Here is a 72,089-nt window from a genome sequence, read left to right as displayed (position 1 = left end):
TTCAAAATCAACGGACCAGCCTCTTTCTGTTCTTATAAAGTTATAAATTGATGTTTTTTGCTTCCAATGATGGTACATCAAAGAAAAGAACAACCGCTTTGAATAGATTTATAAAAGATTTCAACGACCATTTAGGTCATTACCGAGACGTTTTCTCTCCATCTGTATCTTTATTACCTTCATGGTTGTACACTAGCAATCGGAAAGTTTCGCTGGGAATAAGGAAGTTTAGCAATCTCCCGGGGGGGGGGGGGTACTAGGGCAAGATGGGTTACGGGGATGCTCCGCTGGTCAGGGTACCTTTTTAACCTCCACGAGTCCCAGGTAGGGTCGCAAAAATACCAAAATAGAAAAATCAGTCCCTCGTAGGGTGCCTATTGTTGGAAAATTTGGGGAAAAAGTAGAAAATTTGAGAAAATTTTGGAATTTCAGTCCCATTCAGGGTCACTTTTTTCGCAAATTTCGAGTCCCACGTAGGGTCCATTTTTCGAACCTCAGCGGAGCACCCCCGTCGGTCGACAAGGGTAGTACCCCCCGGGAGCAATCTTACGTCCTCTTACGGTATGTAGTGTAAAAAACCTTTCGCTTGCGAACACGAGATTTTCGTATCGTGCGTAACCCCTTTTACGATTGATATTCCGATGGCGGATTGGCGGCCGCCCACGCTAAAGCTCTAAAGGGAGCGGGCCAATTTCCCATCGGAGAGGAATGATAGTCGGCCTTTGATGTGCCGCACCCTCAGTCGGGTTCAACTGTCCTTACCCGTATAGCTTGAGAAAACTGCTGCTCAACCCGACAAGCCCCTAAAATGAGTGCTGCGCCGGCAGTCAAAAACTAATTTTTTATAGTTTTGGCGCCTCAATAATAAACTAATTACGAATTCAAGGAGGGGAAGTGATGGAGGCACTTTCATGTATAGATACTGGTTGTTTTTGGTTAATTTTGCTGGATTTCTTTTGCAATTTGAATTTCTTTATACCTTTTTGTCATTACTTTTAGTATATAGTGTATTTTCTGTAATGTGCACCAACTTAGAACTTTAGAAGAGTGTTTTTACACACAGAAAAGAAGATTGTTTTTGTTTCTTTTTGTTACTGATATTTTCTCAAAGGCAAAATCAAAGAACTTAACGAAACTATATGAGGTAAGTCTATCATACCTTTTTCAGTTACTTTCTTGTTGGTATAATCTTGTACTGCCCTCAAATTGGCTTTTGACCGCCAGACGACTGACAACAGTCAAAGTCTCTAGCAGCGGTACAAACATGTCCAAAACAGACAAATTTATCATAAAAAAGATACAAATATGGCTTAATATCAACCAGTATATCTTGGTTAATTTCTGTAGAAGTACTTTGTATCATATTTAAGTTTTTTGATGAAACTTCACTTTGTGTGCCATCCCCCGCCCAGCCAGGCCATTTTGCAATTTTTTACACATTGAAAATCCACTTTTGAAGTCCTGAAAACAATGAAGGTAAGTGTAATCTTTATCCACTGTGTCCAGGCAAGTAGAAATTAGCAAGAAATTAATGTTTTAAGTTGCAATTATATATGAATTTTATATATGAATTAAGCTAAACTAGGGTTTGTTTACATGACTTGCACCAGATTTGTTATTTTTTTCAGAGAAGCATCCGATTTCGCATCTGGTGCTAGCTTGCGGCGATTGATCGTTTCCAAGCTCCATATAAATTTTCAAACGCGGTCTCGCAAAATTCCGTAATGTAAACCTTCCAGATGTTGAAAATTTTCCCGACCTTCAGAGCTTTAGCGTGTCGGATGAAAATTTCACCATCTGGGTGCCAGATAAGTCGTTCGCTTATCTGGTACCAGATGTAGAAATATGCTACGACACGCTTTGCTCTGAAGGTCGGGCATATTTTAACATCTGGAACCTTTGGGTTACGGAATTTCTCCTGACCGCGTTCGTAAAATTTAGAAAGAGTCTGGGGACGGTAAAAAGTTACTAGTGTCCCGAGCTAAGAGTACACGTGCAAAAAAAATTTCCCGTGCGATTTCTACATAGTGCTCCGAACTGAAAAATGTAAACAAAGCAGGACGCGAACTAAACATTTATTGAGAGTGGCTCTAAACCCAAACCCAATTACAGTTCAATTTATAGCAATAAAATGCGAATTCTTTGCTGGTACTAGAATAAATAAGTTGTCTCCTCACATCGAACGACAATTTCACCTATTCAAGATCTTTCACTGCCTAAAAAAGTAAACAAGCAATGTCACGAACCAAACAATTAAAAGAGAGTGGCCATGAGCCAAATTTCCCTCAATCTAGTCCAACTTATACAGCAATATGTGAACTTTTTGATATTTGTAGAATCACTAAGCTTGCCTCAACACACCAAATGATAATTACACCTGCACTAGATCTTTCACTACCTGAAATATGCATGTCAGCCTCTTAAAATAGAGTTTGGCGAAACAGGCAAAGATGGTCCTACCAAAAAATAAAAGCTTTGTCCCCAAAATACTGATACAATAAATGGGAACCTCCCTCCAAAATTTTTATTGATGAAGGAGGATTCTGGCTTTTCCAAATAAACAACACACAGGTCATGATCAACAAGTTTGTTGATGTCGGTTGGGGTTGGGCGGCTCGCTGATGCTCTGCATGGAGGGCGGTCGACAGGCTCTAAAGGTCTAAATTGGAATGCAGCAGTTTAAAATTCCAACATAAAAATTATTGGTAAAACTAAATAAAACATACCTGATATGCTTTCTTTGATTTGGCCTTTGAAAATATAACCAGTCAACCACCAAAAACAAATAAAATAACAAAAGATAATAATCATGCAATGTCAAGCATTTTTAACTTGGTGCACTTACAAAGAAATTACACTAGGTACTAAATATAATACTGAAAAAGTAATGAAACTGTCAAGTTTCAATAAATCCACCAAAATAAACCAAAACAGCCAACAATCGAAGGTTTGAATATTTCTCAAGCCTTCTCAGGCAGCAGAGATTTTCATGCTAAATTCAGTCGGGTGCAGCCGATAGTCAAGCAAAAAGTGTAAGGACGGCTAGACACGACTGTGATGCGGTACATCAAACGATGACTACTATAGGTCTCCGATGGTATATTGGTCCGCTCCTTTAGAGCTTTAGCGTGGGCGGCCGCCAATACGCCATCGGAATATCAGATAAGTCGTTCGCCAGCTTTTGCGAGCGGTCACGGGTGGTCGGGGCTTCGAACCGGGTTCTAGTCCAACTTTTTTAAATTCTCATACTTTTCTCACTCTTTCCATCTTCTTCTTTGAACTGTAAAATGTGTGTGAGAGCCACAGGGTTGGATAGTGGCGATCCAATCCCAGTTCCTTCCCTTCTAGTATGCTTTCTACAACGTTGTGGCAGAAACGTGTTAAAGGTGTGGTAACTTTGTCTAGTAGAAAGTATTTCTTTTCTCATTGTTATTTTAGTTTCTTCGGCTGGTTCCGTGGATTTTAACCCTATTTTTATCAGGGGGGGTGTTTTCCACCAGGCTGGCAGTATTTTGCTAATAGCTCACTGAAATTTTTTTTTAACACTCTGAAAGTTTTTGACTTTTAATATAATCCTATTAGCAGCATGTATACCAAATTTTACAATTATACACCGACACGGCGATTTCGCTCTTCACAAGATTAGCTTAATTACTGGAAGTTTAATTACGCTCTTTTTTGCTAATTTTCCAATTGCAATGTTTCTTTTCAACATTTTGAACACAAAACATAATGAATTGGTTTAGTTTAACGTTTTATGTCTTACAAATAGATTTGGCTTCAATATGAACCTAAATTTAAATTAATTGGAATAAAACTCAATCTTCAAATTAGAATTTTATGCCGTGTATACGTTCGGGGGATGAGTGTATACGTTCGGGGGACGCTTTCTTTCATCTCGAAAATCACAATCAATTTGCAGTTTTTTCAGAAAAAGATTTCGCTGATACAAGAAATCAACCTTTTTCTTTCTTTATCTGTATTCGTTTATAATAATTTAATCTAGATAAGGCTTAAATTTTGGACTTTACTAATGAAAGTCGACAAAAAAAAAGAGAGACATTATATTTTGAAAAAAAGTGTTCCGTGATTTGAATTCGCTCTGATTTTGTGTTTCTGTGTTGATTGATCAATTAGGTTACCAAGGTAAAGCAATTAAAAAGGAAGTCAGATTGATTTCAGCAAAAAAAAATTATTCTTGTATACAAATACAAATCTCCTTTGTTGGCTTTTGGTTTTTATAATAAGGTGCTTGATATGGTGAACGATGTTCATTTAACGTTGATGTTGGGTTCTTTACAGCTTAGAAGTTTTTGGAGTATTCTAATATTTTTTCTACACGGTAAAGGTTTGAGGACACGGTAACTTTTTTCTTGCGATTGCAGCAAAAAGTTTATTTTGTTGCAATCGCATAATTGTGTCACAATATCAAATATCTCTAACTTTTCTGCTAGATTATATTTTGTTTTAAAGATTTTCATGCGATTACTACAATCTTTTTTGTTGCCATCGCACAAAAAATGTCGCCGTGTCCCCAATTAATACTTCTATTAGGAAAAGCGTATTTGTGTTTGCTTGACGCTTTTCGAACGAAATTTGAAGCGACTTCATACTGTAAATAAAGCGGTTGCAAACTGTTCGTTACAAACCCTTTAAATTGACTTTAAAGTATTCAGACGAATGCTTTTCGAATGGTTTTAAAGTTCTACTTTTGCAAAAGACCCGGATTGCTTTTTAGGATCATCAGGGGAAATATTATTTATGAGAAAATTCCCGTGAATAGGAAGTTTCTGACGGATAATACTCTTACTTTTTCGTAGATACAGCTGGGGTTAATATTTTGAGAGAGAATTTCCTGCCTTCGTAGATATAAAGGATACTTGTAGTTTATTGATATTTTTGACTGGTAATTATCGCATTTGAACAGAGAATAGATAGTAGGCATCACACATCTTGATTTTCCTGAGAGCCTTCGAATGAACTATGTAACGTAAATGCAATGTTTTTCTAATTATCAAGTACATAACACAAACTTTGGCGAATCATGAATAACTTTCTTTTTCCAAAATAAATTTGAGAGCTTTCAACATACACACATTAAAAACAAAGAAGTTTCAGTCTTTAATCAAAAGCATTCAAAAAGCGCTCGTTCTGAATGTTGGGGACTCTTTAAAGTCATTTTAAATTTCATTCGAAAAAGAGGGTTTTGCGAGGTTATAGATGCTAAAAATTATTTATCTGGAATCAGCAAGGTTCAAATAATTGCACAAAAGGATGAAATAGTTGATTTTTTCATTTTTCATCTTCATTTTATAAAAAATTTTCAAATCATATTTTCAACTAAAAGCAAAGTGGTCATTATTATATTTCCAACAAATACTAAATTTGTTAAAAAAAATCAAAATAAAAGCATTGCTTCAGAATTGGCACGTAGAATGAGTTATCGTTTTAAGACATAACACCCCTGTCTCACAGCCCCGGTGGAACTTTTTTCCTCAGTGGGGATAGAAGCTATTATTGTTCTAAGGTTAAAAAATCCAGTGGGATGGTTTTGGAGTGCAATTTTTTAAACATTGAGTTTCGAATGGGGGTGAAATCAAAGTAAATTTTCCAGTAGGACTGGAATTCCAGGGTATTTTCCCACCGGGGACGATTTTTTTGCCAAATTTTCCAGTGGGGCTGAGGTCCCAGCGGGTCTGTGACACAGGGGTATGACATATTATGACAAAAAAGTATTATTTTGTAAATCTTTTCAGTGGCGTCACTAGGGTGTCGCTCATGAAGACTCAGCGACACCCTTTTTTGACATACAAAAGTTTTTGAAAGACAAGAAATAAAAAGCGCTGGTAAGAGGACGACGCGCGGCGACTAACGCTCGTACGGACACGCGCGGCGTGCGGCTTTTTTAGAAAATCACGTCGCCTTCAATGGGCGGTTTTCAATTGGCGGCGATGTTTTAAATTGGCGGAGATATTTAGATTTTGATAAATTTACGGCACCGAATCAAAATTCAGTATTGCGATTCCTTAGCTTAGTAGAGCTCGGTAGAAATGAAGACAGCTCCGGGACCGTAAAATAAGAAATTTTTCTTCACTTTGGCCTTCATCGTCTGCACAAAAACAATAACACGGCTACCGACTTTAATATCTATTGTTATCCTCTGTGTTAAATTGTTAGCAGAACAAAAGAGGTCTCGTCGGTGACCGTAAATTATAATTATTTTATCAGAAAACGAGTAGAAGAGAAGGGGACAAGATCTTTCTTCGATTATATTATGATGTGAGACTATTACCATGAGAGAGCCGAGAGATATATTTGGAATACTGTATCAGAAAAAGTTTTCAAGACCTGATCCCGACCTGATAGTGCTTCTCTTGTTTTTGGGAAGAATTGTACTGATGAAGAAAAAAGAATGCTATTCGTCGTAAAGACAGAAAAAGTTGCTTGTTTCCAGAATGGCAAATAATAAAGTAAAGATTTGTGATTGAACATTGACTATCGTATGTGGCAATATATAAGAGAGAGTACTTGTACAGATCCTATGCTGTAGTTCTGTATTCTGATTGGATTGCATGACATGATATTGTATTATACTGTAATGGATAGATGATAGACAGTTCTTGGTTTTAGACTGGTTGTGGCTTCTTGTTGTTTTATGAATTTGAGACTTTATGCTCGATTTTACAGACAATGACATCTTTCGTTTTCAAAGAACATAAAATTGTCGGTGCTTATTTTCAAGACTCAAGAAAATGTTTTTTTGGGGGGATTGATTACATTGTTTTGTATACGGTATTTTAGCCTGCTAGTCTAAAGTAATTTTTATTTATTTTGTTGAAGGTTATTTTTATGATGAGCTTTGTAAAAATCATACAAAATACTTTTATGTCAAATCACAAAATTATCACTCAAGAAACGAATTTTTCTCTTGTTGACTTTTCTATATAACACGAACATAACATAACTTTTTGAAAAAAATGAACAAATTTTTCCTTCACTCTCCATCGGCACACTTTACAATAGAATTTCATTTTATATTTTACAAAAGGAGCGCAAAAACTGTAAGACGGAGAGTTAACATAACATAACTTTTTGAAAAAAATGAACAAATTTTTCCTTCACTCTCCATCGGCACACTTTACAATAGAATTTCATTTTATATTTTACAAAAGGAGCGCAAAAACTGTAAGACGGAGAGTTTGTTTATCCGGGAATTTCCCTAGGACAAAAGGAATTTCCCAAAAGGCAATATCATTCTTTTAGAAACCACAAGCTATTATTACGAAAGAGACACTCACTCTTTGAATATTTTACAAATGGTAAACTCGTCTAATGGTGAGTTGCCGGTTAACCACGTGCAACGTGGCCTGTGTTTGGGGTTCACAGGTACTGGGATCTGCAGCCCATAACGTCCCCCGGTTGTTTGGAAGTGTTTGGGCGTCATATTTTAACACCGCCCTAATGAAATTAAAAACCGCCCTCTAACCGCCCATTTGAAAATTGAAATTTGCGACACCCCTTGAAAATCCTGGCTACGCCACTGTCTTTTTTCTTATGCCTTCTATAGAAAAACGACATAATTTAACAAAATGAACAGTTCTTGGCGTGGAATAGTTACCTATGGACGAAAAGTTTATCTTGAAAACGAAAATCATTGGAAAACAAGTTCTGGAATATATTACAGGGATGGATACAGTTGTAAACGGTTTTATATCATCAACGAACGAGAAATAGATGTCACCTGCAAAATATTTTCAAGCAATTTAGGAAGACCGTTATTCGAATGCACTTTTACAGGAGAACATAATGGTTTTGAAAAGGTTGTAGGCTACAACCCAACAACTGTATACAGAAAATTTGTAACGAGATCAAATTTGCAAATATCCGGGAAATTAGTTGGTCAAAGATTCTTCGGGCTGAATACAAAGGAGTATGAAAATGTGATGAACAATGAAAGTGAATTTGATATAACAGAGAATTTAGACGTTGATGCCACTGACATTTCAATCAGTCATTCACGTCAGTTTTCTTTCAAAGCTGTTTTAAGTTATGGGACACCTGTTTACAGCCCTAAATACGAGGTGAAAATTTCAAGTAAGAAATGTCGTCTACAGCCTGGATACGAGGCTATTCGTCAAGTAAAATTGAATGCAAATAGACATTTGGATCTTCACCTGAAAATTGAAAGTAGTTGTGAAGGACCTATTTTCAGAATATATACTGTAGCCGAACCACGCTTATCTTTCGTTGGAACTGAAATTTCCGGTATTTTAAAAAAAACATTTGAACACCTAAATATAACAGCTTCACACCGATGGTCTGGATTTGAATTTTTTGGTCTTACAAGGTCTGATGTAATTGAAGTTATCAGTTGTAAGCCCAACAAAATATATTGTGATACAAGTAACGCTGCAGACTTACCTGAAAGGCAAGACAAAATCCGAAGGATTAAAGAAGACGGTGCTTTGAGAGATATGACCAACATTCGAATACGCAATGCCGGACCAACTAGTACACTATGCAACAAAGCTGTTAAGGCGAGAAATGAAAAGATTCATAAACTTGTTGAATATGCTTCATTTGGAGACATTTCAAGTATGTTTTTAGTGTTTTTGAACGTATTCTAAGATGCCATAAATGATATTCAGTAAAATCTAGCCGATTATTGTTCGTTCTGTTTTTGAGTTTGAGGTCTAAACAATTATCTATTTTTTGTTATTCAGCCAATTTTCAATTTTCTAGTACAGATAGAAATTACTTGAAAATTGTTAAAATATGCCTTTGACCTTTACATAATTCTGCCAAGGTTCTACAAAGCCTACGAAAGACAGAGACCAGAGGCAAGTTCGGGTCGACTTAAATGTCTCACCCCCATATAATTTGGAAAAATAACAATATAATTTTGTATCCCAATCAATAAAAAAATCTGTTTTTGATAAGCCCGTTGGATTTTATTGCTCGTTATTTATCCCCACTGAAAAAAAAATTCCCACTGAGACAGGGGTGTAATAAGGTTTTTTCTGACAGTCATTTCATTTCCTTACGTATTCAGGTTACGTTTCGTATGTTTGCGATCATTACTTCGATACCATTGTGGAGTCAGCAATCCAAAGCTTATCGGAAAATAATTTGAAAAAGTTTATAAAAACATTGAAAGTTGTGAAAAAACCCGTGACACTAGAGAGCAAAGAAACTGCTCGAATAATGATGGGGAAATATGATATGTCACAAAGAGCATTTAAAGAACTTAGAGCAACATTGAAATCTTGTAATGTTACTTTACCATCGTACGATGATTTGAGAGAATATTGCAAAAATCTTGAAGTTGGTAATATTTTTCCGTTGCATGGTAGTAATGAATCTGAGTGTCAATGTATGGGCTACGGTTGTACTGTTAAAGATACTTTAGAGAGAGTTTTTGGTTGTAACGAATATCAACATAAACTATCTTTCATCGAGGCTGATCGAAATAAAAAGCTTGGAGACTTTCTGAAATCGAAAAATACACATCTATATCAGAATTTTAAAAATGAGAGGAGAACAATCATCCTCAGAGACACTGGCGATAATTTTCGTGGAGCAGGCCGTTATCCAACTGAACAGACATCGTTTTCAATCATGAATATTCAAGACTTAGTGAGTGGTCCCTACGGCCAATTCATAACTACCTTATGGCGTGGTTCAGAAAGCCGCGAGACATTGGAGATGCATTGTAAGCATCACTACCAAGAACTTTCAGAACTGGTGAAAAATGGCGTTCGATTAACATTAAACGGAGAAGTCCCTGAAGAGTTTAATGTTGTCGTCTTTTTGGTTGCAGATTTGGCGTTTGTAAAAGAAGTTCTGGGAAAATGTTCCTGCACTCAAGCATATGGCTGTTTCCATTGCAAGCTCAACATCAATCAATGGTCATCATGTAAAGCAAAAATTGGAGAAAGTAGAACCATGAATGAAATGAATGTGATGGGATCAGCTGCACGAAGTAAACTTGGGGATGGTCCAAATAAAGACAGTGCTGCATACAAAAATTTAATTGCAAATAATTACGGTCAATGGGTAAGACATTGGTTTTTTTTATTATTAAGTTTCAGAGACTGAAACTTAACCCAAATAGAACTTCAAAATCAATTACAACACCCCTGTCTCAGTGCCCCGGTGGCATGATTTCAGTTCATGATTTTTTCAGTACATGGTTTCAGTACATGATTTTTTCCTACGTCACTGCAGTAATCAAATTTTTATTGCACTCATTTGTAATCATCCTAAATGGCTTGGGAATTCAAGAACTGTTTTTTATTTTCGCTGTCTTTATTCAATTTATATCTCAATTCACAAATGAGTGCAATAAAAATTTGATTACTGCAGTGACGTAGGAAAAAATCATGTACTGAAACCATGTACTGAAAAAAATCATGTACTGAAATCATGCCACCGGGGCACTGAGACAGGGGTGTATTACAGTGGAGCCTCCACAACTCAAACTCTCAAGGGGAACGAAAAATCTTTCGCATTATAGAAGTTCGAGTTATGGAGACTCTAATGTAATAAATTCTTAATAAAGCTAAGCTATTTTTCTCTAATATATTTTCTACCAAATCAAGAAATCAAGTCTCAGATTTTCAAATTTCTGTAGTAAATATCCCGAAAATATGTAAAAGAACCAAGGCTAGACGGCTCTAGAACGAAAAATCGTGAAAACTTTCGTTCTAGAACAAAGGAGATGTCATATCTACCTTGCTACCTTGCTACCCGTACCTTCCTGTAGAGAAAAAGCCTGTTCGTGGTCGTGATTTATATCGGATACTTAACCTCCCTAATAGCGAAAGTAATTCACCTGGGCAGGGATCTTAGTCTTGAAAATTATGCTCCACTCGAACTTTCCCAGGTTTCGTGTTCGACAAATGTGAGTAAAACACCCCTGTCTCTGTGCTCCGGTAAACCTTTTCACTCCAGTAGGAATAAAAATTTTATTCTAAATTAAGATTTATTATCTTTATTTTAGGCACCGGTTTTGTTTGAAGGAGTCGTGATAGAACTAATCCCACCATGTGGTCTCCATCTTATTTTGGCCCACCATAGATATCTTTGGAAATTCATGCACGATATCATTAGCAAACGAAATCAAGAATCTCTGATACCTGTTGCGCTACGGAAGATAGGATGTACCTATATAGCTTTCCAAATAGAAAGTTACTTTAAAAGGTATTATTAGGCTATTTCAGGAAGAATTGTTTTATACTGCTGTTGAGGATATCAAAACATTTGATGGCTACCCGTTGGATTTTTCAACAAGGGTGTACGATATTCTCTTTTTGAAACCCCCCTCCCCGAAGCGGCCCTTATTATTGATACAAGTACATTGCACGTATTCATGATAACATTTACTGTGTCTGAGAATTCTGGGGAACAAAGGATCTTGTTTAGTATTTCTATTTACGTTATTACTTAAAGTTTCCTAAAAAGTTCACAAAACAGTAAATTGGATTTCGAGAATTCATATTTCATCGAGTCTATTATCGTCGGTAAACCCATAATCTTGTGATGTGAGTAAAAATTTCACGGCGGCACGAAGAATCTACTTTATCGGACATAAAGATGTCGTACTTATTTTCCGTCGAACAAAATTGTTTACCTGAAAAAATTTTCGTCACCTCCAATAAAATATTTCGTCACTTTTGTCCTACATTTTTTTCCCCAAAAAGGTATATCATTGTAGTAATTACGTTTTTATATTTTTTAATTTTTAGCAAAAAGAAGCACTACGACGGTTCTGAAAAGTTAAAAATGATTGGTAACGACTGTAAACTTCTTGAAAGTAATATTGATACCTTTTTAAATGAATTTGTTGAGGACAAAGGCGATGATTGGAATTCTCCCCGTAGTCGGAAGCTGCTACAAGTCCTTAGACTTTACAAAAGGTTTGCCGACTTAGCAGTGTAAGTATTTTTACATAAATATAGGAATAGCAATCGGACAATTTGACTTTCTAAATATTTTGTCTTTTACTTTAATGTTTATACTGTTACATCCCTGTATCTCTTCTTGCATCGGAATTTGAATTATATTGCGTTACACCAAAGTACCACTCACATTAAATTTGGGTAGCGGAGATAGAAATATTTCTTTTTTTCAAAATGGCGAATATTTTCTAACGGGAACGTTTTTTGGACCTACTTTTCCAATAGGCTCCCGTCAAGTCTGTGATACAAGAGTGTTTTATTTTGCTACTTATATTCTATATTATGCTATTCCTTATTTCCAGTGATATCCGATCATTAAATGGAAACGAAGAAAGAATCGCCACTTTTGAGAAAAGAGCAGAGGAATATTTTCAAAAGTTTTTATTGAATGCTGGCAGCGCTTTTGTTTCGAAACTTCCGTATATGCACTACCTGAGGCAACATATCGGATCTTTAATGCAGACTTACTACAACCTTCTCGGCTGGGGCTATGGTATGTTTTCTACTAACAGTGGAGAACATTTAAATAAGCGGATTAAGTATTATGAATTAAATGAAACAAATCTGGATAAAAGCCGTTTTTAAAACATTATCAAATTGATGCGTACAAAACAGCTTCATTTTGCATCATGCGTTCTTGAGCCAAAACGGAATGTGATATGTTCAGCTTGTAATGAACCAGGGCATACTAAGAAAAACCGGAGTTGCCCTTTCCATCCAAGCCACCCAAAATTAGAATACGATCCAAGTGACAATGAAGAAGAAACTTCTGATGAAATTTGATTGACTAAGTTTATGATTTTTTTTTTTTTTTTACTGGTTTTTATAAATAAAATTATATTTTCTATCTGTCACATATTTTAGTACCGTATGGGACAAAAAATGTCAAAATAGACTTCTGGATAAACCAATTTTGAAGCTTGCGACAAAAACTGCTGCTTATGAAGTATGAAAAACTTCAAACTATTCATTAAGGGAACTACTTTTGACGGGTATTTAATTTGGCGGAAGGCCGAAAAAGTTTTAGACAACTCTTTAGTGAGGGTGGCAAGAAGGGCGCTCGTGAATGGTGGTAAAAAGGGGAGTATTTTACACAAAGTATAGACCGCGAATTTTTTATCACGTTTAATGTTAGCCCCAGTGGACACAGAACGTGTCCTATGGACGTCCATACAAGACCCATTTTCTTTATATGTAATTAGGAAACAAGTTCTTTATTGTAATTAGGAAGGTGACAAACATTTCCCATATGATTTATCTAACTTTCTTTTTTACTAATTTGATGATTAATATGAGTAACTTGAGCAATTATTTTTCATACAATTATATTATTAATTATTTAAAGAGAACATTATTTTTCAAATTAGAAAGAAATTACGTTGTCCTATAATCTTTCTTTATGTTACCGATTTAACAGGTTATGAAAGAGATCCCGGTTATTTGCATTAACTTGTGCGAGCATACACGTTTTTTTATAAGAACATAGTTTATAAAAATGTTGTCAAAAAAGAACCACTTAAGAACGTGCCTAGCCTGAAATAAGAAAATAATTTCTGCTGCAAGAGAGGACTGTTGAAACAACATTGTTTTTGGTGTTGAAATAAAATTCCGGAGGTATCTTGAGACGATCCATTTTTTTGTTATTTTATATAAGAACATCGAAGGCTGAAAGCGTTTGAAAAAATAGGAACATCCAGCCTCAACCAAAATTTACCTGTTCTAATAAAGAAAAACGTCACATAGCCCAAATAAACATCTGTAGTATTTCATCAAATACAAAATTTCGCCAACAATCCCGAATCCGAAATCAATTAGAACTAATTGATGCATGAAATAAAAAAACCCACAGGACGTAACTGTTATATTTTTGATTTTTTTATCGTAGCAGTTTTTCACATGGAGTTTAATGTCTCTGCTTTTAATTTTTCATATAACTGAATTTTGAAATTGTCCGATCCACTCACTGTCACTGTAGCAGTGGAAAAAGTAAAACAAAAATTCCTTTCGAAAGCAAGTTTTTAAATCAATGATGAATATTAAATAAAATGTAGTCCCCGGTGAAAACAAATTGACCATGTTAATGATAAAATACCCAGCAGCAGACACAATACTTTATTGTAACGTTTGTTCCGTGTCTGCTGGAAAAGATCACGTAATGAATATATCATAAAGAGTTTCATTTTCATTCAACGTTTTTCAACGACCAAATGACGTTCCGAAGTTGAAATAGCGTTATTTGGACGTCAAAACAACGTTCCGTGTCTGCTGGGTACAAACGAATAAAGTTCAGGTGGAAAACTTTTTAGTAACATTTTACTATTAACCAAAATCGAAATTGTTGTTATTTTTCGACAAGTGCTTAAAATTTAGGTATTCCGAAAAAGAAATAGAGGATTTTTGTATTTGGCCCAAGGATGCCTTTTATGATTTTGGGAAAAACCTTCAAATTTTCGATTAGTTTACAAAAAAGGCGAGATTAATTTGGTTTTGAAGTTTCGAACTTTTTTGCTGAAAACAATAGAAATTCCATGTAAAGACTGACTCGTTTTTGATTCCATTAGTGTCGTCTGAAGGGGAAACTCAACAGAGCTGTATATATTAGGAATTCAAAAAACCTTCGTCCATATTTCAAAGAAGTGTGATAATTTCTATAGGCAACAGAGCCAGTTATTTCAAATTAGTTCTGAATATGTTGACCTTTTTTTACTAATCTCCTAGGCTGCCTGCATCTCCTCTGATTACTTTTGATATAGGGGATTCGAATCGGACACGGATATCACGTCAAAGAATTTTGCAGAACACCCATATATTTTACAATTTTATATTAAAAACTATTTTAGGGGATGCGTGCAGACTACTAATTTCCTCACTGACCAATAAAAATCGAAGCATGGTTAAATAACGCAGGATTTTAAAACATACTTTTTTGTTGACTGTTTTGTTCCCTCAAAAAAAGTGGTGGAACAAAAAAATTGAAAAATTAAGATATTCTGGACATCTAAGAAAAAATAGATACATTCCGGGTGATCCAGAAAAAAATATAGGGGTTTATTTGAGTTGTATGGTAATACTGATTTGACGGTGGGAATATTTTTGTCAGGGGGATAAATAAAGAGACACAAAATCCAACAGTGTTCTCAAAAAGTTTTCACTGAGTATAGGAAATTCTATTGTTCTTTGTTCGAAATATTAGTGGGGATGAGACATTTAAGTAGTTCATAGCTTATAGTGGCGATATAAAGATTTTCAGGTTTTTCAATAGGGACTGGCCTTTTTCCAGTGGGGACGAATGGGGACTATGATTTTTTATACCAGGGACGGTTTATTAGGACTGTATTTCCAGAGGGTAGGGGGTCCAAACGGGCCTGTAAAACGGGGGTGTCTTTTTATTGTGCGTTTTGACTTCAAAATAGATTTTCTCAAAAAATACTGAACCAAATCTTTATGTTGCAAATTTAAGTTACACTTTACTACTAGTATGGAGAAAAAAAATAATCTAGAACCCATTGCATCACAAGAAAAATCTTTCTGGGTCACCCCCCAGCTGGCACACAACGTTATTTTAACGTTTATCTAACGTTATATGGACGTTGTGAACGTTAGATAAACGTTGAAACAACGTTGTGTGCCAGCTGGGCCGGTGTATATGAATTGAACCTGAAAGTAAAAATTTTGGAATACAAAGTATTTTAACTCAAGAGGGTTAAAAAATTATCACTTTTTGACATTCATATCTATTCTATGGTATTTTGAGTTTTTTGCCGTCAAACTGTACTTCTTTAAACCCTTTCAGTGGTATTAAATGATTGATCAATCTTCAATTATCAAAACTAGGTTTGGAAATGGAGATAATCAAATGTCTAGTTATAGCAGTATGGTTCTAATCTCTCATTGAGTGGTTACTCTGGAGTCAATAACGCAAAAGATATAAATCCGAAATATAATTGCATTTTTACTATACTTAAGTCAAATGTCAAGCTATTTCAAAGCTTTAAAAATTTGAAAAAAACTTAATTTCGAATTATGAAAAAAAACTAAATGAATTGAGACGGAATTTTCCTATTATTTTGCCGAAAAGAGTAAGAAAGCAAAATATTATGAAGACACTTTAAAAGTTATTAAAACTATTTGTGAAGGCGGTTTTTACAATATATGATTTTACGCATGACTTTCTTTAAAAATTAAATAGATATCGAAAGTTCCAAATGTTTCTCGAATTTGAAAAGTTTGAAAAAATTAACTATTTTTATCGTCATAAGAAATAAACAAAAAAGGTATTGAGATGTTTTGTGGATTCTTTTTCTAGACATTGTAAATTTACGTACAAGTAAAAGTCCTTTTAGGGTTAGATGAAATAAAATAAACTAACCGGAAAAATCATAAAGATAAAAAAATCAAACAGCTATATCATGGGTTAAAAATCCAAGGCTATTAAAGCATGCATTTTGATACGAAATGTTGATTTGTCCAAATAGATCTTGACACTTTGTAAATGCTACGTCTATAGAACGATAGTTCTTTAGTGATGTTTCAGGTAACGATATAAAGTTCCCCTTTACCACAGGTTTAATTAACACTTCGTAAGAAGCTGAGTTTGCATTTCTTTTGCAGTCTGTTGTAAACCTTAAACTTTTGAGCTTTGGATCGAATGTATCATAGTTCCAACCACGCACAACATAAACGTCATTTCGAACCTTTATTAAATCATCATCATTAATTTCTTGCTCTTTAGGAATGAATCCAAAATCGAAAAGGCTCTTCTTCACCGATATTTTCCCAATACCTTCTTCACTGTTGAGAATGTTGTATGGTAGTTTAAGACCAAAATTTTCCATTAATGAAAATGAATCAACCCAGTCTGGAACTTGATCGTTTTCATCAAGGCCACAACACGGAACAAAGCATCTCATCATTGATTCCTTCTGAGTTATGGGAATCACCAGCCTTCCCTGACATAACGGCAATGTTGCAGAAGCACCTTTTACTTGAACATCAATATTGATTTCCTCTGCAACTTGCATCCATGGACAAATCATAAGACAATCATTGCATTTCAATGGCTTTACAATAATTGAATTATCTTGAATAATTTCAGAGAAGCGCTCTAAAGTTTTGACATTGAATCTCTTGTTTCTCTGTCCGATTTTTGGTTTGAATACAATTTCGTCGGGCATGAACCTTCTTCCGTAAAGTGAGGCAAAAGTTTTTCGATGGACATCTGTGATTGATACCGTTTTATAATGTGGGTTGGCAAGATTTGACTTCAGTACATTGCTGTCCTTGATTTTCTTCTTTAGTCGTAAATCGACATTCTTATTTATTTCGTTGAAAAAACTGTCACTCATCTTATCACTGGAATTTGTAATTATGAATTAAGTGAAAAAAAATCGCACCTCTCTCTTAAATAAACATTGTGTCAAAAAAGAACACGGTGATATTTTACAGAACGCTTTGAAAGCAATTAAGAAAGAGAAAAAAATTGTCAAAAAGAGTGTCTTGAACTTCCAAGATTAGATCGCCGTGCGACCAGATCAGGTTTTATGACTTTTTTGTGCAGGCGTATCATAAAATCCAGCTAAAACCCTGTAAAATCCCAAAAGCTTAAATGTAGCATAACTTTTGATCTAGGCATCCAACTGACTTCGAATTTTGACAGGTTTTAGGTATCAATAATAAATTTTTAAAAAAATTTAAAAAAATTTCAAAAACTGCTGACGTCATCAAAAATGACGTCATTGTTTTTTGAAAAAAATTACTCATTTTCTGCATGGATTTTAAACGTCAATTTTATCAGTATGTTAAAAACCGGCAAATATGGTAAAGATATATATTTTGCCTTTTAGAAATTCAAGACAGAATTGAAAAATCTCCATTCGTTCAACTTTAATTGCTATTTTTTTGAATAGTACTTTTTCATTGGTCAGCTATAAGTGTGAAAGTTTGTGATGACGTCATCACCTTTATGATGACGTCATCAACCCAATTTTTTTTCTATGAACTCCTTTTATGGTAGAGAACATTTCTGCTAAATTTCAACTCCATATCTTTTCTAGATCAAAAGTTATGCAAGGCTGGTGGAAAACACCCCCCCCCCCCCTTGAGAATACAAAATCCGAAAAAGCCTGATAATAATAGGGTTAAGTTTTAGTTTATTTTATATTTGCACGCGTTTCATACTTTCACTAAACACATCTTTTTACATCTTTTTATCTGTGGTGGCGTCTAATTATAACACTGCTTGGCCTACCTACACAACCCTATTTCCATCATATAGGAGGATATTTTCGTAAAAGGCCGAAATCCTGTGTAGGTCGAAAACTGAGGAACAGATTTCCATCTTAACTCATATTGAATCGCTTTTTTCCGGGTTACGACATAAGTTGGCGCCCCAAAATGGCATACCAAAATGGCACAGCAAATGGTATACCAAATGGCACACCAAATGGCATAGCGAATTTATCTATATATCTACGCATCCATGTATCTATGTATCTATGTATCTATATATCTACATATCCATGTATCTATATATCTACGTATCTGTGTATCTACATATCCATGTATCCATATATCTATGTATCTATGCATCTATATATCTACATATCTACGCATCCATGTATCTATGTATCTGCATATCTACACATCTATGTATCTACATATCCACGTATCTATGTATCTATGTATCTACATATCTACGCATCCATGTATCTACATATCCACGTATCTATGTATCTATGCATCCATGTATCTATGTATCTATGTATTCTATATATCTACATATCCATGTATCTACGTATCTATGTATCTATGTATCTATGTATCTATATATCTACATATCTACGTATCCATGTATCTACGTATCCATGTATCTATGTATCTACATATCTACGCATCCATATATCTATGTATCTACGCATCTATGTATCTATGTATCTATATGTCTACATATCTACGCATCCATGTATCTACATATCCATGTATCTATGTATCTATGTATCTATATATCTACGCATCCATGTATCTATGTATCTACGCATCCATGTATCTATGCATCCATGTATCTATGTATCTATGTATCTATGTATCCTATATATCTACATATCCATGTATCTATATATCTACATATCCATGTATCTATATACCTATGTATCTATGCATCTATATATCTACATATCCATGTATCTATGTATCTATGTATCTATATATCTACGCATCCATGTATCTACGCATCCATGTATCTATGCAACCATGTATCTATGTATCTATGTATCTATGTATCCTATATATCTACATATCCATGTATCTATATACCTATGTATCTATGCATCTATATATCTACATATCTACGCATCCATGTATCTATGTATCTGCATATCTACACATCTATGTATCTACATATCCACGTATCTATGTATCTATGTATCTACATATCTACGCATCCATGTATCTATGTATCTATGTATCTATGCATCCATGTATCTATGCATCCATGTATCTATGTATTCTATATATCTACATATCCATGTATCAATATATCTACGTATCTATATATCTACATATCCATGTTTCTATATATCTACATATCCATGTATCTATGTATCTATTATATGTATCTATGTACTTATGTATCAATGCATCTATTAGTCTAGCCTGGGAATCCAAGCTCATAATTTTAGAAAAAACAAAAAATACCTCACCTCACAAAGTTCTAAAATTATAGAGCTTGGTGCAGGTAGATTAGTCTGACACAGAATGTTATAAACAGTCTGTGTGTGAACCCTTGTTGAAAGACTTTCTGAACTTTGGAAACCCAGGCAAACACACATAATCAACTTACCATAAAAACTCTTTCACAAGCTCTAAAGACTTTCAAAGCTACTAAAAACCAAATAAAAACATCAGCCACATGTATTTAGACTTCCAGCCAACAGCCATTTTGTTTTGAAATGAATCTATGTTTTCATTTTCATTTGTTTTCCTTTTTTCTGCAGAGTCAGCTTTTTCCATAAATTATGCGCGCGTATCGAAATTATCAAAATGCGCGCGAAAGTACTGCTAAGTAATACGCCGAAAGCTGGCCAATCAGGCCGAACCTGCATTGCAGGGAAAAATCTCCCTGCAGGCGAGTTACCTGCACCAAGCGTTAAACCAGCAGCAAAAATATCATAAACTAGACTGTGAAAAAAGTTTAACGCTTGGATTCCCAGGCTACTATTAGTCGAGAATAGAGACAAATGAATTTTCCGATACTCAGAGTTTTGTGCTTTTTCAGGCAATCTTTAGTCAGATTAAAAACTTATGAAAACGACATTTGTTCACAGTATCATGTCTTCATTCCGGCGTTAAAAGGGCCGGTGTAAAAAGGGCCAAAATTTTGCAAATTTTACTTAAAATTGGCGTTAATTTTGATCATTTTTCTCCATTTAAAGGATTATAATCATGATTCAAAGATAAAAAATGATCCATTGTTTTACTACATATCTAAAACTTCGCAAAAATCCGTGATTTTCAATGAAAGTTTCAACAGTTTACTACTGAAAAATGATATTTTAATGTAAATTGAAGCATAAAAAGTCATTCTAACAAATTTTGGCGTTATACTTACGATCCTAATTGGCATAAGCCCAAAATCAGGCTGTGGCGTAATAATGGCCGGCGTAAAAAGGGCTGATATTGTAGTTTGATAACCAAACCATTGTTTTCGGACTGAACTCTGTTTTGTTATATAACATTAACTTCTATGTCACTACTTCAGAAGTAGAAGCTTCTTTCGCGAGTAGAAACTTTCGTGAGGTTGAAAAATCGCGATATTTACTTACGTAAATTCGACGAAGAAAAAATCTTTTTCGCGAGCATAAACTTAGATGAATCAAGACGTAAAAATGAAAATTTTAACATAAAAGACTTCGATGGAGAAATGCTTCTTAAATTGGTTTGAAACTGTTGCCCTTTGACTTATTACTATTAGGCTTTTAACAGGCTAAAAAGTGCCATGAATATTAATTTTTTTCAAAGTTTGAAGTTTTACAGATTTTCTATTTGTCACGAATTTTTCGCGAATGGCTCTTCTAAAAATATTCAAAGACATTAACCTTTGAGAAAAGGGCAGAAATTCGCGCAGATCGAGGAAGTTTCTGCAAAATGTTTGGCTAGAACAAATCTTTGTGAAACAATTTCGCGGGTTTCTTTTTACAAATCCGCGAAATTAAACACTGCGAAACACAAACATTCCATTCTCAGGATTTAAAAAATCACCTCTAAAATAATAAATAAAAAATTCTCTCTCCGCTCAAGGTATTGAATTGTATTTAGTTTGAAAAGGGCCGTCTTCATAAGGGTTCATATCATAAGTTATTTGGAATTATATTAGTAAAATAAGGGCTAAATCAATGAAATTAGGGTACAAACCAAGAAGTACCCCCAAATAGCCTAAATTAAAGTTTACGAGCTATGTTTACGTACCGTTATTCCACATATATCTTCCAGAAATATCGTTTCCTGACTTCCATAATGCATTACGTGCTGTCTTGATAAGATGGGGTGGGTCAGCAATAAAATAGATATAACGATCTGATGCATACAAGTTCTTTGTTCGGTAAGTTACATCAGTACATTTCTCATCATCAACACCCTGAAAAAGTTGAGTGAGAAAATCATGGTTAAGGACAGTAAATCAGACTATTTGAACTAAAATTAGAGCACTCCTCTACGATTTCATAGAAAACTTCATAGATTTACCAAAAAAAGCTTGAGCAACTGTTGTAACCAGTTAGCTAGCAATATAATCTCTCCCCACCAAAATCAAATAACCAAAAGACAGGTCCTTAAAATTTACACACTTGTTTTAAAAAGAACTTATAAATTTGACCTAAACAAATGTCTTAAAAAGGGCCGAAGTTAGAATAATGAAAATTCCAATAAAATAGTTCTTAAAGATGAAAAACAAGTGAAGTGAACTCAAACCTTGTTCATCTTTATGAATTTTCGATTTGTTGAGGCACCATCTGAAACAGTACAAATAACTTTCAGCTGGCAGGATATTTCCAAAATTGCAACACATTTCCAAAAGAGCAAGTGAATTTGTGCTGCTGAAGCTCCATCAGTTGCAAAGTTAGCAAAACTAAACGACAATTTGTTCTTAATGCTTTTCACCAGAAATACCATTACGTGAGAGGCTAACTTTTCCCTATCTGTGATAGTGCTTTCGTTCATGCTCTCATTGCCAAGATCAAGGAATCCAATCAGTTCACCACTGCTTCGGTCCCATACCAGGTCTTCCTGTACTTTCATCTCGTCAATTACAATACTAACATATTTGTCAGCAGAAGAAAAACCAGCTGTCATTTCCGCAAGGTCTTTCGTAATCTGAGGATTAAACCCATGTTCAGGTTTGACATAGTTACGATATTGTCTTAAAGTTCTCTGAGAGGGTAACACCAAGACACCGGTGCCATTTTCAAGGTCAAGTTTCAATTGTTTGTATGCTGCAGATGACTTTGCACATATATTGAGACAATATTTAATGATTGCCGGGTGGTATCTGAGTTGCTTTTTGTTCGTACAGCGGATATATTTCATTTGCTCAGTCCAAAAAAGTCGCATGAAAGGTGTAATGTTCTCTTGGGGAACTCCATCAAAAATTTTCATCAAATCATCACTGAGATCTTCTTGAACATCAACAGAGTTTTTATGCAGAGCCTCTTGTAATTGTTTTGTCAATCTATCGTTTTCAGCTTTCAATTTCTTATTTTCCTGTCTGGTGGCTTTAAGAGTCAACACTACTCGTTCTTTTGATGTCACAGACAGAGGAGCAAAGTTTGATGCTGGTGTCTCAGATACTTTCCTTTTCTGACCAATTTCAAAGCGTAGTTTCATTTCAAATTTACTGCATTCTGAACATATTTCTTTATTTTTCAACAAAATATGACACTTTTGTGACCTTTTAAATTCATCTTGATGCAATGGATTGCTACCCAGAGTCTCTTCAAATTTAAATTTCTTTGGAATCACATGGTGAGTAACATGATGGGCTTTCTGAAATTCGACCAAATTGATCCCTGAACATAGAAGAAAAAGCATAGAAATTTTTAGACTTCAAATAAGTACTAAATCAAATTTAATAACCTACCATCATTGTATACTTCTCTACATGCCAAGAAAATCTTTTAGAATGACAGTATATAATAATAATAATAATAGTCTAGGCCTTTTATGATACCAGTACAAAAAAGTTATTTTGAATTTTATACCTTTACAAAGATGATAGCTTTCCAAAACTTGAATATAATCGGACAAGTAAATGTCATTTAAGGAATCAATTTCTTTCATAATTGGTGATTCCTTTGGCAGCAACCAGCCATAGCAACGTAGATTGATGCTCAAGTCTGTGTTACTGTTGATGAATATTTGGAAGGCCGGTATGGATAGACTTTCATCCTCCTTGACGACTTCAGTCAGCTGTTCATGATGGGTAATTTTCCAGCCACGAGGGAGCTTCAATTTGTCAGCTCTTTTGACAAAATCTTGGAAGTTTTTATATTTCTTATCAACAATACTACCCTGATCATTGGACTGCTGGTACTGATCTCGTTTCTGTATTGATGTCGTTGATCGCTGTGGTGTGTCTGCTATGGGTAGTGACTTTTGAGGGAGATTTTGGGTTGGTAGAGGATAAGCTTCAGCTCTGAGCTCTTTTCGTGAAGGATCTGAGGGAAAAATTGAAATACTTTTATAATATTTATCTTAGGTATTAAAGGTGAAACCTAAAACTGATCATGCACTTGTATGAATTTTCATACTTTTGGATTATTTATCGTACTTAGATATTGTTAGACCAACCAAGACATTATATGTTGCATCATAACTTCATTAATATTTGTAGATTTATTCATCTATACTTACAATGATACATATCTTCTTCTCTGAAATGTTTTTCACAGATGAAGATTGTGTTTTTTTCAACTTTGTTCTTAAAAACCGCATCAGCAACCCTGTCTTTTGTAATCGAATTAATCATATCGGATCTCCATTGAGCAAATCGATCATTTTTTGCAGTGGGGAGCCGGAACAATGAAAGACCGTGTTTTCGACATGTACTACAACCAAAGATTGCACAGTCGGCCCCATTTCCACGACCAGGCATTTTGAAAGACAATATTCTTCTTTCACAGATACAGTTGATTCACTTTTTATATTCACTAGTTATGAAAAAAAATATAAACAAAGTTCAGACTATGTAATATGCTAGCCAACTAGCCATTAATAGTCATATATGAGAAAGTTTACTGTTGAATTTTACTTGCAAACAGGTCTCTTCTTAAAAATATTTTCACACTAAGGCAGTCAAACTGGGTTAAGAGCCCTGGGTTAAATCTCACAAAAAAATGCACCATAAGCTTTATAAATTAGAGGAAGAAAACATCAAAATGGATCAAAGAACTAATCATCTTCTTTAACTCTAGTATACTTGACATTGTGACACAAAAACACCTAATATCGTTTATTCTTTCTTGATCACCACTTCAAACAGCTTATGAAATGAGTAAAAAACCTTTCCAGACATTCAAAAAAATCAAAACAGATGAATTGAACTTTCAAACCCAGTTAAACATCCAAAAATACAGACTATATTCTTCCATTTTCCCACTGTTTCCCGTCGCCATTTTGGTTTGTTTACAAAATGTACCCACCACCCGCGGACTGGGACCGAGTAAAATCGAGATGAATAAGCTAGAACAATGCGCCATTGTTCGATTCCTGACTATGGTAATTTTCTTGTGACTATGATATAAATATCTATGCTATGTATAATAAAGTAGTGTTTTTTGTATGTACAGTTAAAAAGTAAAATATTTCTCTTTCGTTTTTAAACATAAGAATATGATATAAGTAAGTACGTTCCGTGCGCACAGAATGAGAAGGCCCTAGTTAGACTACCTAAAAAGACGTCCGCTGTAAAAAAGGAATGTATGGGGAGACCAAAAATGTAAACAAACGCTTGGCTAGAGATTTGAGATAACGAGATGTAATTGTGTTGATTAGAAACTCACAAGGAAAGGTATTTGTTTTTAATTTAAATGATAAACACTAAGTCCTAGGAATATTTGATTCTAAAATTTGTTTTAGTAGAAGTCGGTTTTCATATATATGCCAGTTCGAAAGTAAGTGATGAAGTTCATTTTGTTTGTCAGTTGTTAGTGTAGAGGATGTTTTTAGTTTGTTGTGTTTGTTTTTGGTGATTAGGATATCCATGATGTCAACGTTATTCTGTGTACATGTATCAAAGATATTCTGTAAAATTGATACTGAGCGCAGGTCGTAGGGTGTATTTAGTAGAGTCAGAAGGTATTTTGACGTTGAAGGGTTTCTCATAAGTTGCTGTACCAAGTTGATTTGGCGGTTGGTAATTTCATTTGAGATCGAGTCTAGGTTGAAGTATTTGATTAGATCATTGCTACCATGTTTCGATAGGTTGAGGAGATGCTTTAGTGCTGAGCGACACTGTCTGCTTATGTTTTCAATGAAACTATTTGTACAGTCTGTAATCTCTATGCCGTAGAGAACTTTGGGAACGACAATTGATCGAAAGGTTGTTGCAATCGTTGCTGGGTGCATTTTCCTGATACCACAAGAGGTGAGAGGTGCTGTAGTTGCCCAGAGTTCAGAAATGCGTGAGTTTTGGTGGTATCTTAGCGATAGTTTGTCTTTGAACATCTGCCAGTTGAAGCCTAAGTGTTTAAGTTGTGACTTGGTATGGATTTCTTTGTGATTGAGGGACAGTTTGGGGTGTTCGATCGGTGATTTCCCTGAAATGAGAAATTGGGTTTTTGATAGTTGAATTTGATTTCGTTCTGAAATCCAAAATCTGTACATGTGTCGACCATCTTTTGAAGTTAGCTTAGGGTTGGGCTGAGTAGGATTATATCATCCGCGAATACAATAATAAAGGTGTTTATGTTTCCAGGTAGGTAGGTTCCAAGGTTTAGATCCTGTACAATATCAATTAAATCCTCAGTATAAATGTTGTAGAGATATGGTGAGAGGAGCGATCCCTGTCGAACTCCTTGTGAAAGATCGAAGGGATGAGAGGTGTTACTCCTATATCTTGTGGCTGCTTCACTGTTGACGTAAAGTTTGATTAGAAATTTCAAAACAATTTCAGGCAAAAGGTTTTTGCTTTTCAGTTTTTCAAATAGGAGTAGCCAGTTGCAGCAATCGAAGGCTTTTTCAGCATCAAGACTGCATATATATACTGGTGTGTTTTTGGCATTGTAATACGAGATAGTGTCTCTGATGAGAAGCTCCGCATGGACGGTAGACGCGTCAGATGTAAATCCAAATTGAGAGTTTTTGTGGTTTTTCAGTGAGGGACATTTGTTTATGATTAGTTTCTCCATGATTTTAGTGAGTATTGGGATCACGCTGATTCCACGGTAGTTGTTTGGATCTTGGATTGGTTTTTTGCTTGATTTCATAATTGGGACGATGATCGATGTTGATAATGCCGGTGGTAGATTGGATGTATTGAGAATGTCGTTGATGATGTGAATGAAGTGTTCTGCTTTGATATTGAAAGGATCGGATGTTTTGTTTTTATTCAAACTCATGATTGCTTCTTCAACATCAGTAGCTGATACGTAGAAGTCGGAGGTTTTGTTCTTTTCAAGGTCTGCTAGCAGCTCATGAAGTTTTTTGTTGGAAATTGTGTTATCGATGTTTTCAGTTCTGGGTGTGTTCAGAAGGTTATCAAAGTGGGAACTGAACTCTTGGTCGATATCGTTTACGTCTGATTTGTTGTTGATGGTGTATAATTTGTCATCCTTTGAATTGTGGAGTCGAATTTGTTTCCAATATGAACGTGGTTTGAAAGTTTTAATTTTCTCTACATTGATGAAGTGATCCGTAGTTGCTTGGTTTTTGCACCTTTTTGATGATGAGCGAAAGTCCTTCCGTGCAAGAAGATATCGATTATATGAGATGTCTGATGGTTCTCTGATAAAGTTACGGTCTCTCCAATCATTAAAGCACTTTTGTAAAATTTTCCTTTTCTTTGTAAGTTCTGTGTTCCACCATGGTTTTGTCTTAATGAAATGGAAGTCAGAGAGCTTAAGGTTATTGTAAGTTTCAATAGCACAGTTGTTTAATGTGTTATGTAGATGTGTTATCTCTTCGGTGATGTTTGAGTTTTTGGAGCGGTATAGGTGCTTTGATACAGTTTCTTTGAAATTATTTACAAAAATGTCATTTTTCCATAGGTAGTTTGAAATGGCGTTTGGGTCATTTATTTCGTAATTGAAGCTTGGTGAGAAGTCAGTTTTCATGTTACAAGCTATGGGTAGGTGGTCGCTAGTATTGAGGTAGTATGTTGATGTTTGTTATTTTATCTAGGATGTTATTCGATACCAGTATATGATCGATATAAGACTGGTTTGGTAGCGTAGCATGGTGATAAGTGTATGATGGGCCGGTACCATTTGTAATATCTATAGTGTTAAGTTAAATGTTCTGATGAATTCGTTTAGGTGATCGGTTAGTGAATTTGGTTTTCCGATTCTTCCTGATGGGTGGGTTGTTGGGCATGATTATTGACTATTGTAGTCACTTTAGATCACTAGTGTTGCATTGGTGGATTTCTATGTCATTATATTTTCCTATTCAATTCCAACCTGATTGATTTTCTGTGAATGTTCATTCTAGATGTTTGTTGTATTTATATTGTCTTTTTGTTTTGTGAGTTTTGTCTTTATTGTTTCCATTTTGAGTAGTTGAAGGTTTTATACTTCTTGACTGAATATATTATTATTTCCTACTTTCCCTTTCCCCGTGCGGTCGTGCCGACGCCGAACCGGGTTCTTTCCCAACTTTTGATTCTGTATTTTTCAATCTTTGTGTGAGAGGTTGTTTGCGACAAATGGTTTTTCACCTGTAGTGTATGTGGGGTTGTTATTACAATAATCTTATTGCCCTTTTGTACTGTATTTCGTTGTAGTGTCTGTCTGTTGTTTGTTATTTATTTGGAAGCTGCTGGTCAGGCGACTGAGTGTGGGCCCTTAAACACGTCGAAAGTCACAAGTCTGGGACTTCGTGTTTTGTTTTGTGTTTGTATGTTAACATGATAACAACAACAACAAAGATGGCGGACGGGTAACCGTCGTCGTAAAAAAAAAATCAACATAAAAGGGGTTGCGGAACGAGCGTTCTGTTTTCGCAAAGCGAAGAAATCTCAAAATGTACAAGAAATCGACCCTCAAAACGGTCGTTCCGCAATAAACTAATAAGACCTTACATTTTACCTAGAATTTATTAGTGAGTCATAAAAATAATGCCAAAGAAGAGGATGTTTGAAAATTAGAAGACAAAAAGTCATTTGTACTCGATTTTGTAATACTTTTGTAGTAGCTTCAAAAAATCTTCCTGGAAAAAGTATAAAGATATCTGCTCAATACAACTTTTCACAAGGTAAAATAACAAAAACTAAAAACTAAAACTGTAAGAGTAGCATCGTAGCATGGACTTATAGGGGTAATACAGTGGTATTTAAAAAAAAGGGTAACACAGAATATTTCATACAGGGTTTTTAAACTGAAAATAATTTGATGATTTTTAAAAGATCCTTCTAGAATTTTTCAACAAAGGTATCCTGTGAAAAAAGACCCTATTTCAATCATGAAGTCCTTAAAACAATAGCACACCTGATGTGTAGTTTATAGTAATAAAATGTAGTCTTTCTCGTCATTGTTTTGATTCTGTAGTTTTAAAATATTACAGTAAATGTGACATTATAATATACCTTAAGGGTATTAATTTTCGCGGGGATTATATTTCGCGAATTTCGCGAGTTTTTCCGAAATTCGCGAAATATAATCCCCGCGAAAATTTTAAAAACCTGTGGATTCGCGAAATTCGCAAAATATAATCCTCGCGAAAAATTTAAAATCATGATTTTTGCCTGAACCCCTAGGAAAATGAAAGAAATTCGGTTAAAAAGGGGCTGATTCGCGAAATTTTATCCTCGCGAAAATTTAGAATTCCCGTCTTCGCGAAAATAAGTCCCGCGAAAATTAAATTATTTCGCGAAAAAATTGTCTCGCGAAAATAAGTTACCGCGAAAATTAATACCCTTAAGGTAGACTTTTTGATAGTTTAGGATGTCATAACTAAAAGTGGTAAAGAATAAAATCCATTTTTACAAAAATTTATAACTAATTTATAATTCACTACTAGTTTTCATACATTCATGCAATCAAAAAAGCAAATCATGCAATGACTTCAAACCCCTTGAAACATTCCAATATTATAAGGCAGCGATCACGAACCTCTCCATGCATTTCATTTTGCCAGTGACATGTTCAAGAATTTTGAGGAAAATTCTGTGAAAGAGCTTATTTTATTTGGAAATCATTTAAAGTGTTTGACCACCAGCAGCAGTGAATTTGAAATTTTCTACTACTGACTTAAAAAGATTAAAAATAAAATGGAAGTGTATTTTCTGATTGCTGCCTTAACATGTAAAATTTGTCACACACAAAACATCCCACCATGTACCACCAAAACATTCACAATTTGTCCCCCTTCTAGTGCTGTCTAGTGTTTGTTGCATTATATTATACGTAGCTACATAATATTAATATTGAATCTTGATGGGAATCTGGTAATGTTTGCGTTTGCTTGATCTCAAACTACAACAAAGTCTTTCTTATGTCGTGTTAAATAATAGACCTTTTCGCCTTTCCATCCGCCATATTGAATTGTATGCAAAAATTATGGTGGCCGAATTGCCGTGGTGAAATTTCCTTAGAAAGTATGCAAAACATATGCAAAAAGAAAGTATTAATATAAAACTTATGCATAATTGGCATTATATTAAAGTGAAATCTTGTAGAAGAAAGATTAAATTTGCTTCTTTTGAAAACTAGAAATAATCAAATTCGCCCATCTCTTAGAACAAGCACTTCAAAAAACCATAACATTAGACATAAACTCAAACTGAAAAATAATCCTTATTCGGCTGACGGTAAATTATTCTCCTGGGAATAGAACCGTCAAACGATCAAATCAAAACATTGATCTGAACCCGCTGAATGTGTGACGTCATGATTACTGCGTGTTTGCGTGTTTTGAGAGTTGGTGTGTGTACTCCGTCTTCGTGGAATTTTTTAATGACATGAAAACAGAATATGCAATGTCTTTAAGAACAAATTCCTAAAAGGCTTTTGTTGTTCGGTAAATATTTCTTTTTGGATTAAGAAATTCCATCTTTTCTTGTTCTAATGATTATAAAATTTATTTATAAGATGCTTTGTTGTCTTTTTAATCTTTGTGTAAACTTGCATATGTTTTGCATATTTTCCAACTAAATCCAACCACGGCTTTTTCGTTCCTATATTTTTGCATACAATTCAAGATGGCGGATGGAAAGGCGAAAAGGTCTATAGACCTTACTGTATAGGAGTTTTTGATTTTTCTAAAAAAGCGATGTGTATTACAATAAATTCCCTGGAGGAGTGTTCCTAAGAGATATTATTTGTAATAATACACTCGAAACAATCCCTCAATGCTCAAACGCACGTTCCGCAAAAAACGACATTCGCCATCAAGACGGACGACAAGACTTCGCAAACCTTGAAGATTGACACAATCTTTCCGTTAACACCTGCTGAAAGTATCTACAAAGAACCAAAAATGTATAAAAACTTTGCAACCTTCAATTGTCAAGGACTATTAAACAAGACGAAACAAATGAGCCTTGCTGACGGTTTTTATCACCACAACCTGACAGCGATGATGGTACAAGAAACACACATGCAGAACACACCTGAACTGACCCGTAACTTCTACGAGAAACTATCATCCGTTACCAAAACTTTCAAAGCGAGAGAAGCCCTCATAATTGGAGGTGATTTCAATGCTAAAACCAGAGCGGTACCTAACACCTACCCAAACAAATAGTTGGTAAATTCGCTAAAAGTGACATAAACATTAATGGAGAAAAGCTGATCGAATTCTGTATGCTTTATAACCTCAGAATTACAAATACTTTCTTCAAACACAAACCAATCCACCTTACCACCTGGGAGTCACCTATCCATATAACCAACGTTATGGACTCGAAAACAAATAGTCCCAGAAGAAACCCGTACCGTAACCAAATAGACTACATCCTTGTGAGAAACAACGTCAATTCAAGAACCCTAGACTCCAAAGCAACAATCTCCAAAGTCACCAAGTCAGATCACAAACCAGTTATCGCAAAAATAATCGTCAAATGGAAATACCAGCAAAAAACCAAAAATATTGTTTCGGGACGCTTCAATGTAATAAACTTTAACAATACAGAAACCAAAACCAGTTATAAATACGAGATAATGACGACAATAGCGAACAAAAATGATCAGTCCGCAGATAACCAATCTATGTGGGACAATATCGCAAAAACTTTAAAGCAAGCCGCTACCAACACGATAGGCTTCGTTAAAAAATCCAAACTTTCGATACTTCAACGAAATATGTGACTCCCCAAGCGAATTGGAGTACATAAAATTTAGACCGGTCTTGCACCGGTCCCGTTTTAGCCGCTTTTGGACCGGCCTTTTGACCGTTCTGGCCGTTACGATTATTAAAAGGGCCGATATCGTACCGCTCCTTAACGCTATGTTTATAAGCGGCCAAAAGACCGGACCGTCAACCGGCCAGATCGGCCGATCGGCCGATTGACCGGTCCGTCGAAAGGCTTTCTTGTCCGTTTCTTTTCTTATTCGGTTGCCGGCTTATTTTTCGCCTCGTTTTCAAAAAATGTAAACACGATAATTCCTTCTGACAGGGAAGACATGAAAGAGATCTACTTGACTTGCTAGTTTTGGTACAAAAACAAAAAGTGCTATAAGTTCTGGTTTTAATTTTCGGATATTAAAATTTCTTTATTGAAGACAACAAAGAAGGAGGATAGATGTACTTTCATTCTTTTTACATTTTCCTTCTTGTTCAAAGGACTTTTAGTAGATTAGAAAAACTAGACATAAGATATAAACTTATATCTTTTTTATTATTGGTACCCAACCCAAGCTCTATCCAGGAGAAGTTAAGATAAGATAAGATAAGATAAGATAAGATAAGATAAGTCTCTTCTTGTTTTTAAGTAAGGAAGGAACAGTCTAGATTAGCGCTGTTATTTTTTACTGTAGCTCAATCTTATCTTTGTTGTTCGTTGCTATCTCTAACAGTCTAAAGCTCCTCTTAACAGTTTTGATTTTAAGACTCACGATTGACCTCAGACGAGTGGGAAAATGTATACATAAAACATACTTGTCAAGTTGAAGCAATTATAGTTTTATGTCTTGTGAAAAGCTGCATAAGCAAGATGTAAATATAAAAGAATCATTTGTCATTAATAGGGAGGAAAAGTGTCTGAGTGTCGAGCAAGACACATCTGTTTTTTATGTCTGTTTAAAATTTGACTACCTTAAGGGAAGAAATTTTCGCGAGAAGAAATTTTCGCGGAACTTAATTTCGCGAATCAGACTTTCAAAATGCCAAATTTCGCGGAATTTAATTTCGCGAATGAGCCGATTTCAAAAGTTTCACGGAATTTAATTTCGCGATTAAGAAGAATTTATCAACTTAAATATTAACTTTTAACCATCACGGAGTTATTTATATTTGTTTATATTTGATAAGAAATACACGTTATAATGCTTAAAAATCAATTGTGTCCATATTTTTTGGTAATACCTGGTCAAAAACAACAAAATAAAAGAAGAACAAAAAAATCGAATTTCGCGGAATTTAATTTCGCGATTTAACAATTTTGGTGTGTTTCGCGGAATTTAATTTCGCGAATTACACCCAAATTCGCGAAATTAAATTCCGCGAAAATTTCTTCCGCGAAAATTTCTTCTCGCGAAAATTTCTTCCCTTAAGGTAGATTCTTTTGATTTAAATTCTGCTTGCGCGTTGGCCTCGATATATCAACATTTAATGCTTTTAATTAATGTGAAAAATGGGAATTGAATGGTTTTTGAGCTCCCAAGTGCCAAGAATTCAAATTTAAGAATTGTGTCGTTCACTAAATATACATTTTTCAACGAAAAGTGAAATATAACATATAGGCGGCAATCGAAAATATGTTTTGTTCGCGTCAAAAATCATCTTAAAATTGAGTCGGTTAGTTGGTAGTAAATTTAGTCGGGTTTTTGGACAATGTTTTCAAAGCATAGTTTTTAATATTTATTTGCTCGCTTGATGAAAAACTTTGGTCGGCCGACGCGAACGGAACATATTTTTTATTGTGATGTCGCCATAACTTTTTACTGAAAGAAAAAAATATTTACAATACCGTCAAAATTTACAATAAAATAAGGTTATAGCTAAATTATATACAGATTCGGAGTCATACCGATGTACTGTCACTGGGTACAGTACAACACCCAAAATAATTGAGAATTAAATTTGTTTGTTCTATACTTTAAATTATAACTTGAGCAAGCCAAATAAAGGTACCACAGTAGTGTTTTTTTTTTTAGAAAATAATTGTGGATTCTACTTTTTTTTAGATTCAGACTAAATTGAAGAACTCTACTAATAAATATGAACATGAAGCAATAATTATAATGATCAGTTTAAAGTACATTGCTCATAAAATGATGTTTTTGTTGAAATTCCTTACAAGAAATGTCAAAGCACAATGAAAGTCATGATAAAATTAAGGAGCAACTAAATCCTCAGTACCATGTCTGCAAAATTGGCGTATATCGTTTCGTAGATACTCAGCACGAGCAACGGTGAATCCTTTTGGCTCAATAACATCAGGAAGTATTGCTGAAATTTGTGGTGGGTTGCGTTTACAAATGATCGACACTTTTACTGGTTCATCGTCGAGGGTTTCAGAGCAATAAACAATACCAGGCTCGTCTTTCGACATTCTAAAATGATGATATTTTAGGATGTCTTTGATGGTTTGGAACTTCAACGTCTTCTCGAAATGAGTTGTCCAGTCGTGTGTTTTCACGTAGACATCTTTGTTGTGTGACCCAACAAGAACAGAGAAGTTGCATTTTGTTTTGTCACATACGTCACCAATCTCGTACAATGATGACACTCTTGTTAGCCTCAGTTTCTTTTTGAAGCTGCCAAAACATCTAAAGAAATTAGAGTAACTTTGTTATAATAACAATTGGGATACTTTCACTGCATGAAATATATGTCTTTCCAGTTTCTTGTCCTTGAAAACTTAATGTTTTCGAACGTACGATTGCGGAAATATCGATTTTTCCTTACAGTTTTAAGAAAAGATTCTTTTTCTTTAGTTCTTGAAAAAAGATAATCTTTAAATATTTCTTGCTTCGAAAAGGTGGATAATTTCTTTTGTCGTTTTTCATTAAAAAGGAAATCTTTCATGTTTCCAGATTGACTATCTTTTCTTCGTTTGTATTTCAAGAAAATATAAAGTTTTCGTCTTGAAATTTAAACGAAAATATTTTTCATGAAAATATCAAATTTTCATGCCAAATTTATCGAAAATACAATTATCAAATACAATAAAAAAAGGTAATAATTTCGTTTTTTAAGAACATTATAATCTTTACGTCAGGATAAAAGTAAGGAGCAGATTTTCTTGCAGCTGATTTGGCAAAAGTAAAATAGATATTTCAATTTTATGGGAGCAAGATGAGAATGTGTTTTTTAGGATTGATCTCTTGATTGACAAGATTATTTTTTAATTAAAAAATTTTATATTGTCCAATGACCCCTTTGCCTGTTAGCGTGCTGACAGGAAAAAGAAGAGGTGTCCTCTGTTGACCAAACTAGTTGCCGCTTTTCTTTTTCGCACCTTAGAATTAGAAGTTTTAAGGCGAAAGGAGAAAGAAATGTCCTACATCTTTTACTTTGTTTCGTCTCCGCTTAGAAATTGCACTGTATAAACTTTCATCCCCATATAGTGGGAGAAGCTCCACCGGGGCTGTAACACTGTGACAGGGGTGTAATTAGCTCTCTTTGTACTCTATGATTTACAGATTTTTCAAATTCTAGATTTTTCTTTTAAATCTTTAATTTTGACAATTAAGTCAGATCAACAACTGTTGAAAGTGCAAACCACACTTCGCGCAACCTCAGCATTATTTGCATTATTTGCAGGCCAATTTTGTAAAATTTGTATCACTACTTTTAAAGAAACTCAATACATCCCTGTCTCACAGCCCCTGTGGAACTTTTTCCCACATGGAACCACAACCCACTGGAAAATTTAGCAAAAACTTCATCCTCTGATGAAAAATACCCTATCATTTCAGCCCCACTGGGAAATTGACTTTGAAATTCATCCCCATATAAAAATTATATTCAAGAAATTGCGTTCAAAACCATCCCACTTGAAAGAATTGTTTATCCAGCGGCGGGTCTTGACACAGGGGTGTCTCAATGGAGTTGAGTAAATAGTTGTGTATGAAGATTCCCTCTTCAATTACTTATTGATTTCAATGCATTGTATGCAAAATTGTTTTTTTGATTTTATATACGCATTAACATAAAATTATTAACTCATTAATTCATTACTAACATTTAAGTTTTAGGTGAGGCTATAGCTGAAAATTCGCCTGAATTTATTCTTGGAAATATTTAATCTTTACAAAAATACCGGTAAAATCTATTCATCGATACGTTTACTCGTGTTAGTTTAAAAGTTTAAAATATTTTCTATACATTTTGTCAATCTACTAAAAAAGCTTTACAAATCCTCCCCTTCTTGGCTTTGAAGCATTGTGCTTTAGCATCTTCACCAGATTTTCTACAACTAGACTAATTGGAGATGTTTAGAAACGATTTTTGTTTTAAGGGCTGGAAACTGGATATGCTCAAATTAATCTTCTTCAAATTCATTATACATGACTTTAAAGCTTTCATTTCATTCCATTTTGAGATTATTTTTAAAATTTTGTGTTTTTGTAAAACTTGCAAAACTTTTCAAAATCTTTCAAAGATCTTTTATTTAAGTCTTAATCTCGATTTACTTCATTATAGTTGACATATGTAATGTGAGGCAATATTTACTCCTTATATATTTGAATCAAATGCAAGGGTGTTTTGTAGAAGGAAAGAAGAACAATTTATTTGAGGCATTCTTTCGGCGTTTGTGACGCTTTGCTTACGGCTAGTAGGTTGCATTTAAGCCTGTATTTTACATTATTGATAGCATAAAATTTTTGGATGTATTAGATATTTTGCAAATCAGCCAAAAATAATTTTTATGGTCAGTGAGTTTGACGAGTTTTTCATACAGAACGAATCAGGAATGTATATAAAAAGAAACTATTTTGATATTTCATGAATACACGTTTTTTTATAAGAACATCCAAAGTTTTTGCCTTCGGAAATAAGCCTAAAAAGTGTGCTTAACATGTTCTTATCCTCCCCCCATTTTATGAGTATTTATGGCCATTTTCCTAAGAAATCGGGAGTTTTTGAGTTCCCAAAGCCTTGAAATATTCCTAACTTGTTCTTAACATTTTGGCCTTTTAAGCCTTATGTTCTTATATAGTTTGTTCTTATAAAAAAACGTGTAGTATTAAGTTTTTGCGTTAACTAATTCTCGTAAACTTGGGGCAGTGGTGTGTACGAAGAGCTCCTAAAAACAGTTCAATTAATTAAACTTGTTAAAATTAAACTCGAATGCTTTAACTTGATGGAAGAAAAGAACGATTCGTAGTTTCTCTTTTTTGGCGATATTTCAAAGGCTGAAAAATTTGTTCGGCGGTTTCATCAAAAAATTACAATTAACTGTTTGAACTAAACAACACCATTCCCTTTGGGACCCTGTGTTAACACATTTATAATTGTGGAGAAATTACGATATTTTCAATTGCAGTCCAATTAAGTCTCTTATAGAAAAATGTTGATAAAGAGATTTTAATTGGCAGAAATTAAAAGAGGGAAAGAAATTTGATTTGTCACGAAATCTTGTAATATGCTTTCACACGAACTTTACAGTGAAACAAGTAAAGACTTGGCGATGAATATGCGTCAATAATGCTAAAGAGGCCATGCAATGATCATGTAAGAACTCACTCGTTCAAGTTATTTTTGAAATAACCTGTCTAAAACGCGTAATTTCTTTCTTGCTATTATGTTTTTTTGTAATCTTCAAGGGCTTCAAGTCATTTTGGATTTTTACTAGTTATTTTCAATTTAAAGTTCATTTCAATGGACAATTAATCTGTTTGATAATCCTGTTTAAAAAGTAGAGTATAATTTTTATGATTTTCTCTCTACAGAAAGTCGAAAAACGTATCGCGAGCTCGGCGGTGGGAGCCGAAACATCAATTCTGTGCAATGTCAAAGACGTGTGGAGAAAACTTATCACAAAATGAACATCGTCTCATCAGAAGACCAAGAAATAAATGGTATTAAGAAAAAGAAGTAAAGATGGTTGTTCGACAACACAACAAAAGAAACATCTTCAATGCTTCAATGAACGAAGAATCGGAGAACCCTCGGGAAAAGAGGAACGATATACAACTGAAGGAGTAATTGTTGTACTTCTTTTATTAATTAGTTCATTATTTTTTATACCAATACAATTTCTTGAACCCTAACCTAAATCTTATTTCTTAAATTCGAAAAATGCTTTACAATGTCAAATTTTGTCAGAAATATCCCCCCAACCCTATAAGCTTTTTCTATACCATATCAATTATTGCCATTGTTTTAAAAATTATATATCATGATTTATTATCTTACATTATCTTATCAATTTATGTCATTTTATGTAAATAAGGCATACTTTAGATTTTTAGCACAAGAATTATGAGTACATAGATATTAATATGATTTTTTTAATATTGACTTTAATTTTAAAGAAGAAAATCATTCAAGAATATTTAATAATTCAAATTCTTATCGAATTTAATCTCGCGTCTAATTGTCGCTACAGTAACCAGAAATTTAATGTTTCCATATTAGAAGTTTTTCACCTTTTCAATGTTATGAAATGAAGCGGATCAAGTATTTTTTTAAGCTAGAATATATATTCCCAATAACGAAACTTTGGTTATTTCTGGTCTAGACATCTGCATCTTTTCGAAAATACGTAAATAATAAATTGATAATCTTTCCTTTCATTAAAAGAATTTCGTTATTTTTTTTACAAAAAAGGTTCGTCTTTTCTCAATTTTGAATTTAAAATTTCCATGGACAAGAAAACAAGTAAAAGTGAATCTTCACTGCGTGGAGAAAGTCTTATATTTTCACTTCAGAGAAAAGTAGTACTTTTCGTGGCTAAAAATGTAATCATTTTGTACATCGAAAAGTTAATTATGTCGATATTTAGAAAATTTAAGCTTTTCGAGAAATAGTGAAGATTCACTGTTACTTGTTTTCGCACAGAAGAAAATTCAATGATTTCAAAACAAGAAAATTGGGAGAAAAGTTAACTTTTCGTCATATATCTTGCGTTAGAGAAGACAACTTTTCATGCAGTGTTTAATCAGATTTACTTTTGCAAAATAAATTTTCGCTAGGTAAAAAATTCAAGAAATTTTGTGGATTAACTTTTGCGAATTGTAAAAGTCACAAAATTTGGCAAGATAAATTTTCGCGAAAAAGGGCAAAATTCCCAAAAGTTAATTCAATTAAAATACCTTGGAAAAATTTTGTTTTAGTTTTTTAGTTTAAAATTGTGAGTTTTACAGCAAATGTCAGACTTTATTCTATCTTTTGTACTTTAATTGTAAGTGGGGTAATGCATTTTTTCAATTTCTTTACACCCAAAATCATTCCCATTTAGAGCCTTCTTGGGTTTCAAATTTTCAAATATTTAACCACTACAACTAAATCACAAAATAGTAATTTTTTTCGGAATGATATTCTACATACCTATCACAACTGAACTTTGTGTGACCTGCTATCATGAATGAGTATTCAATTTTTTCATGGTAGCCATTGAGAATTCTCCACATGAGATACCACAAAAATGCATTATTCTTATTCTGACCTGAAATTGAAAAATTGTTTAGGATAGTAAAAAAGACATTACAATGCTAAATTTACTGATGAATTTACATAGGAAGTTTGTTCGTTTGTTTTTTAAAACTGTTATTAGAATGAAACAATAGACAATTTTCGGATTTTTTACTATAAGTATATAATTTCAATTTAATGTCATATAATTTATCAGTAAAGTTAGCATATTATACTTTCAGAAAAACCATCATTAATAGAAATAATATTCAGAAGATTTGCAGTAGTAAGCTAAATTGAGAATATAGATTTAGACTTTTATAAGAATCAATAGGCTGAGATGTTCTTAACTTTGATACACGTTTTCTCAAATACCCCAACTTACCCTTGATGCCTAAAATACTTCCCTTGTTATAAGCTTTCATTGAGGAAAATTCCCATGCCCAAAATTGTGAGTTCTTCATACAGTTTTGATAAAATTTACCATTAAATCTGAGGCTCGATGTTCTTATAAAAGAAAAAGTGCGTAAACAGCCCAAGTCTTTTAAAAATAACTTACCAGAACAATTATCGGCGTGTAGATAAGAATCAGTTTCTCCCATCCCATAATTTTCAAAAAAGTGATGAACATAACTTATTGTTGCGTTTGCACCCTTTCCAGTAGTGTTGATCTCGTCAATTAAATAATTATATTGTAGGTTTATACCGTCATTGCAAAGTCCGAAAATTCCACACTTCCTAGGCGTCTTAAAAAAGATCGGTCCAGGTTGAAGAGGATTAGATGGGTAGTGCGTTTGCTGGGCATAATCCCAACTATAATGAGCCATTCCCTTGAACGAACAAGGTTCGTGACGCTGAAAAGCGTCGTTGAAATCGCGTGCATGAATCTTGGCTTCTTCCACCTGGGCCTTATAATAACGAGCCTCTTGGGTAGCCTGTATGATGTGGGCCTCGTGCGCGTCTTGTATTTCGTCGTTATCGTCATCTTCGTCTAAACGTAACCTAAGGAGGCGCTCGTTGCCTTGCTGACACACCCAACACAGATCACCCATCGGTTTCGAAATTAAAACATTTGGCAATTGTGACTTCCACAATTGAGCAAAGGAACTTAACCCCATAAAATCAAAATTACACTCCAAGCATAGCTCCCGATAATTATTATAGATACTCTCTTTAGTTTCGAAAGAAGGAATGAGAAGTAACTTTGCATCATCGTCACGATAATTCGCAACACGGCCAGGGAGCGTTACTGCGTTCGAAATTGCAAAGTTCTCGATGAAGTTAACTGCCATCTCTCTTGTCTCCAAAGTAAATACATTATGGGGCAGTTTTTTCGTGTTGCCATGAACACGAGGAACGGGACCATTTTCCTCGAAATGCTTCGAAACAGTCGAGAAGAGCTTTTTAGAGAAGGTATGCGAAAATAAATAAAAATCTCGACATACACGAACACCACGTAGAGAATACTCAATTCTATCTCCATTTTTCGATTTCTGTGACGAAAGAAACCCCATGATCATCATGTCACGCTCTGTCTCGTGAAGTTCAAACATAGTATTTCGTAGCTCCTGAATGTCCGCTTTCAAAAATTGTAAATAGCATGGCGATGATTGTGCAGCTAATTTGCAGCCACAGCCCTCTCTATAAAATTTTTCTATCTTTTCTTCTTCAGCAACATCAAATTCACGTTGGTAATTCATTTTAATAACCCCGAATGCGATGATGCGGGGCAAAAAAAATTATTATATAGGGGAAGTACGGACGCAAAAGAAACAACCATTTATTTGTCAGTTGAATATTATATATTTATGATGTAATAATAATAGTATTTTGAATGTACAGTCTAATAGTATTCGTTCGAATAGTAATGCATAATGTCATGCAAAATTGGAATCATCCTGATATACTTTTCGGAAAGAACATTAATATTATGAGTGACGTGACTAAGTGAGTTAGTGACGTCAATCAAATCCGAAACACTTTTTTCGAACGTGAAACGTGCGTTCGAATTCTACGCGTGCGGGCCTATAAAAGGGGGAAAATTCAGAAAATCCTATTCTGACTTTAATTAAGATTAAGGGGGAAGTTTAACAATTAATCATAATGGAGAAAAGCAATTTGAAATTTACTTTACTATTTTGCGAGTTCGATCAAACAACTTGTTTAGTTCAAACAAAGGACGTACAATGGCTAGATTACGGTGAAGTTGGCTATATAAAAGATGGCAAAAATCTTGTTCGTGGCGAAGTTTTGGCAATGCGAGGTAATTAATTCTTATTTGTTTATAATAGCGAGATTCCGCAAGGAGGGTACTCTGAAATGCGAAATAAACGTGACAATAAGATATTTATATATATAGGCTAAATTGATGCTATTTATTGGAGCAAAATAGGGAGTCTTCTCTTTGAAAGCTGAAAATATTTTTAAAACTTACTAAACAGGGGAGCAGGGTCCTAATAAGGTCCGGGGGTTGGAAAATTTCCGAAATACTAACGAGCGGGCGTGTATTTGTCACCTAAGAGTATAAATCAGCCTGCAGATAAATTTTAATTGGAAGAAAGGGAAGCCCCATTGAGTTTCAAGGCCGAAGAGCTAGAGGCGAATCTGTAACCTTTCTCAGGCAAGAAAAATTGAAGCCTTAATATATGCGCCGTATTGAATCTAGCAATTCCTTCGTTTTCGAGTGATATTTTTTTCGAAATTTGGCGATATTTTTCGAAATTTTAGTTCCAATCTATCATTTGTGTAAAAACCAGTAAAGCCCGAATAGGCAACTTTAAGCATTCTCCAGCAAAAATTTGACTTTTTTAATTTCGTGCCGATGGATAGGATCTAGCATTTTAATTGTTTTCGGAGAACGAAATCAAAAAAGTAGGCGGCAAACGCTATTTCACATCTCTCAAACCGGTGAAATTGCATATTTTAGTCACGTGACTCTGGTAGGAAATCCTACCAAAACTTGGCTTCACTTTTCGATAAAAGCCGCAAATCTACGGGCTTTACAGATCTGTGCTTATACTTCATTGGGAAGCCCCTCCCCCTTACGACCAATTTCGTAGATATCTGATCTGCTCACTTTTTTCTCATCTGATTCTAGCGACGAAAAAAGAGCTGAACGAATTTGAACTCGAATGGGAGAAAAGGAAAGAACAAGAAGAAGAGGTATAAATCATATATTTAAGTAAATGTTCGGGTTAGGTGCATCTAGATGGGTACGTTACGAGTTTGATGTGAGTCGAATTAATATATTACGAGAATTTTCGTTTGGATTCATCGATTTGCCTCGTAAATTTCTTGCAAATTCCGATTGGGTGCATATAGATGGGTACGTTACGAGTTTGATGTGAGTCGAATTAATATATTACGAGAATTTTCGTTTGGATTCATCGATTTTGCCTCGTTAATTTTCTTGCAAATTCCGATTGGGTGCATATAGATGGGTACGTTACGAGTTTGATGTGAGTCGAATTAATATATTACGAGAATTTTCGTTTGGATTCATCGATTTTGCCTCGTTAATTTTCTTGCAAATTCCGATTGGGTGCATATAGATGGGTACGTTACGAGTTTGATGTCAGTCGAATTAATATATTACGAGAATTTTCGTTTGGATTCATCGATATTGCCTCGTTAATTTTCTTGCAAATTCCGATTGGGTGCATATAGATGGGTACGTTACGAGTTTGATGTCAGTCGAATTAATATATTACGAGAGTTTTCGTTTGGATGCATCGATATTGCCTCGTTTCCAATTTCGTTTCGATACGTTTAGATAACTATTTCTTCAAGTTTGACGTCAATGATCTAAAATAGAATTGAAACGCATGTGACTGACTTTGCGAATTAGCGCAAGGTTCTTAGCATTTAACTTCTGGTCTGTATTTTAGACAATCCAAAAATTGAGCTTAAAGTTATGCTGAATTTTTTTATATGATCCACCCAATTTTCTCATCCGACCACCTGTTAAATGACGTCATTAGTTAACAGAGCAGAAAAATATTTTTTAAGAATTTTTACAAATCTGATTATACCATTGAGAAGAACGTATAAAATTCTGGCGAAATTTTTTATATAAACATACCCGGATGAGAAAATTAGGTGTCTCTTTGTTTTCTTAACTTTGCAGTTTTTGCAATTTTTTTACTGAAATTTGAAATTTAGTACGGTTTAAAATTGTCAAAAATCCTAAATTGCAAAATCTAATACATGAAAAATTTCAAAAATGAAAGAGAAGAGTGAGTTTATTTTTTAATTTTGACAAGAACTTATTTTGACAAACTCATTGAAAAGGTGTACTTGATAACAAAAAAGAAAGAAGTTATAATCTGCCACTCACCAAAATAAGTTTGTCAAAATTAAACTCACTTTTCTCTTTCATTTTAGATTTTTTTCATTAGTAATTTCTCACTTTTAGAAAAAACAGAACGAAACATCTAAAGCAACCTTGACCCCTGAGAAACTACCATCTGAATCAACCTCCAACGCAACTATGACAGCCGCCAAAAAACTTTCTAAAGCAAAAGAATGCTCAGTCACCAAAAAACCTTCCAAAACAGCAAAAGCACCTTCAGCCGTCAAAAAACCTTCGAAAGCAAAAGAACCCTCAGCCGCCAAAAAACCTTCGAAAGCAAAAGAACCCTCAGCCGCCAAAAAACCTCTCAAAGCAAAAACACCCTCAGCCACCAAAAAACCTGCCAAAGCAAAAGCAACCTCAGCTGCCAAAGCTGCCAAAGCTGCGAGAGCCAAAGACTCAGAGAAAGATAAAAGTGGCCCAGAACCAGTAAGTTACTTACGATTCCTTGGCATTCCAAGCATCTTTCTTTTTGTTATTCAAGTTGCGGACTGTAAGTTATGTAGTCAAGTTGGATAGTCATCAAAACCTGAAAATAACGAATAATAGTAATAATTGTGATTTCTATTTTATTTTTGGCAAGATTAAATTTTGATAATTTTTGTAATATTCAAGTGTCTCAACTAATTAGATTTTAGGCAAAAAAGAGATTTTTTTCTGAAAATTAGCCAGTTGAAAATTATTTTTGAAGGTTGTCCCATTTTTTGGCCTTTAGTTTCATGATTAATTATTAACCAAGACTTTATTTTATCTTTTCAGGCTAGAGCCTTGACTACAAAGGAGCAAGAGATAATGAATGCTTTTCGTGAGCGACAATCACAGAAGATTAAAATGGTCAATGGCTTCCTGATTGAAAAGGTTGATCTTTGTTCAAAGAGGGAACGCATTAAATCAAAAGAACGCAAAAACTTCATGGAAAAGGAAGTCAGACTAAACACGCCACAATTTGCAGTCCAGTCTAGACCGAAACGTACACTGTCACCAGAACAAACCGAAAAGAGCAACAAACGGAAAACCCTGAATGCAACCGAAACACCACCAGAAACACCGGAACAAGCCGAAACACTGGAACAAGCCGAAACACTGGAACAAGCCGAAACACTGGAACAAGCCGAATCACTGGAACAAGCCGAAACACTGGAACAAGCCGAAACACTGGAACAAGCCGAAACACTGGAACAAACCGAAACACCACCAGAACCAACCAAAGCACCACCAGAACCAACCAAAGCACCACCAGCAACACCGGAACCAATCAAAACACCACCAGAAACACCGGAGCCAATCAAAACAATGGAACAAATGGAAACACCGGAACCAATCAAAACACCACCTGGAACACTGGAGACAACATTTTTTGAACAAACCCCGCCAGCATCACCCGAAACGAAATTACAATCAACAGAACAGACACTGACAGTAAGACGCTCATTGACTTCCCCTCACCAACACTGGACATTACCAGGAGCGGGAAACCCTGTGATTTTAAGTGGAGCTTCGTCAAGACCTCGAGAGTCAAACTTTGAGACCAAATTGGACGAACTAAAAGACTGGATGAAAATTGAGTTCAATAGAATCCATACCAGAATTGACAAAATAAATGACATTAAATTGAATGACATTGGGCAAATTGACAATTTTGTCAACAACAACAGCCTTAAAGATTGGATAACATCACCGCAAGAACGAGAGAGAGAAGTTGAAGTCATTGAAGTCACGGCCACAGAAGTCCAACCAAACGCAACTGCCGAACAACCATTAACAAATTCAAACCAACAGATACAGCGTATTGCAGAACAGCTTGCCGCATCTGCAGCTAGTGTTGAATGCGATGGAGTTATCATCAAACTTGCCGCAGAATATGCTGTCAGTGAAATCAAAAAGTGGTATACCATTCCAGAAATTGTAAGCTGCAACATTAATGGCAAACAAGGTTTACAAAAATTTGATGAAACAAAAATGCAAACAATTTTAAAATCTGCATATCAAAAGTTTAACATTCCTAAGTCTTTAGAATCACACGTTGAAAGGATGATTACAGCAAGGCTAAAAAAATACAGACAATGGATTAAAAAGCATTAAAAAAGCTAATAACTAATCATGAAACACTTTCATTTTCCATTATTGAAATTAACGTTTGGAAATGGTTTCTGTCAGAATGATTTTAATTTAGTTTTGAAATGTCCAATCTTTTACACAAGATCTTGCCTTTTATTATCTATTCATTTAAAGGTTCTGTTCTGAGATAAAATGATTTCATTTGCTAACTCAGCTTTTTAAATTACAAGTTCTTTCTTATTGAATAGATACAAATGTGAAGCAATTTTTGATCGAAAACAGAGAGAAATCTAAAATATTTTTTCATTGACTATCACAACGAACATAATTTTTTTCACCCACCTTGTTTCTAGAAATAGAGCTTAATTGTTGATTGGGAAATGAGTACAGGGTTCAGGGTCAAACACCCTTAGTTATTTGTGATATGAAAGTTTGTAATTTGTATATTTTCAGTTTTCGAAATTATAGGCAGCCATCGCAGCATCATTATTTAAGTGTCAGTGCGTCGCCTGCCTGCATCATATTTTCACTGATTTTCAAGTGCGGAGATGCAATAAAAATTCCAGGAAAAATCCAGAAGAAACAACTTAGTTCTTCAAATGTCTTTCTTTTTTTTTGGGGCAGAGGGCTTCAGACGATATTTCAAAAACCCGGAAATTTTTCTGCCCGCCCGTCCGCATCAATTTTAGAGACCTTCTGCGACGCGAACATAACTAATTTTCGATGGCCGTCTTAGTTTGTTTGTATTAAACAATTCATACTTTTGAATATCAATCTTGAGATTGTTTTGAAAAAATAATGTTTTCTTTCCTCCAAAACCTGAAGAAGCAGTTCTTCTTCCCTTTTTTTTCTTTTACTTTCTTTAAAAAATATCCTGTCGAACTAGAAAGCCCTTGGGGTTGTACTAGCAGTTTTTAAATGTACATAGTTTGAAAAACGTAAATAAAACTTGAAATTTGTCCTGCTTTTTGCTTTGGTACAATAAGAGAACTTTGGGTATGACACAAGCAAAAGTCTTTTTCTTTGCAAAATCAAAATTCTCAATTGGCTTAGCTGGTTCAATTATTTAAGTGTCAGTTTAATAAATGTTTTAAAATACTTACAATCTTAGATATAAAGATAAAAGCCAACAAAATAATTTTCTGACACTACATCCAAGCACCTGACTCTTCAACAGCTTGAAGGCAAAAGAAAAGGTTCTTCGCACGTTGAGATTTTGATACTTTACGGAACGGTTTATTTCTCGACAAACAAATTGATTTCGGTACGTTCCGCAATATAAACTTTATCTAAAAATACTAAAAATATTACCGAACGATTCCCTAAAATACACATCGTTTGTTATGATTTTATCGTTCGCCGGCATTTATTTTGACCGGTAAAAAGACCGGACCAAAGGCTGCTTCAAAATTCATCCAAAGGCCGCTTCGAAATTCATCAAAGGCAGCTACAGTCGAAAAGGGCCGCTACAGTCGAAAAAAAACAACTGGGCAAAATTTTCTTTTGCCCGCTTTTTGGCCGATCAAAAAAAAACAATGGACCGGTCGCATTCGTATTCTTGAGATTGTTTTGAAAAAATAATGTTTTCTTTCCTCCAAAACCTGAAGAAGCAGTTCTTCTTCCCTTTTTTTTCTTTTACTTTCTTTAAAAAATATCCTGTCGAACTAGAAAGCCCTTGGGGTTGTACTAGCAGTTTTTAAATGTACATAGTTTGAAAAACGTAAATAAAACTTGAAATTTGTCCTGCTTTTTGCTTTGGTACAATAAGAGAACTTTGGGTATGACACAAGCAAAAGTCTTTTTCTTTGCAAATCAAAAATTCTCAATTGGCTTAGCTGGTTCAATTATTTAAGTGTCAGTTTAATAAATGTTTTAAAATAACTTACAATCTTAGATATAAAGATAAAAGCCCACAAAAATAAATTTCTGCACTACATCAATCCAACACCTGACTCTTCAACAGCTTGAAGGCAAAAGAAAGGTTTCTTCGCACGTTGAGATTTTGATACTTTACGGAACGGTTATTTCGACACACAAATTGATTTCGGTACGTTCCGCAATAATAAACTTTATCTAAAAATACTAAAATATTACCGAACGATTCCCTAAAATACACATCGTTTGTTATGATTTTATCGTTCGCCGGCATTTATTTTGACCGGTAAAAAGACCGGACCAAAGGCTGCTTCAAAATTCATCCAAAGGCCGCTTCGAAATTCATCAAAGGCAGCTACAGTCGAAAAGGGCCGCTACAGTCGAAAAAAAACAACTGGGCAAAATTTTCTTTTGCCCGCTTTTTGGCCGATCAAAAAAAAACAATGGACCGGTCGCATTCGTATTTTGGCCGCTGCATAGCCGGTCTCTTGGCCGGCCTAGACCGGTCAGATTTTTATGTACTCCAGTTCGCTTGGGGAGTCACATATTCAACACCGAATACAATCATGTAACACCAAACAAGCCAAAACTTTCCTCAAGCAATTTTGCAATCGCATACTAGCTGAAATACACACCATCATGAATCTAGAAGAAAATGAAAAAGTGAACAGAACTACCCGTGAACTCGAATACTTCCACGATAACAACAAGATGTATCAAGCTGTCAAGAAAATCAAAAACCTAAAACCACCTGAAAAGCTTCTTATCAAAGGAGAAAACGGACTAACAGCAGACCCAAAAGAACAAAGCGAAATAATAGCTACATACTTCAAAGGAATTTTCTTCAAAACAACCAACAATCGTACCACCAGCACCTATGCTAGCACCGTTCACGTCATTCGAAATCAACAAAGCTGTTAAGAAAATGAAACGAAACAAAAGCCCAGGATGTGATGAAATACCAATTGAACTGATAAAATTTGCTCCCGAAACTATCCACCTACAGATAGCCAACATCTATAACAACATAGCCGAAACAGGGAACATACCGAAAAAAATCACCCAACAAAGCAAAAGGACCACCATCAAACTTACGACCAATCGTTCTACTTTCATCACAACGAAAAATCCTTGCAGCTTGCATTATCAACCGAATCAGAGACCGACTTGACACAGAAATACCACTCTCTCAAGCAGCATACCGAGCGAACAGATCCACAACCGAGCACGTCTATGCGGCAAAACTTGTAATTGAACGGACTATAACATCAAAATGTGAAGCCGTTCAATTAATACTTCTTGATATAAGCAAAGCGTTCGACAGTCTTAATAGAAACAAACTGCTGCATGACTTGCAATCTACCATCTCACCAGACGAACTCCACATTATCGCAGTCCTCCAAATGCAACCAAACTCTAAGCTCTGAGTTCGCAACTGACACCGGAGCACCACAAGGAGACTGTGTAAGTGCTAACGAATTTACGTACTACCTAGCAAAAGCACTACACCCGCTGAAAAACCACCAAATACCAAACCATCCTGATGCACTTCCTACTGTACCATCTATTCCTGCTGACCATCTAACAGACCACAATTACGCCATTTTCACAGAAAAAGAACAAATCGATATTGAAATGGAGTATGCTGACGATATCGGAAAGTAACTTCAGACTATCGCGCACTGCAAAAGTTTAAGCAGACCGTTCCAACAGAACTAGAAAAACGAGATCTAGTAATAAATCAGGACAAAACGGAACAATTTACCATCACAAGAAATAACAACGAATGGTAAAAGTGCAAATATCTCGGCAGTATGCTTGATACATCAGAAGACATCAAAAGAAGAAAAGGAATATCGATTTCAGCTGCCAACAAATTACGAACGTTGTTCTGTCATAAAAAGTTGACTACACAAACAAAAATGTCAGCATTCACGACCTACATCGAACCGATATTCCTGTATAACTGCGAGCTGTGGAGTTTAACAACCCGTCAAGCCGAAAATTCCATTGATGCATTCCAAAGAAGATTGTTGCGAGCTTTCGTGCTAAATGTGAGCTGGCCAGAAATCGTGAAGAATGCCGAAGTGTATCAAAAGACCAACGCAGTAAAGTGGAGCAAATGTATCAAAAGTAGAAGACTGAAGTGGCTGGGAACTGTATTACGAGCAAATAGTTCAACACCTATGAAAAAAGCACTCGAATATGCCAGCACTAAGTACCAAAGACCGCGAGGGAAACCAACTACAACTTGGCTCAGTGTTGTCAAAAATGATCTTAAAACATTAAATATTGAATGGGACGACGCAATAGAAATTGCAAAAAACACTAAGGAGTGGAACATTATCATAAATCTTTGATAGTTATACAACTTTTTACTACTGCTTCTTTTCGATAGTTATCGACAAAGCTGATAATGCTTCAATTCCTTTCGTCGGGAGATATTTTATTTATTATTATTATATATTTTTATTCTTTGTACCTACCGGTAATGTAATCGTTTTTTACGGAAAGACCGAATTGAATTGAATGAATTGTATGTTTTTTGATATATGTGACTCCCCAAGCGATTTGGAGTACACAAAAGACCGGTCGGCCCTAAGAGGGTAAAAGTCTGGTCTTAATGCGGCCAAATTAAAATTTTTAGCGGCCCATCATTTGTGAAAATCGGCCTCCAAGCGGGCCATAGATTTTTTGAAAGGTCCGCTTGAGGCCGCTCTTCTAGCGGCCCTTTCTTGAGCAAGAGACTTCGAAGCGGCTTCTGGAGCGGTCGAAAGTCCGGTCCAAAGACCGGTGCAAATCTCTGCCGGTATCCGAGAAGTACGAAAAATTAGTTATTTTGCAGAATGGTTTTTTATTCAAATTCAAGCGACTAAACAGATATTTCGGCTCGTTCCTGATAATAGCGTCATGAAGAAATCAGATCACGCACTTTTGGAAGTTCTTTCAAGGCCACGTGAAGCGAAGGAATGGACCTACTGCTGGCAGCTTGGCTGAAAGTTACTGTCTCTTTGTTTTTTAAAATTTAAGTCACTTCTGAAGGTTATTAAAACCTACTAATTTCTTCAATATTAAACTGCTTTTGTATTAAAGTTTGTAGGATGGGAAAACAACTCAGGATTGACTCAAGTCAAAAAATACTGGTCTGACCCTCTCGAAACGAAATTTTTCCTACATTCCTTCCTAATTTAACTCCAATATATCGACTCATTGAAGGTGAGATTCATGTAGAAGAACGATCCAATTCAGGCATTTAAAAGGCATTGTCAAGAAGCTCTTTAACTAAAAAAAAGTTCTTGCCACATATTTTTTGGGGGCAAAAAGACCATGCTGGAGGCAAGCAAATTTTTTGTTTTGAAGAAGTCTCTGGTTGGACTTTTGAAATGAACTTTTAGTATATTTTCTTATCGGTCGGTCGGCCGGTCGGCGTCTTAAGTCATCAGAAAAATGCGATCTGAGCATAGGTTTGATTATTTTGCATATTGCGACCACAAAAAAAAACAGTTCCGTAGCGCTTTTTAACGCTAAAAATCTTTGATAAATTGCAGATGAAAATCTTAACACAAGATGATCAAAACATTGGCTACGCTGAATCTATAAAATTCCTAGAATAATATCGCCACAAATCCGACAATTTTTGCGACTTTCCGACTAGAAAAGGTTTAAGATATAAAGTGAGTCGGTCGGTAGAAGCAAAAACAACTTATTGGTGATCCGGGCCATTAGCAAAAATTTGATGGATATTCACTTGCTTCCCTATAAATTGTAAGTTTTTGCCTCCAATAATCAAGCGCAATTGCGCCTGCCCAGAGAAAATCAAAACATTGAAACCCGTCTTGAAAGTGAGATTTTATTGATTATTTGTAAATTTCTCAAATTAATGAAAAACCAATTTGATTTAATGGAATTCCATCCTGCGAAACTATTTATTTTATATTTCAACTTTCTTAGCATAATATTACACCTCATAAATAATGCAGAAATATAATGAATAAAAGCTATCTTGCACCTGCACAAAATATTTCTGAAAAAAATCTAGAAATTTTTAAGATTGCTATAATTTTAATGGTTACTACCTGGCAAAGGCAATTGATGCAATTAAATAAAACATGAGAAAAAAAAAGCAGATTTCAAAACAATGAAAGAAGTCTGCAAAAAATAAGATGAACCTTTTAAAATTTTCATCCTCAAATTGTTTTTGCCCTCAAAGAATCGTGACATTTAGCCGAGAAACTTGTAAATTATAAAAAATGTAGAAAAAATACAAAAGTTATGGCATATTACATGCTGATTTTAGTTTTAAATGTTGTCTATGTTTCTTCAATTTTGCTGTGATGGCTTTTTCAACAAATGTTTGCAGTGGCTCAGAAATACCGCGTGTATGTTGCCTTGAGGATGGTTTGCATTTTTGTTTCTTCAAATTTTCTGAGTCCCTGTCTTCCATTGATGTTGCATTGAAGAATTTCAACGCTATTGAACCAATGCTTAATCTCACCAAAACCATAATCTGCTGCCAACTTAACGCGCTTCTCGTCTGAATCAACTGAATTTCTCAATTGATGAGTCCTGTGTTGAACTTGTTGTTGGAGTTGCTGCTGTTGTTGTGGTGGCGGTTGTCGTTGTTGCTGTTGGGGTGGGAGTTGCTGCTGTTGGGGTGGTGGCGGTTGTCGTTGTTGCTGTTGGGGTGGTTGCGGTTGTTGTGGTTCCGCTTGTTGTTGTTGCTGTTGGGGTGGTGGCGGTTGTTGTTGTTGTTGTTGGGGTGGTTGCGGTTGTTGTGGTTCCGCTTGTTGTTGTTGCTGTTGGGGTGGTGGCGGTTGTTATGCCATTGCGTGATTATTTCGTCTACGGAAGAAGTGAATTGCTTGTGAAGACGTACACAAACCTTGAGGGAAATATTGTGTTTAACAAACTCCGTTGAGAACAGATACTGGTCAAGTAAATAAAAATGGAATAATTTGTTAAAGTATTCGGAAAAAACACAATGGAGTCTCTATAACTCGAACACACACGAGGAAAGCTAATTTTGTTCGAGTGAAGGAAGTTTCTGATCAAAGAATAAAGTTTAAGAGGCATACCTTACTTAAGGGAATCTGCAATTACATGTTACGGTACACACAAAGTATCTCTACTTGAAGACATGTTTTGACACATTGCTCTTTTTCGGACACCATGTTTAAAATTACAGAGTTACAGAATCAAAAATTTGAAGCACGAGAAGATAAAACAATAACGTATTTCCGGACCTGCTTAATTTTATACACAATACGCACCCCTATATCAAATCAATTTTAGTAAATAAAAATTTCTTACAGATTCAGAAGACAGCTTCGTCCGGAAAAAGGCGTTCGCGTCACCTTCCTTTAGGTTAGTGATGCACTTGGCACGGAAAGACGGATATGTCCCAAACACCAATCCTTCCATGAAACCCTGGTAAATTTGAAATAAAAATCTTTAAAGTAAAGTTACATACAAATAAACTAGTGTGATTCTTATTTTCAAGGTAAGGAAGATTTTGAGTTGTTTTTCAGTTGTTTTTTTGACCGCAAGTCAAAACAATCAAAATTATCACCCTTTTTGCTGTATGGACCATATGCATGGACGAAATAAAATGCAATAATCTGATTAGTAAAATAAACAAGTGACAATAACACTAAACTCATTTCAACCAGTTGCAACGTCAATTTTAGAAAAGCATAGTTTTGCTACTGTTAACTGTTGACAGTCTATTTCCCCGATGTTCTTAGATTTTTTCTAAAAAAGGCTATATAAAGTTTCATCTTGATTCAATTAACTTCGTGATCCTTAAAGTTCTTACACTTTTTTCCAGGTATGTTGGATATGTTCGGTCTGGTGCTTGCGTTCCCGTCACTCAAGTTCACTATTCAGACTGATGACGGAATGTATACCCTCGGCAAAGGCGAAACTAACTTAAGGGTGTCATTTTCAACGGCCAAGGACCTCTGGTTTTTACTTTTGCCGGGCCAAATTACAGAGACTTGCCCCCGATTTTGTGTAGCTGACATCAAAAATGCACCACCAGTGACACGATGTAAAGATTGCCTTTTATATTTTCATATTTTTTTGCATCGGAACTGTGGAAAAATGGACAGGAAATAATGTCATCCAAGTAAGAGTCATTGTTAATGCATTTCATGATTTCAGGTGCGACCCAAGTCAGCCCTGTCTTCAGGCACCTTAAAATCGTCTTTTTCATACTCCAAATAAAATGACACTGTTAAAATCGTTTTGGATTCAGAAGAATAGTGGCTTTAAAATAATTTGAGACAGGTTTATATAGAACATTACGCACCTATAAAATTGGAATCCTTTTAATCTTTGCATCCTGTATTTCGAAAAAGTTGAATCCTTGAAAGAGTCAGGTAAAAAAAATCACACTAACAGGGATTGGATTTGGGCAAAATTGGATTTTTCTCAGCTTCTGTCCTCTTCTGTTGTATAGAGTATGGATATTAGCGAAAAAGTTTGTCAATACCCCTGTATAATTTCCACACTCTGCAAAAATCTGCAAAATAAAATTTAACTCTTCCTGTACTTCATCCACGTTTAGACTGATGTCGATGAGGATTACTGAACCCCCAAAACTCACGGCAGATGCTTCTACGCAAACTGATGCTGGAGTTTTCTCCAAAGAAGATGAGTCCATAATCAATTATCTAAGATCACAATTGTTATTACAAAAGTCTATATTAAGAAGTTTACACTCTGATAAGGAGCGCCTAAAACTGAAAGATGAGACACTGACAGCAAAGTTTGTCAAAGAAGACAATCTTTTGTGTGTGGTGAAGGAAAACGACCTAATCTGGGATTTGATAAACAATCGCTCAATGAGTGATCTACAAAGGCTGATCGTGAGACATATTGCTCATAAAAGTAATAAATATCACGACACAATTAAATTGTTTTGGCAAAATTTATTTATTAGCATCTCATACAATAGTTCAACATCATAGCCGAAAGTTGTCCCCTTTTCTAAGAGAGAGAAACAGCTGATATTTCGTAAAGAACAAGCGAATAATAATTCCCTTTCAAACGATTGTACAAGCAAAAAAAGGGCTGTGAAATTTTTTTTTCTGCGTACGTATGTTTTCTTTCGACCCCTCCCCCCTGTACGCAAGAATACGCTTTTTAGAAGACAACCCTTACCCTCCTTAGTGCGTACGTACTATGTAAACGGCCCCTAACCGAACCGCTTGCTCCATATTGATCACATTGAACAACTAAATTCCACGGCAATACAATAAAATATGAGCTTGATAAAACAGGAAAATATAAAATGAATGACTACAAAACTTATTTCTTTCACAGCTGACTTTGGGGATATGATTCAATGCTCAAACGAGAGCGACTGTCCAGTGGAGTGGTTTCACATGTGCTGTGTTGGGCTCTTTAGAACACCTGAATCAGACTGGACTTGTTTGGAATGTCTGGAGAGTAAAGAAGTCGAGCGTATTATATGTATCTCTTTAATCTTGAGAGAAATGAAGACATTCTATTGTTTTCGAATGTTTACCATATGATTTTGAATCTTTATAGTGTTGTCTTCATGTTTCAAAAACAGACTGTTACACTTTCTTTCGCTTTGCTTATAAAAAAAACGAGTGCATCAATTAAAAATTACCGTTTTCGAAGAGGAGGAAGTTTCTTGAGTTTCTTCTAGGTCGATGAAGGCAGGTATCGTTACTTCAACTAGTGGCTCGTTTTCTTTATTTTCTTGTTACGTTTCTTGTTGAACGTGATGAACGATGGATCAATGATGTGTGAAACGATAGGACAAAATGTTGCATTACAATGGTTGGACCCTACCCCCTGACAACTTTTTTGACTTCGAAATTCCGATGTTTTGATAGAACTAGAACGATAAATCTTTTTACAATGCTACAATGCTTCTTTTTTGATGACATAAATATGTAGTAAGTACACGAAGTCCCTGTGTCATATCGGGAAAACCCATTTATGCTTTTGAGTGATTTTAGTAAAGGCATTTCATCAATTTTCATTTTATCACATCGATCACATCATGGATTTAGATGACCCAAAAAAATATGCTTTCTCACTTCCGAAATGGGGATTGGGAGAGAGGATGATCTTCTGGACGACATTGTCGACTATAAACAATTTCGCACACAAATAAAATGGAGAAAAGAGCACGTTTACGTTGGGCTTTGTGCAACGGCTAACGGCTATTTCACATTTCGAGTAAGACCATCGCCTGCAGATACATTATAGTGTATTCGAGAGTCATCAAACGTTCAAGACTCAAATGCTATCAAAGTGTTTAGGGGAAGCACTGGAGCCTGTGCCGAAATCATTTCAAAATACATCGATAGAAATTATATCAAGCATGTGACAGCATTCTCAACTGGCAAGACAAACAACGAACAACAAAGTTGTAATGCAACTATTTTTTTTGAATTCGTACACTATTGTAAACGAAACGAATTAATAAATGAACTTCTCCTTAATCTCGGTACCACTCGTTTGCTTGATTTTTCTTAGGTATTTTGTAAATTATAGGGAAAAATATTGTACGAATATCCTTAATGTATTAATATATTTCAATTAAATAGCTTTCAATAAATTTCTCGTCGTCCCCGTGTCCGTCGTGTCAGAGTGATTTGGCTGTTGGCTGATGTCGGCAAAACATTCACGCGTCACGTCCCTGCTATTACTTCTTGAAATTCGTAGTATGGCCCTGTAAAGATCAATCGAAAACTCAACGGTCGTAAGGGGCTCATTTTCGGTTTATTCAAAACTGCATGTACTTCCACCTCATAAACATACCTATATTTGGGCTTTTTTGGAGAAGCTTAATTTAGCCGTCATGAATGTGTCCTGTCAGATGTCCCATAATGCACCAAACTCGAAAAAAATTGGAAAATCCCTGAAAAATCTGCCATTTTGATGACGTCATTGACAGAAAAACTTGAATAAGTTTAGGTAGAAAAAAGATTTCGAGCTGAAATTTCGACCAAAGACGTATATAAATAAAACAAATTAGAAAATTGGAAAACAAAATCGAAAAAATGCTTATGTCAGCAAAAATGGCTGAAAAACCATTTTTGCGAAAAAATGCTGACGTCATCAAAAAATCAAAACAATCTCGATTTAAAATGCTTTCAATTTTTAATTTGAATCTCTGGTAAAAATTTGAGCTCGAAATCTTTTTTCTACCTGAACTTATTCCAGTTTTTCTGTCAATGACGTCATCAAAATGGCGGATTTTTCAAGGATTTTCCAAATATTTTTGAGTTTGGTGCATTATGGGACATCTGACAGGACACTTTCATGACGGCTAAATTAAGCTTCTCCAGAAAAGTCCAAAAATAGGTATGTTTATGAGGTGGAAGTACATGCAGTTTTGAAAAAACCGAAAATGAGCCCCTTACGACCCTTGAGAAGAAGTATAAATCTAGAAGAAAAACATATCCATAATCCTGAGTTGTATATTTTATGAAGGTTAATTTCACGAAATTTGAAATGTTTGTACACGACACATAAAGTACAAGGGCGGGTTGTGTGTCTCGACTCGCAGAGTGGGCGTTGCGTCGGCAGTGCGATTCAACGAAATTTTATTATACAGGTACGAGCCGGGAAGTATCTTATCCATTTGGTGGACTAACTTTCTTAGGGTTTTTCTTGTTCCTTATGGTAATAAGAATATTTTAAGCTTCTGGGCCACCTGGATTTCTCACCTGGGTATCCATAATGGCGGATTTTTGGTCATGTGACCCCCGTAGACAAAACTGAAAATTCTTCCAACCCAAATATAGGCTTATCATATATCAATCGATCGGAAATTTGATACTGATTAATTTTGAGATACAAAGTTGGGTCTGAAAACTTTCCTATCTCGGGATATAAATCACTTTCGTTTTCTCAGGTTTGGCTGCAGTTGTAGGCGGGCTTTCATGGAGTGATGCAATTCTTTTAGTCACATCTCAAGAAATATGCTTTTAAACATGTCAAAACTTTATGTGCTCTTAGAAAAGCCATTAAAAATTGTATTTGCAAATTTTCAATAAGTTAGCAGTAAAAATGTGTATTTTACAGACCAGAGTACAATTTCCTTACCTTACCCTTTTCTCTCAAAATTGGCCTTTTTGTCTGAAATGAATGAGTGAAATGATTCTTGATAAGGTTTAGAGCCACTTGATTCTTTATATTATGCTCAGAGAGGTACTTGGGGAATATATAAGGGATAAATGTGCCTGGTCAGCACTTTATAAGCATGTTTTTTGGTAAGATTTGATCCCAAAAACGGTGAAATTTCCAAGCTATTACTCAAAGATTTGACAAAGTCTCTCATTGTTTCTCGACATTAAACAAAGTTGAACCTTATTCCTTAGTTTGACACATGCTAAGAATTAAGAATACATGTAAATCGTTGTGTGTATTTTACAGACCAGAATTAAGTGCTTCTAGGTGGTTATATTGCCCTAAAATATTTAGACTTACCACGGAAAAACCCGAGCTGGAGAATTTTACTGAGTATAATCCGTCAAAATCCTCTAATTCCTATATCTTTATTATTCATGCATGTAACGAGAAATCTGTGTAGCCTGTCTTTGAGACTTCGAGAAGTGCTTAAAACTTCCAGAACTACGTAGCTACCAAAGCATAAAATTTTGATGAAATTAGTCTGGCTTTGAGCTCACTAAGCCTGGATAACCTTGTATGCGCGAGACGTCAGACTTTGAATTATTTTTCTAAAAAAGAACAAAACCCAAAAGATTTTATTTCTTGCATGCTTGCTAGACATAGCACAGATTTGTCGCACAGTCTCTGAACGGCCTGTAGAGCTTCTGTCCACCCAACGACCCTCACGTGGTATGGGTTAGTCCTAGAAAAGTAGCATTTACTTTTCATTAAGTGAAACACAGCACCGAGTTGGAGTTAGTCCTGATCTCCTAGACGACGGTCAATACTTGGTACACTACTGCGCCTTCACATGGGATAAATCATAACTGGACGTCTATCTTCCATTGTGTCTTTGAAGTGAGCTTCGTTGCCGCCTGTATTTTAAAATTGATATGAAAAATCCAACAATATTCCGTCACAATGCTATTTCTTTGAATTACAGGTAAAATGATTGATAGATAGCTTGATAGCTTGAAAATCTATACTTTAATCGTAGAAATTTTAGCGAGACTAATTTTAGCGTATATTAGCGAGTCAGGAAAATCTTGATTTTTTTGGATTTATTTTAGCGAATCACGATTTCAAAACATTTCGCGTAGATAAATTTTAGCGAATACTCGTCTGACAGAAATTTTGCGTGGATTAATTTTGGTGAGGACAATGATATTGGAGAAAAAATCAATGCACGAAATGTTTCCCTGAAAAAAGTTTCATCCTTTCCAATGCATTCACATGTCTTTGTAAAACATTTCTTGACTGAGACCGGATAAACTTGGAAATTTACGCCCCCATCCCCGGTTACTAGCTTTTGAAAAATTATGAACATGATAAAAAATGAAAGAAAAAACATACTGAATTTATTTTAGCGTATCAGCTTTTTGAAAAATTTCGCGCAGATAAATTTTAGCGGTCTGTCGATTCGGCGTGTTTTAGCGAGATTTATTTTAGCGAAAATAGGGAAAACTTGCTTAAACGCTAAAATTAGTCTCGCTAAAATTTCTACGATTAAAGTATATTAATACGCTAAATCGTGCGTGTTTACAACGTTTTGTAAAAGATTTTCCAAAATCTAACAAAGCTCTACAAAACCTCCTCTTCATGACGTTGAACTTTTTTCTCCTTTCTTTTATAAAATCAAAATCTTATCATCAATCGGCAGCTATCTTTCTTCCATTAGGGTTCTTTAGATGTATAGCGATTTGCTGGATTGGGACACGGAGCGTGCGACGCTGCGCATACGGCTAGTTACTCTTAAATCACAAAATGGAGAATTTCAACTGCGTGTATACTTTTGAATCACTTTCGTCATTCCAATTAGTTTTTTTATTGACGTGAAAAAAAAAGTATGCCAAAGTTAAGAGCCTGTGTCATAAGAATATCATAATTTGAATCCTATACTCTCGATCCTATATACTTAATATTATTTTCATATTTTTGAGTCAAAATTTAGAAATATTAGTTGGAGTTTATTTGACAAATGACGATGATCTCGCATCTGTTATCTTTGTTATGATATAAATAAAAGACTTGAGAAGAGTAGAACAACAGAGACTTTTGTCGAAGTTTTGACGTTGTTAGCAAGGTATTCCCAAGGTAGATCATCAAAATTTATTGTTTCGTTCTATGTTTTAACGAGGCGGCTACGAAGCTACGAAGGTAGCAGTGCTTTCTACGAAAATACGAAGGAGAAGGATGTCCAGTCGTTTATATGTTTATGTTCTGATGAAGCCACAGAAACCAGATGATTAAAAATAAAACCTTAAAATCTCATGAGGGGAAAGGAAAATGGAATCACCATCAGCAAGCCATGCCTGAAACAAATAAGAATTTTAAAATCAAGATTTCTTAATATTATACTTAGATTTTTGTAAGAAAACGAGGATAATTTTGATATGTAGCTTAAGAGGAAAAGGGAAGCATTATTTTATGTGGCAATAACTTGAAAAGAAAGCGCTTTTAGTTAAAATTCCTGACTTCTTCAACTAGCTGAAGTTGTTGTGTTGCATTCCTGTAGTTAAAACGGATATACAATGATGCATTGGACCCTTATACGCCTCTTATAATTGTAACAGTAACCAGCATAGCCCCAGACAGGTTCACAAATACAGCTCCATCACTAGGCTTCCATTACAATGGCCTAGGCTTATCGCCTCTAGAAGCCATATTATGCCGAAGTTTTGTGGCCCTACAGACAACACAGATTCTAAGCCCTCTAAATCTCGTTACATGCATGAATAATAAAGATAAAGGAATTGGCGCATTTTGACGGATTAAACTCAGTAAGTTCGGGTATTTCTGTAGTAATCCAAAGCGTTTTAGGACAAGACAAGCTCCTAGAAGCACTTAAATCTGGTCTGTAAAATACACAGTAGCGATTTACATTATTCATAATTCTTTGCATTAGTCACAATCTAAAGAAAGGAAGGTTCTCGTTTAATGTTAAGATGCAATGAGAGAATTTTTCATTAATTATTTGGAAATTTCACAGTTTTCGGGATCATGTCTTACCTTAAATCATACTTATAAAGTGCTGACCAGACACATTTAGCCCTTACTTGCTGCTAAGTACCCCTCTGAGTGAGATTACGAAGAAGTGATTGGCTTTAAACCCTATTGGGAAACATTTCACTCATTCATTTCAGAGAAAAAGGCCAATTCTAAGAGAAAAAGATCTTTTTTCGACGGTAGGGAAATTGTACTCTGGTCTGTAAAATACACATTTTTACTGAAAACTTATTGAAAATTTGCAAAAACAATTTTTAATGCCTTTTCTAGGAGCACATAAAGTTTTGATATGTTTAAAAGCATATTTCGTGAGATATGACTAAAGAATTGCATCACTCCATGAAAGCCCGCTTACAACTGCAGCCAAACCTGAGAAAACGAAAGTGATTTATATCCCGAGATAGGAAAGTTTTCAGACCCAACTTTGTATCTCAAAATCAATCAGTATCAAATTTCCGATCGATTGATATATGATAAGACTATATTTGGGTAGGAAGAATTTTCAGTTTTGTCTACGGGGGTCACATGACCAAAAATCCGCCATTATGGATACCCAGGTGAGAAATCCAGGTGGCCCAGAAGCTTAAAATATTCTTATTACCATAAGGAACAAGAAAAACCCTAAGAAAGTTAGTCCACCAAATGGATAAGATACTTCCCGGCTCGTACCTGTATATATCAAAGGTGATGGCTTTTTTCTCGGGGAATTAATAGCGACCCGTACAGCCCGTTCAAATGTACGTACGTACGGACGTACGGGTTGTGAAAGTTTAATGTGGATTAGGTCGATACGCCCGTACAGCCTGTACAAGTGTATGGGACAACAAAAAATGATATCCCTTTTATAATGGAAGCTAGAAATTTCACAAAAACGTAAATAATAAAAACAATTTAAAAGCTATAACCAGAAGCAGCCAACGAGCCCATTTCCCCGAAATATATGTTTCCCTTTTGCAGGAGAGAGCGTTTTTTGAAAAATGGGGAAACAGATCCCATTTTCTAGGAAAGACCTTTTCCTTAAAGCTATCTGTTTCCCAGCTCCAGCCGATGATGTCATCAGAGAGAAACAAATCAATATTTCTAGGAGATGACATTAATAAATTGGGAAACAGATATCTGTTTCCAAAAAAGATGATATTGCATTGAACTTTCTGGGGGAAAACAGATATCAATCACAAAAAGCAAGGGAAACAGATAAAAATTTCCAGGAGAGGGAAACAGATATCCTATTTCTTATAAGCTTGGGAGAAAATATCAAAATTCTAATTCAAATTTTCTAGGGAGGATAATTTGAGATTAAAAATTTAGGTTTTGAGGAGAAACAGATCTTCATTTCTAGGAATAAGATTTTTGAAACTTTTGGCCAACAGATCAAATTTTCCAGGAAGGCTATGTCTGGGAAACAGATGTTAAAAAAAGGACCTCGCTGGATGCTTTCGTATAACTAAGTACAATAAAATATCATAAAAATGCTATTCGATTGAAATTCCTTAGCTACAATAATAAAAAATATATATTCCTATGAGACTGTATAATAATACCGCAGTAATAATACAAAAAAAATGGCTAAAATTGAAAAATTAGATATGAAAAGAAAATTCGAAGTTTAAAAAACGAAGAAATCGACTAAAACTCCCTTCTGGGTTTTTCAGAGAAATAGTCTAAAATAAATAAAACAAAAATCTAATTAAATCGGATAAAACAGTAGATCACCTAAAGTGTATAAAATACAATAATAGATATGCTTTATCCATTGCTCAAATTTCAAATTTCGTGCTGCCTTGATGGTATAATCACAAGACCCACTAATGAATATATGGGGATAGCACATGGTAAAAAAGCCTTCTGTCGAAACTTACGAATTTTCAATATTAGTATTCTCCCCAAGGAATGAAAGTAATGCATTTTTAATGTTCTCATCGGCATCAGAATTTTTAAGTTGGGCTGCAAATGCAGAGGAAGTTGTCAATTCTTCATTTATAGCAAGTTTTTCAAACTGGCCAGGGGATGGGCCTCTGTCTTCCTCAGATTTTTCTGTAACACTCTTATCCTTAGAAACTATAGGAAGACCTTCAGTAATTCCACGATGCTCAGGAATATTTAGGAGACGGTCATTGTCAATATTAACATCAAAGTAATACAAATTAGGCAAAAATACAAAAAATATTTTCTCAGGTATATGATCATTACCCTGATATTGGGTATAACCAGGTTGAGGATTACACTTATTCTATTAAAATTCTATTGTTTTCGAATGTTTACCATATGATTTCGAATTTTTATAGTGTTTTCCGGAACACCCGGAAAATATCCGGACACACCCCGGGCCGGTCTGGCTGCAATCTCAAGTGGTCCGGACCTTGTGCCGATGAGTTAAGGCACTTATGGTATACAGACCGATAATAGCCAGTGGCTATCTAAGTCCCCGGCCATTCGGCTATAGCTAGTGACGTCATTTTAAGGGTTTTAAGTATATCCATGCTATACTATAAGAGAGTACACTCTTAAAATTTCTTTGGCTGAGCCTCAAGGTATGTTTAGCATAATGCTTAATTTTTCTGGAAATTTAAGCTTCAGTATGTTTATAAACGTTATGCTTATAAAAATAAATGAGTGTATTGGAGGATAACCAAAGATTAAACCGTTAAGTGCCTCTTGTATTCTCTGGCTTGAAGCCATATAGGCTTGTGAGCTATCATTACCACTCTTGATCAAAAGAATCCCTATTTCAGAGGGTAATTGAGGTAATTTGGTGAAATCTTTAAATTTGAGGGAATAGCAACGGCATGGCCTTTTGAGGCTAACATGCCATATTTCAAACAGTGAACATAAATGACAACTGATACTTTTCAAATTAGTAAAGTTTCAATAAAAGTTAACCCTCTTAGAAATGGTGGTACTGACAGAAAATTAATATCTTGGTCATTGAAACTATCTATAGCTTGGGAAAAAGTGCCAGAAAAAGAAGTGCTTGATTAAGATTGCCTTTAACTTTTTCGTTGAGTTCATTGTAGCACGTAACACATCTTTGATCCTTAACCTTCCAAGACTCATCATTTTTCTTTTTAGGTACATGAGAAAAGAGAATTGGTCTAACTCCATGACAAGTAATACAAGTTGCAACAGTATGCAAATCTTCCACTTCGATGAACTTTGTTATACCCTCTTTTACTAAATGATTTTCATGGATATGAAGACCTCCATGATGATGTTCAACTAAAGGGTTAGTAGTTTGAGATTCTGTTGGTTCTGACATCTCAATATCACTCTGTACAATGTTATTTTTAGTTTCCTGCTGTTCAATACTTTTTTGTTGGTAGTAAACAATAGTTTATGCTAGATAGATTATTTTTGCTTTGTCAGTTATAGCTACAATCGTGCTACACAATTTTCTTCGAATTAAAGGACGTGAGCTATATACAGATGAGCATGCCCTTCACAGAAATAATACGGATGGCCTAATAACACCCGGAAACTGGAGATCCGATGCCGTCAGTGCATGCTCTGACCTTAAAAAGAATAGAGCTACACATGATTCAAAGACTGCTGAGAACATTAGATATACTTTGTCAGGTCATTTTTGGTTCAGGTGCTATACCCTGGCAGTGGAATATGTTAGTTTAGGAACCCCTTTTATCTTGTTTGTATTTTTTAAAACTAGAATATCTAGAGGAAACAGAAAGAAACATCTTATAAACGACTTTTTAAAGTTTTGATTCTATGGGGACACGATTTTGGTATAAAGACTTGTTTTTTCTCATACTTTTAAGGACCAGAAATACGTACTTAAAAACCAAACTTATTTACTAATATTTTCACATACGTTTCACCCATAATTTAACATCAAATCACATAGTAATAACATAGAATTTACTACAAGTAATCACTTTTCTTTCTTGAACAATGGCAACTAAGAAAAATATTATTCCTTGTTCTGTTTTTTAAACATAAAACTAGACTAGACTAGACTCTAGACTAGACTCTCTAGGACAATACAATCAAAAACGACGAAATGGTGGAGTCTTGGCTCTGGGTGAAGGGGATGAAGTTGAGGAATCTAGTGGTGATGGATTCGCATTTGACAAGTTAGCATAGATTGACCCGTTTGAAAGGTTGAGTACGTTCGATACACCACCATGGTTTTCCGGGGCTGAGTGAAACATCGAGATGTGTTTGCTTGGTTAGATGAAGTTGGGATGTTTTGTGAGTTTGACAGGATGAGTGGTGGTAAGGGACTGGTAAGTATTATTAATCATGTTATGTTGACCAAAGGGTTGCTGGTAAGTTGGCAAGGTCTGTGGGAAGGCATAAGATGGCTGCTGTACACTAGAACTGTACTGGACTTGAATTATTTTTTGCTGGATTTCAAGCCTCAGCATAGCTTTAGGCATACCATCAGGTATGGGGATCTCAAAAATCCGTAAATCATTTCCACATAATTCATCGATCATCATATATGATATTTTCTTTTCTCTTGGGAGCACCGTCATATCGCGAAGAGAGGTGCTTTAAAATTTGTGAGTCTGCTACATCGCGTTTCATACGTGTGCCAGCGTACCATCGGTTTTTAAGCGTGCCTGCGTGCCTTGGCGCTGTTTCTTTTTGCCGTGGAATCGAATGTTTTTGGACGGGAAATTCCGTCCAAGATTCTCTCTTCGGCGCAGCTCATTTTGTCGTGACTTTGGACGAGCTGCACTCCATCGCGTGTGCCTTTTTCCGATTTTTAAGAAGTCGGTAAAGTTAAAGGTAAAGGTAGTTCAAATAGATTTTCGAACTTCCGAATTTTGTGATTCGAATTTTGAATTTCTTTAGTGAGAACCAAAATCATTGGTTTTGGAAAGTTGAATCCGAACGAAAAGGAAGCGGTATCAGCTGAATCTGTGGATGGAGGAGAAAAGAAGATTGAAATTCTATTTTTGCATTGACATAAGCAGAGTTGTTGGATTATTTCCATAACAGGATTGAAGAATCCGAGAGGTTAACTGTGAACATTGTGAATGAAAATTATCAAATCATTTCATTGAATTAGATCCTATCCTACCTAGAGCCAAAGTGCTGCAATCAAATAATGATTGAAGACGAACTTGTACTTTTTTTATGCTTTGGGATGGCATCGAATATCTTTTGGGTATGGCTTGAAACCTGGAAGAATTTATTTTGTTTATTCCTCGCTTCTTCCAGTGGAAAGAAGAACTGTTTGTTTGTTATTGTTTTTATTGGCTGTTCGATGTGGTCTCTGGTCGCTAGTTTGAAAATATTCCAGTAATGAAATGGTGGAAAGTTAAATGACATATGATTGAAAGTAAAGTAAAATTTGATTGTATTCGATTCGAAAGTTTGCTGGGAATGAAAATGAATTACTTTCTTCAGCTGTCTTCACCAGTGACATAGACTAGTCTTGACAATTGTCAAAACTTGAAACTTTTTTTATGATATTGTTCTAGATTTTTTACATTTTTATGCGAAGAGTTTGGTCCTTTATAGTCAGAGTTAAGACTACCAATTAATTTTGAGATCTTGAGCAGATTTGAGATTTAAATTTCTCATCTTTGGAAACTAAATAGTAAGCCAGTAAAATGTGGAGGTTTTGCTTCGAATTGTGTAAGGAATCTATCTAAACTTTATTAGTTTTATCTAACTTTCCTATATATTTATATTAAGATGTTACAGTCATAGACGATTTCGGGGTTATGGTAACCATTATGGATTTTCTCTCTCGCTGGGGCAAGTTGGACTTTGACCCCAAACAAATCAGTGCAAATACGGAACAAACATAAGAGAATTTAGTTAACTTTTCCAGTCAAATAATATTTCTTTTATATTTTCTTGCTAATTTCTCCTGTGAGAGAACATCACAAATATCTCTTGATAGTGGTTTGTTTTGATTTTGCACAAAATAATTACGTAAAAGCTCTAATTTTCTTTCTTGTTAGACCAAGCTTACCATTCAGTGTGAAAAACATTCTTATGTCATCTAGCTTATCTTAAAGCATATTTCGTAGCTTAGGGTGAAGGCTAACTGGTGTAGAATCTTCCTGATTGTTCTTTTATTTACTTTTCTATCTCTTCACTTGATAAAGGGGAACCTGGTTCTCACATGTACAATCTCAAACAGACAGAAAGTCAGCTCATATTGGCCAAGCTACATAAACACGATGTGTAAACCACTAAAATATCACTTGAATGTTCTTCCATGCAGAAAGTAAGCTCGAGAGCACATTTTTCCCCTACCCTTCGTTGTTTCAACCTTGTTTTATATATACGGTGTCTAGTATAAGGATCAAATTATGGGTTTGTCAACTCATAAGGGTTTTTTTGCACTGACAATTAACCCACTGAAACGGTATTTGACAGTACGTGGGCTAAATCAAAGTGGTAATCATGCTGAACTTGTTGCAAGAGCTTTTGTTGCTATAGAAATGAAAGCACCAATTATTGCCGCTGCAGAAGAGCAAAATCTTTTACTGGAGAAGGATTACCTAGATAAGGTCGCCCATCTTGATAAATTGACGACCCAGCTTCGTTTTCCACCCATGCTATCAATGACCACACAAAATGGCCGAACTTGGACACCTTTTTCATATATTTTGAGAAATCGAGATCTCAATGACACGGACTATATAGGGAAATATAAAGACCAAAAGGCTTATTCCTTTTTTGATAGCGGCTTTGTTGGTGAGATTACTTGCTACGAATATGAGGATCACAAGCCTACATCAGGGAAGGTTTTGCTTTTATTACAAACAAGATCCAAAGGATCCGGAAATACTTTCAGCTGATTGCTCATGTATGACAGGTGCAAATGAAGGCTGCAATCATGTAATCGCTACACTATACAAAATCGAATATGCGAACAATAAAGGATTGACTTCACCAACATACAATGATATAGCCTATCAATGGAATAGTACGAAAAAGGAGACCGAGCCTCGGCGTGTATGTGACATATTTGCTCCTAAGAGGCTTGCCAGTGACCAGTCTAAAGAGGAAGCACCTAAGAAACCAAAACGTGGTCAGCCGGAAAACCCCGATATGAGCCGAGGAGAAGTCCGAATTAAAGCGTTGAATGTATTTGATCCCAGGAAAGATTATCATCATGAGATAGAAGATAAACATGCTGATTCATTCTTCAAAAAAGTCGAAGGGGTGAAAAAAGTGCAGTTTTGTTCAAGTCCTTAGACAAAACAGAAACCGAAGTTGACATCAAAAACTATACAGTAGACAGTTGTGTATCCCGGACACTAGAGCATCATTTTGGGGATCAAGATTCTCTCGTACCTAATTTTCTGGCAAATCTCTCAATGATAAAAGAAACAATCTTGAAAATTGAGAAGGCCACTGTTGGATAATCGGAAAATGAACTTTGGTTTGAGGTGAGAAAAGGAAGATTGACTGCTTCAAAGTAGCATGATTATTACACAAAAATAAACAATAGATAAAAGCCATAATAAAGATGGCATCAAAACAACAAATCTGAAATATTATACGGAAGTGAAAAAATAAAAAGTAAATCCCTAGATTATGGAACTAAAAATGAAGAGAATGCCTTGAAAGCTTTTTATGCTGACCAAATTAAAATGTACCCTAAACTTAAAAACGCAAAGGTCGGTTTGTTCATCCATAAAGCGAGACCTTTCATTGCAGCTTCTCCTGATGGGATCATGACATGTAATTGCCATAACTTAAAATGCACTATCGAAATCAATTGCCCAAAAACTTTAGAGGATATGGAAATTAACTCCTTAAATGCGAAAAAATGTCCATTTCTAAAAGTTACTGGAGACAAATTCAAACTGAACCGCTCTCATAAATACTACACACAAGTGGTTTCTCAAATGGCATTAACAGAAACGAACTTATGTTATTTTGTCGTTTGGACAAGTAAATCACTATTTATCGAAAAAATCGAGTTCGATAAAAAACATTGGTTACGTGTACAAACTAATCTTGAGCTATTTTACCAATGCTATGTTTGCCCTGCTATCCTTTTTATTACACCAATAAAATTCTGTGCAAAATGTGACAAACCCCTCCTACAAGAAAAAGAGATTTTACCAAAAGAGCAAAATACACTTTCCAAAGTACAATGTGATGACTGTTGTTGTTCATATCATAAAAAGTGTACAGGAGTAGACTCTATCCTAATAACTTGGATTTGTTCACTTTGCTTACAGTCAGTTGAAGGATTGTTGTTATATATGTATCTTGACTAGTATCTTTTTCATTTCTAGGTTTTAGGTCTTATATATATATCATATATATAGGTGTTAAAAGAATAGAAAAACTTTATTGTAATGTATAAAACAATTTTTTCAAAATTCTAAGCCAAAGGGTCTTACAAATTTACGAAAGCAGCACATATTGAAACAATGTCATTCATGAAGGGTAAATAGAGTAAGGAGTTGGTAACTTTCAAAATTCTGAAATTTTTTATTCTTCCTATGGCCTGTTCGACATATATTCTCACATTAGCAATATTAGATGTCTCTTTAACTGCAATGGCTCTCATTTTGTTTCCTTTTGCTGCTGATGGTGGAATACAAAGACTGCATTGATAAAATGCAAGATCAGTTTTGATCTTAAAACCTCTGTCAGCCATTATTTCATCTCTGGGTTGAAGCATATTAAGAAAACCACTATGTCTAACCATGTGAATATCTGAGGATCTTCCTCCATATAATGGTGACACCCAAGTGGTGGCTCCATTGGGCGAAACTGCAATCAAAAGCTTGACTGTATGATGCTGCTTGTAATCACTCCATGATAAGGCCTGCACCTCCAAGGAGCTGGGTCTTTCCATAAAGATCTCTGTGCAGTCAATGATGGTTCGAACATTGGGGTATAGTTTCTTAAAACAATTTGGCAGAGTTGTCCTGACTCGGGCTTTAGATGGCCATTTAATCAGGGATAAGAGTTCTTTTGACAAAAGTTTTATCCAGGTAATTAATGTTTGGGAAATTTTTCCTGCAGAAATCTGGAATCTAAATGCAAGTTCATCTGTTAAGAGTCCGAGTCTAAGACGCATCATTGTGATAAGGAATTCCTGCTGCAATGTCAATTTTCTTGAAGGGCCGGGATTTTATTGGGACAATGTTGTATTCTGATGAAGCCATATGGGTCTCTAGTTCAGAAGACACACGTGCTAGATTAGTTCTTTTAGTCCCATCCCAGTATGTCATTACTGATGCTTTTAGTTTCACAAAGTCAAAAACTGTGGCAAACATTTTGGGATCTTCAAAGCCAGTGTAAAATCGAACATCATACTCCCGTGTCATATGTTCAAACACCATGGGAACATAACACCATGATTCTGTTTGGACAGAAACATTTGGATTTTTTGTGCGAGTACCTTCATCCACTGAACTCGTTATTTCATCTTCTTGGAACTCGAGTTGTGCTCTAGATGTTGGTGGCTCATCATTTTCTTCATAAGATCCTTTATCTGAGAATGGTATCTTTCGTTTTGCAGGAGGTTTTCGACTTTTCTGTGTTGGGGTTTCGGCCTCAGTTGGTCCTTTTAAAAACAAAGTTGGAATTGGATTTTCGATAGTAGGTTTTCCATCAACAAAATGGTTGGAACAAACGTACGAGTAATTTCCTGGTTTCCAATCCTTTCTTCCCAGTAAAATTTGTGCTGTCCATTTAGCTCTCATTTCCTTGTCTGCTGGAATAACGTGGAATCTCAGCTCTTTATTTTTGACATTGCTGTGTATAATGTATTCATTTCGATATCTTTTGTCGTTATTGCAAGGGCCAACACAACACTGATCATGCTTCCCTATTCTTCTGTTTGATATTAAACAGACACAAAAAAATCACAAGTTTCATCTCCCACTCCCTAGCTTTTCTTTTCATACACACTTCACACACACACAAAGTCTCTTCTCACTCACACAAAGTCTCTTCTCACTCAATGTTTTGAGTTTTATCTCTCTTGGAAAAAGAGAAAAAAAACATGCAAAAATCATTCCAAAAGGAGTCAAAACTAAATAGTTTGTTTAATTAACACTTTCTTAAATAATTTCAGTATTTATTTATGAATTATGTCGAATTTTCTGAGTAAGTTAGTATAAGAAACACCAAGAACTAGCAAATTGCCTGCCTTTCGCCAGCTAAAATGTTTACATAATTTTTGCGTCCAGTGAAATCTGCCCCAGCGAGAGAGAAAATTCATAATGGTTACCGTAACCCCGAAATCGTCTATTGTCATAGTTTTGTTACAACTTCAGAACTTTGCTAATTTTTTTAGTAAATACTTATGATATATTTCAGGATTATTTGCATCCTGAAATTGCACGAGATCGACTTTGGAATCCTCATTATTTTACATCCCTGTTTCAAAGACTGGCTATGGCTAGTGTTGAGAGTTTTCCTCGATTTTGGTTGCTTTTCTCTACAAGGAAGAAAACCTTTTGAAGAAGAGGGGGGATCATCTCATTACCTTTCTAAATTAAGAGCCTGTTGACAATACCATTAACTGGAGCTGCTTGAAGACTTTTGGAAACTTTTTTGCTTCTATTGTTCTTTCGTTATAAAAGGGGATGTATCAAAATAATTTCGAAAAAAAACATTTTCAGCTCACCAAACTTCATCCCTACCAGAACTTCATCCCAGTACGGAACTAAAAAATTGAGACTAGATTGGACATCAACGCACATCCTCTCCTACCTATTCGATTGTCCATTCTAGTCTTTATTTTCGAGTTCCGTATTTTCCCGCCTTTATGCACTCCGCAAGGAATCGACGTCACCCTCCACCACAGTGCGATAACTTTCGACAAACGCTTCAAAGTGTAACCGACTGACTTTGGTTTGTGGGAAGGCACTGGCTATCCGAATTTCGGCGTGCCATCCGAATTTCGGCGTGCAATTCGAATTTCGGCGTGCCATTCGAATTTCGGCGTACCATCCGAATTTTGGCGTGACATCCATACGCAGATAATTGTTTTAAAAAAAAGCCTGGGTAAAAGAATAATAATTGTAGTGAGCTAGCTAAAGAGAACGAGAGAACGTCTATGCATAATTTAAATCGATTTTTTATAATCACAAAAGAAAAACTTAGATTATGTGATTACTGTAAATGCATAATTAGAACTAGAACAGTGCACACATCACTGGATAACGACCGCCTTAAATTTGATGAAGAATTCATCGGTTTAGACAATGATCCACTTCAACACTCTCGTTTGCGTGATTTAACTTGAAAATATGGATCTTGAAACTAATTACTTGGGTATCAAGGCCTGTTTCCATCGATCGGGCGAGCGTGTACGCTAGGGCAAAATTCTTAAAATGTATTTAGGCGCTAACTCTGCGCGATCAGTGTTTGATTTCCATCAAAATGGAGATGTTTTGAAACTGCCAGTGGATAGATCTCCAAACTTTTTCACTTTTGTCTTCAAAATAAGTGGATTTGTATCCAGCGGTCGGCACTTGTGGTTTGAATCAGAAGCTGATAAATACTTGAAGTTTTTTTATTTACTTAACATTTATCTCCCTAGCGGGGCGCCACAGCATGTTTTTCATCTATTCATGATTAACATCGTTATCTCCGTAGTAAAACGCCACACATTTCAGATAACCAGCGATTCTACAAATATCTCAATTTTGTCTCAGCTGCTCAAACCTTTAACCAACAATATTCTGCCAAACGTGCAGAATAGGCATGCATGGGTGAGTCAAATTTTAAGATATTCAAAAGGATAGCGCAGTTGTGACAAATTTTGAATCCAACTT

At 35.2% G+C, this 72,089-nt stretch overlaps 4 protein-coding genes across 4 annotated transcripts; 2 read left to right on the top strand and 2 right to left on the bottom strand.

The window, feature by feature from the left end:
* Positions 1-7,569: 7,569 nt before the first annotated feature.
* On the top strand, positions 7,570-13,324 carry LOC136798704 (uncharacterized). Its single transcript, XM_067055357.1, has 5 exons — positions 7,570-8,595; positions 9,053-10,056; positions 11,003-11,202; positions 11,748-11,936; positions 12,263-13,324. The coding sequence occupies exons 1-5, from the start codon at positions 7,590-7,592 to the stop codon at positions 12,543-12,545; spliced, it is 2,682 nt and encodes an 893-aa protein (XP_066911458.1). The 5' UTR covers positions 7,570-7,589; the 3' UTR covers positions 12,546-13,324.
* An 8,090-nt stretch (positions 13,325-21,414) lies between these two features.
* Positions 21,415-27,280, bottom strand: LOC136798702 (uncharacterized). Its single transcript, XM_067055356.1, has 5 exons — positions 26,056-27,280; positions 25,496-25,765; positions 23,210-23,665; positions 21,924-23,017; positions 21,415-21,591 (listed from the first exon to the last, which is right to left on the bottom strand). The coding sequence occupies exons 1-5, from the start codon at positions 27,278-27,280 to the stop codon at positions 21,415-21,417; spliced, it is 3,222 nt and encodes a 1,073-aa protein (XP_066911457.1).
* A 13,729-nt stretch (positions 27,281-41,009) lies between these two features.
* On the top strand, positions 41,010-45,339 carry LOC136798701 (neurofilament heavy polypeptide-like). The gene is made up of 4 exons (XM_067055355.1): positions 41,010-41,169; positions 42,004-42,068; positions 43,321-43,686; positions 44,017-45,339. The coding sequence occupies exons 1-4, from the start codon at positions 41,010-41,012 to the stop codon at positions 45,337-45,339; spliced, it is 1,914 nt and encodes a 637-aa protein (XP_066911456.1).
* A 24,029-nt stretch (positions 45,340-69,368) lies between these two features.
* On the bottom strand, positions 69,369-70,007 carry LOC136798700 (uncharacterized). Its single transcript, XM_067055354.1, has one exon. It carries the CDS (start codon positions 70,005-70,007, stop codon positions 69,369-69,371), a length of 639 nt encoding a protein of 212 aa, XP_066911455.1.
* Positions 70,008-72,089: the final 2,082 nt, after the last annotated feature.

This window comes from Clytia hemisphaerica, unplaced genomic scaffold (assembly GCF_902728285.1).
Source record: "Clytia hemisphaerica strain Z4C2 unplaced genomic scaffold, Clytia hemisphaerica genome assembly, whole genome shotgun sequence".
NCBI lineage: Eukaryota > Metazoa > Cnidaria > Hydrozoa > Leptothecata > Clytiidae > Clytia > Clytia hemisphaerica.
This window is presented reverse-complemented; position numbering and strand designations above follow the sequence as displayed.

Coding starts and splice junctions, on each gene's coding strand:
- LOC136798704 (XM_067055357.1), top strand. CDS start 7,590: ATGAACAGTTCTTGGCGTGGAATAGTTACCTATGGACGAAAAGTTTAT. Junction 10,057..11,002: donor CAAATAATTACGGTCAATGG/GTAAGACATTGG, acceptor TCTTTATTTTAG/GCACCGGTTTTGTTTGAAGG. Junction 11,203..11,747: donor ATAGAAAGTTACTTTAAAAG/GTATTATTAGGC, acceptor TTTAATTTTTAG/CAAAAAGAAGCACTACGACG.
- LOC136798702 (XM_067055356.1), bottom strand. CDS start 27,280: ATGAAAACTGACTTCTCACCAAGCTTCAATTACGAAATAAATGACCCA. Junction 23,666..25,495: donor CGGCATAGAGATTACAGACT/GTACAAATAGTT, acceptor TTTTTCCCTCAG/ATCCTTCACGAAAAGAGCTC. Junction 21,592..21,923: donor AATTCATAAAGATGAACAAG/GTTTGAGTTCAC, acceptor CAACTTTTTCAG/GGTGTTGATGATGAGAAATG.
- LOC136798701 (XM_067055355.1), top strand. CDS start 41,010: ATGGAGAAAAGCAATTTGAAATTTACTTTACTATTTTGCGAGTTCGAT. Junction 42,069..43,320: donor GGAAAGAACAAGAAGAAGAG/GTATAAATCATA, acceptor TCTCACTTTTAG/AAAAAACAGAACGAAACATC. Junction 43,687..44,016: donor ATAAAAGTGGCCCAGAACCA/GTAAGTTACTTA, acceptor TTATCTTTTCAG/GCTAGAGCCTTGACTACAAA.
- LOC136798700 (XM_067055354.1), bottom strand. CDS start 70,007: ATGAGAGCTAAATGGACAGCACAAATTTTACTGGGAAGAAAGGATTGG.